At 45.7% G+C, this 69,217-nt stretch overlaps 6 protein-coding genes and 3 long non-coding RNA genes across 10 annotated transcripts; 4 read left to right on the forward strand and 5 right to left on the reverse strand.

Moving 5' to 3' along the window:
* Positions 1–4,447: 4,447 nt before the first annotated feature.
* Positions 4,448–13,330, reverse strand: snx27a (sorting nexin 27a). Its single transcript, XM_068332724.1, has 13 exons — positions 12,894–13,330; positions 10,697–10,922; positions 10,400–10,592; positions 10,071–10,135; positions 9,891–9,995; positions 9,664–9,742; positions 9,400–9,563; positions 8,279–8,368; positions 7,769–7,918; positions 7,552–7,680; positions 7,285–7,344; positions 7,049–7,100; positions 4,448–6,098 (listed from the first exon to the last, which is right to left on the reverse strand). Exons 1-13 carry the CDS (start codon positions 13,205–13,207, stop codon positions 6,028–6,030), a joined length of 1,698 nt encoding a protein of 565 aa, XP_068188825.1. The 5' UTR covers positions 13,208–13,330; the 3' UTR covers positions 4,448–6,027.
* A 641-nt stretch (positions 13,331–13,971) lies between these two features.
* LOC137607172 (ictacalcin-like) lies at positions 13,972–15,776 on the reverse strand. The gene is made up of 3 exons (XM_068332725.1): positions 15,617–15,776; positions 14,428–14,577; positions 13,972–14,271 (listed from the first exon to the last, which is right to left on the reverse strand). The coding sequence occupies exons 2-3, from the start codon at positions 14,563–14,565 to the stop codon at positions 14,122–14,124; spliced, it is 288 nt and encodes a 95-aa protein (XP_068188826.1). The 5' UTR covers positions 14,566–14,577; positions 15,617–15,776; the 3' UTR covers positions 13,972–14,121.
* Positions 15,777–19,341: 3,565 nt separating this feature from the next.
* Positions 19,342–21,099, reverse strand: LOC137607333 (protein S100-A1-like). Its single transcript, XM_068333023.1, has 3 exons — positions 20,943–21,099; positions 19,665–19,810; positions 19,342–19,580 (listed from the first exon to the last, which is right to left on the reverse strand). Exons 2-3 carry the CDS (start codon positions 19,803–19,805, stop codon positions 19,419–19,421), a joined length of 303 nt encoding a protein of 100 aa, XP_068189124.1. The 5' UTR covers positions 19,806–19,810; positions 20,943–21,099; the 3' UTR covers positions 19,342–19,418.
* A 1,868-nt stretch (positions 21,100–22,967) lies between these two features.
* On the reverse strand, positions 22,968–25,660 carry LOC137607831 (uncharacterized). The gene is made up of 3 exons (XR_011038046.1): positions 25,523–25,660; positions 24,587–24,766; positions 22,968–24,072 (listed from the first exon to the last, which is right to left on the reverse strand). It is a non-coding gene; the product is annotated as an uncharacterized lncRNA (long non-coding RNA).
* LOC137607829 (uncharacterized) lies at positions 25,522–26,368 on the forward strand. The gene is made up of 3 exons (XR_011038044.1): positions 25,522–25,654; positions 25,845–26,004; positions 26,128–26,368. It is a non-coding gene; the product is annotated as an uncharacterized lncRNA (long non-coding RNA).
* Positions 26,369–27,093: 725 nt separating this feature from the next.
* Positions 27,094–28,209, forward strand: LOC137607830 (uncharacterized). Its single transcript, XR_011038045.1, has 3 exons — positions 27,094–27,313; positions 27,553–27,737; positions 27,979–28,209. It is a non-coding gene; the product is annotated as an uncharacterized lncRNA (long non-coding RNA).
* Positions 28,210–28,879: 670 nt separating this feature from the next.
* On the forward strand, positions 28,880–37,078 carry trim46b (tripartite motif containing 46b). Of its 2 annotated transcripts, none has more exons than XM_068333836.1 (12): positions 28,880–28,997; positions 30,293–30,554; positions 30,636–30,825; positions 30,893–31,091; positions 31,594–31,740; positions 31,843–31,938; positions 32,022–32,275; positions 33,423–33,544; positions 33,621–33,959; positions 35,394–35,623; positions 35,699–35,766; positions 35,852–37,078. In XM_068333836.1, the coding sequence occupies exons 1-12, from the start codon at positions 28,917–28,919 to the stop codon at positions 36,291–36,293; spliced, it is 2,430 nt and encodes an 809-aa protein (XP_068189937.1). In that variant the 5' UTR covers positions 28,880–28,916; the 3' UTR covers positions 36,294–37,078. The 2 variants fall into 2 exon arrangements, with proteins under 2 accessions (XP_068189937.1, XP_068189939.1); XM_068333838.1 differs by lacking the exon at positions 28,880–28,997 and adding an exon at positions 29,290–29,543.
* Positions 37,079–45,465: 8,387 nt separating this feature from the next.
* Positions 45,466–46,546, forward strand: dpm3 (dolichyl-phosphate mannosyltransferase subunit 3, regulatory). The gene is made up of 2 exons (XM_068333461.1): positions 45,466–45,512; positions 45,732–46,546. Exon 2 carries the CDS (start codon positions 45,738–45,740, stop codon positions 46,014–46,016), a length of 279 nt encoding a protein of 92 aa, XP_068189562.1. The 5' UTR covers positions 45,466–45,512; positions 45,732–45,737; the 3' UTR covers positions 46,017–46,546.
* A 4,413-nt stretch (positions 46,547–50,959) lies between these two features.
* efna1a (ephrin-A1a) lies at positions 50,960–64,001 on the reverse strand. The gene is made up of 5 exons (XM_068333460.1): positions 63,600–64,001; positions 53,342–53,637; positions 52,743–52,808; positions 52,543–52,638; positions 50,960–52,415 (listed from the first exon to the last, which is right to left on the reverse strand). The coding sequence occupies exons 1-5, from the start codon at positions 63,695–63,697 to the stop codon at positions 52,288–52,290; spliced, it is 684 nt and encodes a 227-aa protein (XP_068189561.1). The 5' UTR covers positions 63,698–64,001; the 3' UTR covers positions 50,960–52,287.
* Positions 64,002–69,217: the final 5,216 nt, after the last annotated feature.

Consider the following 69,217-nt stretch of genomic DNA (forward strand, 5'->3'; position numbering starts at 1 on the left):
TAGGGGTTAGTATAATGGTCAGGGTTACGGTAGGGTTAGGGTTATGGTAGGGTTAGGGTTTAGTGTTAGGGTTACGGTAGGGTTAGGGTTACGGTAGGCTCAGGCTTATTTTTAGGGTTAGGGGTTAGGGTTACGGTAGGGTTACAGTTAGGGTTAGGGTTTAGGGTTAAGGTCAGGGTTACAGTAGGGTTAGGGTTAGGGTTTAGGGTTAGGTTTAGGGTTTGGGTTAGGGTTACGGTAGAGTTAGGGTTAGGTTTAGGGTTCGGGTTTTGGTAGGGTTAAGGTTGGGATTATGATCGGGTTAGGGTTACGGTAGGGATGGGATTAGGGTTTGGGTTAAGGTTAGGGTTAAGGTTAGGGTTACGTAGGGTTAGGGTTATGTGTTAGGGTTAGGGTTTGGGTTAGGTTAAAGTTAATCTTGGTTTATGGTTAGCATTAGGTGTGGGATTTGGGGTTTGGGTTAGTTTAGGGTTGGGTAAGGTTTAAGGTTAGGTCATGGTCAGGGTTAGGGTTAGGGTTAGAAAAAAATCCCATTGGGGGAAAACAAATGTGTGTGTTTCCACTTAAAGGGCTGAAGTCCCCTTGAGGAAGCTAAGCTAACGTAGCAGCGGGCTGAGAAGATTTTTTACAGAACAACCTTTATCTTTACACACAAATAAAACCGCGTTGGAAAATTAAAGCTTTTGCAGGAGAATCTTTCAATCTCTTCAGGCGGACTAGAACATTTGTAGCACACATTAATCAGACAGGAGTAAACGGAGCGTTTATTGGGGACTACTTTCATTGGCGTGTTAACACGGCGTGGAGAGCAGCGGGACGGTCATCCCTCATCAGCCTTTGGGCGCAGATCAGCGTTTTTAATCACTTGGTAAAAAATGATGAAGCTTCTCTCATCTTTCATTGTGATGGAGTTCCGGTGCTCCTGGGGGCCGCAGCTTGTTTTTAACGGCGTGTGTAAAAACAACAGCGGGAGGAACGGTAGTCATGGACACGGTAGTCGCACCCCACCCCCCCCAAAAAAAAAAAAAAAAAAACGAGGAGAAAAATGACATGGCGTGGGGGGAGAAGAGAAAGAAAGTGCTGACGCGCAGGAGCTGGACAGGACTTTAATTGATCACTTGTTCAGGGAGATAGGGTGGGGGTAAGGGGGGGGTTGATGGGGTGGGGGGAAGAGGAGGGGAGGGGGGGTTAATGGAGGGGAAAGGGGGGTGATTCATCAGATTTATGAGGGACAGAGGGAGGGGAAGATGGGCGCTCCGCCGTGCGTAATTCAGCCGCAGACGTCAAGTGAAAGGCCGCCGCAGTCCATCACCGCCAGGGGAAATATGGACCGCAGGAATGAGCGTCAGTCACAGGCGCGTCTCCACCCCCACGCGTGTCCATCACGCGTGGGGGTGGGCCGGTGGCAGTTTACAGTGGAGCGGAGTCAGTGTGTCAGACTGAGGATAGTCGGAGGTGTATTTATAGGTGTGTGTGTGTGTGTGTGTGTGTGTGTGTGTGTGTGTGTGTGTGTGTGTGTGTGTGTGTGTGTGTGTGTGTGTGTGTGTGTGTGTGTGTGTGTGTGTGAGATGGGGGGGGGGGCTTCCTCTGATGGACTCTTGAGAAATGTGCTGCGCTGGCACATCTAGATTTACCGTGTTCACTCAAACGGAATAAAAGTGTGTGTGTGTGTGTGTGTGTGTGTGTGTGTGTTTGTGTGTGTGTGTGTGTGTGTGTGTGTGTGTGTGTGTGTGCGCACGCATCCCATCCATCAGCTGTTGTTGCTCTGCGTCTCATTTAATCAGAACGCAGTCGCGTAAAGCCGCTCCAAGGCCGGCGATGTTTCACCGGACGCGTAACTCAGAACCCACGCGTCACGCGTCACGTGATAACCAGGCGATAACACGAGCTGAAAAAAGCTGCAGCGGATCCACGGATGACCCACGTGGTGTGACGGACCCCCCCCCCCATCAATCTGCGCGGTCACATCCCGGCGTCTCTCGGCTCAGGCGGATCGATGCGCCTTTTAATTACCAAGGGCCCAAAGCGCGGATCGATACAGCTGATGAGGAGCAGAGACAGAGGGGGGTGGGGGGGGGGGACAGGGGGGGTGATCGATGCCCACACCCCTCCCAGAGATCCTCCTTTACACGCGTGTCGTTAGGCCTGATTAATCCCGCCAAAGCCCCAGTCCCCAGAAAATGAAGGAACTAATAAAGGATGTCAGATTATTTGATAATTCGAGTTTTATTCCCACCAGGTGAGAGTCGGAGGTTCGGTTTCCCCTCAGCCAGGAAACACGTGATCCGATTCTGAACCGGCAAATATTGATCGTCTGCCTGAAACTTCAGAATACGTGTAAAAGTGGGAGACGTCATCGGTATTCTGGACCAATCAGAGGCCGAGTTAGACAAGTCATGGCGTCATGATGCCGAGGGAAATTTCCAGTTTGCTCCAAAAAAATAAAAAAAAAAGACATCAAAAATATAAATATATGCAGGGAACAGAGATTAGGAAGACAAAAACAACAAAAACCCGCTGCTGAAAAAATTAAATACGTGCCAGAAAACCGTTTAAACGAGCTTTGAGCTTCACAAATCAAACTATTTTAGAATAAAAGAACAAACTTTGCGGACATATTTACATCCTCCAGAACAAATGTGTTTGTTTGCACCTCTCTGGGGAGCGTCCCTGTTCTTTGCAAGTATAATTCCGTTCCTCTGCGAATTAAGTGTGTGCGTGGGATGCGTGGGGCTTCTAATTATACACTTTCTGTTGCATATTATTATTTGAGGTTCCAGATTCATCCCTCTGCTGAGTCAGACTCATATATTTTTTAGCATAAAAACAGCCTGGATCCAACTTTTTAACCCAGGAAAACTACTTTTATACTTAATTTGCTGTTTCCTCCTTTTCCCCCTTCGTGAGCTGTGGGTCATGTATTCTGCCCTCCTGAAATAAAAGGACATTAAAAGCTTGTTAAAGCTTTAAGTACATAATTGGACTCGGGAGAGGGGGGGCACCGCGGAAGACTTCGTGGGAGGACAGTCACATCAACCAGGTCCCACCGAAAAAGGAAACAATCAATACATTGATTTAACACCGCAGGAGCGATTTATCATCGAACTGCTGGGGAAAAAAGCCAATTTAGAAAACAGTCAAGGAAAAAAAATACATTTATCCACCTGTGGGGAGAAGAAATAAAAATACATTAAAAAAAAAAAAAAAACTCAGACACGCAGCTTTTTTCCCCCCAATATATAACTTTATTTAAAATATTGTTACAATTTATTTCTCTACGCAACATTTCCAAACATTTTTTTCCGTTTTCTTAAATTTGTGTTGTTGTTTTCCTTCTATATAAAACTCTTTTTACAGCCTAGTTTAGAATCGAGGTTGTTAAATGACGTCACACCGCTCGGTTCTTGTCACGTGACGCACAATCGTTTTGGGGTTGTTTTTTTTTTCCTTCCCCTCCAAAATCTTTAAAATTCCTGTCAAAATACATAAAAAGTTCTGCGTTGGAGAAACGAAAGTGCATTTTGTTGATTTAATTTTATTTTTCAAAAACGATTATTTACAGGTTGATCAATGTCGCTTGTTGATCACGTGGTTTAAACACTCGCGTTTGGACCCACCGACCTCAGCTGGGGGAAACCAGCAGAGATTTTCGAACGAGACCGGGGATAGGAAGGTGAGGGGGGGGGATGTGTTGCTATAGCAACTGCATCACTTTTTTTTCTTTCTCTTTAAAAATGGCTTTATAAATGTTTATTCACATTTATGAACTACAAATAGGAAAAAAAAAAACCCCGTGTGGGATCCATCATTAAAACCCAAAGTGTGACTCAGTTGGATGACACGAATAAAACACACGGAGGCTGCAGCGGCGCTGCCACGGCAACAGTATCATTCCCCTATGATGATGATGCCCAGAGGAAGAGAGACATCACGGGTGGACGTGTCATCCATGCACGGATGGGTTGTTGTGTTTACCCATCAGCAATCAGCACATCACAGCCCAGATACCTGTGACGTGTGTGTGTGTGTGTGTGTGTGAACACACACCGTGCTACTACAGTGGTGTGTGTGTGTATTGCTATCTGATGCAGAACCGAGGCGACAACTGGATGACGAAAAATAGCCTCGAATGTTGCACTTTGTGTTTGTCGAACTGTAAACACAAGAGAAGCAGGGATGTGTATGTGTGTGTGTGTGTGTGTGTGTGTGTGTGTGTGTGTGAGAGAGAGACGCCTCCCATTTGTCTCCATCTGTCTGGTGTCTCTGCTGTCACACAGACTGAAACCCATTTGCTGGCTCACACTGACAGCTCATCAGACTCACCCAATCACCGCCTAAAAGCTTATCAGCAAAGTCAGTGACGGACAGAGGACACACACACACACACACACACACTCACACACACACACACAGACAAAGAGCGTGCTTCAAGGTAATGGACTGAAAGCAAATTTGACATTTTATTGAATCCAAATCTAGGATGAGGTGTAAAAAAAAAAGAAACTGTTTTTCAACAAACTGAAATTTGAACTTGAGCTCTAAAAGTCAACAGTAAACAACAAACAAACCAGCATCAGTCTCAGGATGAGGTCATTAATGGAAACTATTAGCCCTTGGGGAGGGGGGTTATGGGGGGGGGTTACAGAACTCAGTTGATGCACTCAAATCAAAATTTTAGTCTCGATCGAGATGGGGTTTTTTTTTGTAATCTTCTTCCAGACGACTGAAAACCTCCAGAGAAAATAAAAACATTCTGGTGTCAAAACAACGAAATGCAGCTGAAAGAACGTAAAACGTAAAATAAACTAAGACATAAATGTGCACAAACAAACAAAAAATACTGTTTACTCCTTGAGAGGCAGACGGCAGCCTCCAATTCCGTGTATGCTGCTGGCTGCAGGCGCACGTAATGCATCCTGTCCACACACACATGTATACACACACATGTATACACACACACATGTATACACACACATGTATACACACACACGTATACACACACACACCTGTCCCCTTGATGTGGTTAATGGACAAACTCCAGAGGGATCCTTCTGATGAAGAGGATTCTATTCCTGATCTGAGCCTCAGACTGACTCTGGTTGGCGTTCTGCTGCCACCTGCTGGCCGCTTGAAGAACTGCAGTCACACACAAACCCCCCCCAGTTTCTCTTACTGGCGATCCATCGGACACTCCCCCCCCCTCTGAAAAAACGTCGACAGCTTCAACAAACATCCTTCTGCCCGTCAACTCTTCATCCTCTTTCAGAGCGTGAGGAATTCGGAATTCTTTTCCTCCTCACAGGGGGGGGGGGCAACGCGTGGTTTAGATTAGAAGACGAGGTGAAAACGGATCACCTGAAGCAGCTTGAGTGTAATCCCGTTAGTAATCCACCAGGTTAGAGCCACAAACTATCTTATATTAATCAATATTTCAGTAAGATTGTTAAACACGACCGAACCCCCCACATTCTCACCTACGACAACTTTGTTCCGGCGAAGACGTTCACAGAGAAAAACCTTAAGTGTGAACGTTCATCAGTGAACCCCCCCAGTCAGTTTTCTTCATCCAATGGTGGGGTGGGGGGGTCGCGCCGAGGCAGAGTCATCAGCGGCGTTGGAGAGCGAAGCATCATGTCCAATCCCTCCCTTTTTGTGCAAACGGCGGCGCTGCGGTGACCCCCCGCCCCCCCAACCGTGAACCAATCCGCTGTTGTGTGTACGTCCCACCCGGCGTCCTGCCCCCCACCCACTCATGTATGGATGGAGGAAAACAAAACAGATGCTATGGAGATTGAGCAGATGACGTGAACGTTGGATTGTATTGGTTCTCCTTCCTGCTGTTGTGGATCCCCGGTGGGGGGGTGAGGGTGGGGGCTTCGAATCAGAGCAACTACTCCAACCCCCCCATCTGTTCAGTTTGTTTCCAGGCATTGGGAGTGCCTCAGTTTCTCATCAGGTTGGTGTTTGTGGTGGTGATGATGCGAGTGGACCAGTTCTGGTTTGGGATTGTGACGGATGAGGTTTTTTTTAGGAAGTTGCGATCTCTCCCCCCAGGTGGCGCCATCCCTTCTGCTGCGTCTCCAGAGGAGGCAGATACTCTGGAACACAGGAAAGTCTCATGTCTCATGTGACCTTGGACGTGTCGCACAACACACTCCAGTCTGTTTCTCCTCGATACGGAAAAATACGACAAGTCTTAGACTGGGGCTTGTGTAAACCTGACGTTTCAGACTGGGGCTTGTGTAAACCTGACGTTTCAGACTGGGGCTTGTGTAAACCTGACGTTTCAGACTGGGGCTTGTGTAAACCTGACGTTTCAGACTGGGGCTTGTGTAAACCTGACGCTTCAGACTGGGGCTTGTGTAAACCTGACGCTTCAGACTGGGGCTTGTGTAAACCTGACGTTCCAGACTGGGGCTTGTGTAAACCTGACGTTCCAGACTGGGGCTTGTGTAAACCTGACGTTTCAGACTGGGGCTTGTGTAAACCTGACGTTTCAGACTGGGGCTTGTGTAAACCTGACGTTCCAGACTGGGGCTTGTGTAAACCTGACGTTTCAGACTGGGGCTTGTGTAAACCTGACGTTTCAGACTGGGGCTTGTGTAAACCTGACTTTTCAGACTAAGGCTTGTGTAAACCTGACTTTTCAGACTAAGGCTTATGTAAACCTGACTTTTCACACCCAGCCTTGTATAAATCTGACGTTTTAGACTCAGACTTGTGTAAACCTGACGTTTACACAAGCCTGAGTCTAAGAGGAGGCCGCCAGTGACAACAGATGTCATATTTTAAACTATTTACTGCTATCTGAACGCACTTTTAATCCACGTTTAACTTATTGCTGCTCAACTTAATCGATTCCCAAATATTCTGCAGTTAAAACACCAAAATTAAATAAAGGGTATCACATTTCCTTCTCTCCCGTCAGTGGTTTTTGCATAATTCATGACGCCTGAAAGGAGCCGTCTATCACAGCAGTCCTCAGCGCCACATCTGAATACATATCATGATTTGTCCCAGATAAAAACCTACAGCCTCTCATTCTTACCGCTGCTGCTGCTGCAGTTCTTGTTGTCTTTGTCGGACGCCTCGTCCTCCACCTGACGGCGGGAAAAGAAACAAAAACACACCCGGATTGAAGCGTTTCAAAGCAGCTGATTACCTCATTGTATTTGTGCAGAAACAAGGTGAAATCAAACGCCAAGTTTAGAATGTCAGACTTGGCGTGAAGCCGACGGGCTTCCCAGTATAGCAAAAAAAAAAGGAAAAGGGAGTGGTTCGTACCCGTTTCCTCCACTTCAGCTCACAAAAGACGCGCTCGAAGCATTCGTGCATGTAGTTGAACTGGAAGACAATCAAACACAGACGTTTCTCAGCCTTCAGACGCACTCTGCAATTAATCCGCCGATTCTTCTGAGCGCTGCTTTAACAAAACATTCTTTTTTTCCCCATCTTTCAAAATGCAAATTCACACAGAGTGAATCTATAAACACACACACACACACACACACACACACACACACACACACACACACACACACGGCGACTCACGTATGGAGTGAAGATCTTCACCCAGCGAGGTTTCTTCTCTCCTCTGGTGTACTCGAAGCAGAACGCCATCCCTTCCTCGTCCGTGTCCCAGCGCTGCATCTCCGCCCACTCAAAGGCGATCACCTGGTTCTGAGGGCGACAGAGGTCGTAGGTCAACCTGCTCAGACTCTTTCTTTCTAAATGAAGCTCAACGGGGACCGCCCACCCCTCTTCCCACCTCTAGCGTGCCGTCTTCGGTGCAGGCGTGCAGCTTGAAGTGATGGATGCTGATGGCGGTGATGACGTGGCCCTTCCTCCGGGAGTCGCAGGAGCAGTGGGGGAACGACACCTCGTTGTAGCCTTCGCATGTTCGCAGTAGACTCAGGTACTACCAGGTGGTTTCACGCAACACACACACACACACACACAGGTTTAGTACTGGTAGGATCTCTAAACTGCTGCAGGTTAAAGGAAGAACAGTCTGCACACAGACACCAGCTTCCACCTCGTGTGTAAATGGATGTTGGTTTTAGCTCCTCTACCTACAGATAAACGTTCACATGCATCAAATCTTTCCACAAGCGCTGCTTTTATTTCCTCATTAAACGTCTTTATCTCCGTTTACAGCCCTGACTGTCCTGGGGTTTTATTTGGTGAGGATTCGGTGATGGTGCTGGTCAGCAGACAAACTGTGAGTCCCCCCCGCCCCCCACACACCCCTGAACAAAGAGTGGTCTATGTTACTGACTGTGGCCATCTTGCGCTGCTCTGCCAGTTTCTGCAGCTGGTAGGATTTGTCCTCAGTTTTTATGAATCCCTTCTTCACATCTTCCGAAGCCTGGACAGGACAGGAGACGGAGAAGCATGAAGAGACGCGTTTATCGCTTAGAGTCACAAACATGGCGTCCATTTAAAATACCAAGCAGAGGATGTTCCAGAAAACCCTCCGACAATGCAGCAGACACACATCTCATGTGGCTTTTACAGGACGTGAAGTGAAACCAGTCAAACATGACTCGTGACCGTCTCGTCAGAGCTACCGCAAAAAAAACAACAACAAAACAAATAAACGGTGCCGACATTTTTAGCATCTGAAAAAGATAAAAAAGATTTTATCACTTCTTCATTCTTTTCATCGTTTTAGCGATCTGATTGGATCTGGAATGGAAAAGAATTGAAAGACTCGCAGTCGCTGGCATAAAAAAAGTAAAGATCGCTCATTACAAGTAAAAAGTCGAGCCCCTGCCTTGGACGGGGGCTCAGAGGACGAGTAGCTCCGCTGTAACGCCGTGATGTATCAGAGGCGCCAGACTCTGCTCTATGTTTTCTCATTACTCCATATTCTGCCGTTTATTTCCGGCCTTCTTCTTTCTGCCAACAGATACGAATCTCCGAGCCAAGACGGCGAGTAGGTTTTGAGGTCGGGGCTAAAAAAAAAAACAAGAAACGCAGCAACCACCTCATATCTCTGTCTCCATCTTCACTTGTAAGAGCGAACACAAAAACAATCCTGTCTTCACCTTCTTGAAGACGCTTCAGGAGGTGACCTTTGTTAGCCGACAGCCGCTACTTTAGCTATTTTTAATGCATCTATATGAGATTAAGTTCTCCAGAAGTTGAACTGGCTGGTAGGAGACCCCAGTTCAATACTTTCCTGGTTTTATGGAAGCACAAACCGTTCAGGACTGCATTTTCAGCACTTCCTGATCGACATTTTCTAGAGGATGTGAAACTATCAGACGTTACCCACGACGACCACCTCGGTTCTCAAACCTACTGGCTCACAAAGGATCCTAGAACTCAAGAGATCTGATTTTGGGGCGACTTCAGTTCCATCCAGAACGAACGGGATCCACGTCCGGTTCCTACCTGATGAAAGCAGTAGTGCAGCGCCAGCGGGTTGTCTCGTAGCAGCTCCTCCTCCTGGAAGCTGAACAGCCATTTGCGGAGCGCCAAGCAGGTCCCCGGCACCGCCGATGTGTAATTCTGTACGTAAAGCTTGTGGGGGAACTCGTTGGGCGCCAGCTTTCGCACTGCAACAAATGACAGAACGCAGCATGAGCAGGAGGCTCGCTCAGAGGCCACCTCTGAGTGAGAACAGACACATTTTGCAGTTATGACATCAAATCTTACCAAAGGTGTGGTTGATGACTTCAAACAGGGCGAAGTAGCTGGCCATAATACTGTCCATGCCCACCTTCATCACCAACGCCTGCAGGAGAAGGATGTGTGTATTATATGACTCTTTCAACATGTGTATAACTGTAGATTTTGCTCTGCTGAAGCATCGTGTGACGATCACGTGACCTCAGACGCATTATTTTAGCCAATCCCAGCCTGGATCGAGGCTAAGCTCTCACCTGGTACACCTGGTCGGTGGTGCTGTTCTTGCGGACCCTGACAGAGATGGTGGTTTTGTCTGGCAGGGCGATTCTCAGCTCCACGTCTGTCACGCCGTTGTAGTTCTGCGAGGCGAGGCGAGGGATAGTGAGAACAGCCGCGGCGAATACTAATCGAGTCAGAATGGATGAGACGCTTACCTCGTCTGATTCAGACAGGAACTCCTGGATGATGTCGCTCTCCCCGATCACCCTCACAGAGCAAACTGGAGGCAAAAATAGACGGAGAAAGGTGCAGAAGAGAGGGCGGTCACGGTAAATCTGATCAGCAGCTTGATCAGCCTTACAGATTTCACATATAGAATGAAACGTTAATCACAGCCCCCGCTTGTCCCATTTTCTATTCCAGATACAGCTTCTTTTAGAACGTATGTCGACGTCAACGTTGTATATGTCGTGCTTTAACCAGTTTTTAAAATCAAACACCTGTGTGGGTTTTTCTAATCGGCGACCGTCCCGATCCGACCCACCTCGCTCCAGATATTCCTCCAGGCCTCTGCGGCGAGCGTCCAGCTGCTGCTCCGACAGGGAGAAGGGCCATTTACCGGGAAGTTTTGGGAAGTTGAAGTTGGAAAATTCCCTCTTTAAGTTCTGATGCAGGATAGCGAACTCCCGGTAGCGCTTTGAGCACAGCTGTCTGCCTGACATGTAGACGTTGTACACCTGCCAGGAACAGACAGCAGATGGAGATAACAGTTTCATAACTCGGATAAGATAATGTTTTATACCTGATAGGGAGAGATTAATGTTTTTTTCCCAGAACTCACCACAAACCTCTCGGAATGCTGCTCCACATGTTTGTAGGTGGGAATGGAAATGGGCACCGCCTGCTTGTCGCTGTAGTCGTAGTTGGGCTGGACGTCCTCGCCTCCTTCCAACCCGTCGGCCTCCTGAGCCGGAACCGACAGCACAGCCAGAACCAGCTCTTTCTCCCCGGCTCGGATCAGGTCCACCACTTGCTTGTGGGTGGCTCCTTCCACACTCACACCGTTACTGGAAGGAAGGGACAACGGAGGCCGGAATTAGTGGAGAGTTATTTAATGATCCCACTGTTTTAAATATTTGGAAATGATCTATGATGAATATTTATTATTCTGACTTGGTTTCTCTTGACATTACTTCCAATAATTCAGGTCAGAGTGCTTTACTAAATCAGACACCAATCTGCTGCTGCTGTTATTGTTATCTATATTCTTAATAATTATGACATATTTCACAGTGCTGTGTGCTAATATATAATTTCCTTCACTGATGAGCGCATGATTGTGCTGCGTAAGCCTCCCTTTCTTTTGTTGCTATGAAACACATCTCTCCTCACAGCGCCACCGAGTCCCGGTGACACCGGCTTAATAAACTTCTGATGGAAACGATGAAGAGGAGGGCGCAGGAAGAGGAGACAACCAGAGCTGATTTGCTCTAGAAATAGAGACTGATGTGACGGTTGTTGCTCAGGTAATCGGAAAAACTAAAGATATGGAAAGATGTTTGGTCTCAACAATCTTTAGACTATCATCCTCAATTAAAATATTAAAGGGGTCAGTTTAAAAAGAACAAGAACCAAGTAAGAAGCTCATTGGATTAAAAGACACATGTCTTATTACTGGATAAAAATCAAATTTTTCACTAATTTTGTGGGAAGATAATCCTCAATGTCTTGTCAGAACATCAAGCTATTTGCAAAAAAAAAGTTCACTTTTCACAAGGTTTATGAGTGAAGTGTGACATATATAAATAAAGGAAAACAGACTATGTTCATCCTCTTCAGGGGGATTCAAGAAGAAACAAGTTCACCATTCATTTTCAAGGAAGTAAAAATGATTATTTTCTTTGTTCAGGACACTTTGGAATAAAATGCTGACCTTTAACACACATAACAAGACTAGTTTTGTGTTTTTAAAGGTAAAGCCGGTTAACACGTCACATGACACGCATCACATGACCGGACAGACTTTACACAGTTAAAACTGTGAAAACACAGGTTGTGTGAAAAACTTGATGGCTCAGCAAGTAAAAGTTTAGTTCCTGCTTCTTTTTTTTTTAACTTCTCTTCCCCTTTATTCCAACATATTGTCACGTTTATGGTAATACACAAACACGTTATAACTTCTCAAATTCTGACAATAAACAGTAATTACAGCATAATTTATTATTTGTTGTTCTGTCTACAGTTATCAGTTCCACCCTTATTTAAGGTAACGACTTGTTGAGCGTCACTGACAGATTAGCTTCCAAATTTATAATTAAAAATACACCTGTCAACTATGAATTTATGAGAACAACCACATAACTAAACCATTCTACTAAAAACCGCTTAAGCGAGAATAGAGACAATAGAAAGCATCCAATATCTTAAACTTAATTTCCTTTCGGGGAGGAAAACACTTAATAAAATCTAAATTAAAAAATTAAATAGAAATATTATTGCTCTGCAGGGAAAACTTTATTCTAGACAGGAACACTAACGCCATAAGATGTTAAATTTAGGTGACAACTCCGCCATTCCCAGTGATTAGACGGCGCCAGAATACAAATTTATGCTATTATAAAGAAATAAAAGTAAAAATAAAACAGGCTGACGATAAAAATTTTGCCCTGAAAATCTTCCAAAAAAGCAGAGCTGCGCGCTGAGGGTTAGCTAAAGGGCTGCTAGCCACCGGGCTAGCTAGCCGGCTAAAGCTAATCAACATGCAGAGCCTGATGTCCACCTTATGTAAGCTGGTTAGCTTATATGATGCTAGCTCGGGTTAGCATCATATAGCGCCCAATAAAATGTTTAAAATGAAAAAAAACGGTCATAAAATGGACTAAAAATGAAAAATAAGACGTAAAAGTGGGTTAAACTACTTTTAATGTCATAAAAACACTAGTGACGTAGTATTTAATCATCACGTAACGCAGCTAATTCTGACACATTAACTTCGGGCTAACTTGCTGCCCCGCTCCGGCGGACGGAAGGTGACTTACACTTCCAGGATCCGGTCTCCCTTCGCTATCCCGGCTCGGTCCGCCGCCCCACCGGGCAACACGGCGCTGACATGCTGGAGAGGAGCGTACAGCTCTCCGTTGATGCTCCGGAGCTGTCCCCCCTCGCTCACTTGACCGCGGACATTGAAACCGTAGCCGGACTCCGACTTGACGATCCTCACCGTCCGCGGACCTGACGTTACCAGCGGCGCGTTCTGGGCCGCGGTGCCCGCGCTCGGACACGCAACCGGGCCGTTGCGGGATGCCGAAGAAGGGAGAGTCGAGCGGGTGTCGTCGCCTTCTACATCCGCCATGTTCTCCGCAGGCCGTGGCCCCACTTCCAGTCGATGTCTTTTTTCCCCCGCACACTGGAGCGCTGAGCCTCGGCGGCGTTCGCTCCGCAGACCGACTGTTGTTGATAACCCGCCCCTCGGGAGGCTCACGAGACGCGGCCACGCAACGTGACCTTCCGGTGGGCGTTCCCGAAAGTCTGGCGTGTCCAATTAACTTTCTAATCCATTTACGTCAATTATTCATTATCAGGTTAAGAATTTATGTGTTTGTTTTTGTTTTTGTTTTTGTTTTTTGCGGATAACTTAATTTAATACAAGTTCAAATTTTATTACTTTATATTGATTTTTTTTTAAATTGAACACAATCTGTGTAATCTATAGAAAAAGGCCTTCCTTGATAGCAGGAATAAATGATTTATATTTTATATTTATACTTGTTTTATTACTTTTTATTATTTTTTTTAAACCACAGAGAAAACAAATGATATATTGTTCATGAATTCAGCAGCTGATCTTGTGACTATCCATCTGAGTGGAGGCTTTCAGCTATCCAAAATATTTCAGAACAAGTCAGTCTTATTACCAGACAATGCGATTTTTCTGTAACGCTCATCCGAATTCAGCTCGCAAAAAGCAGAATTCTGTTGTTTAATAAATGGAAGTTGAGTGTAAAAAAAACAACAAAAACAAACAAATGAAAACCACATTGACTGTTCTTATCACACGGTAACGGTGCTGGTAATGACGTGCATGTCTAAGCAAGCATTTAAATTGCACAACTCGAGTTTTTTTTCAAAGATAAGACAACTTTATTTCATGATGTGTTACATCATTCTTTGCTGTGTTTGAGTTGTAAATGTTCAATTTTTTTCATTACAACTGTCAAAGGAAACTTCTTTATTTAGCAAGAAGGCAACATGTTCACCTGAAAGGTATCACTTTCTGGCCTTTTTGTCACCGTACTTTTCGCAAATCGTGGCGAGGGTCAAGACTAAAGTGCCAAACTCTTGGAAGCTCACTGTGTTGTCCTTGTTTTCGTCCAAATCTTTAAAGAGTTCATCCAGTTTTTTCTGATCATCTTCTCCCTGCAGACGAGGATGAAAGAAATTGTTAGCCAACATGCCTAAAACACTTCCCGGTGGTTATTTTGAGTTACACCTTCTTCTCCACATAATAGATTGTAAATGGACATATCGTCTTGTCTGCACAGGACTGAACCAGAGAGGTCAGAGGTCACTCACCGTCAGGAACCCTCTCAGTTCCCTGTCCAGAAGCTCTCTCAGCTCTGGTTTGGTCAGGGAGTCAGGGTCCCCTTCCCGACCGGCATATTTACGGAAGACATCGACAAGGAGAGTGATGGCTCTGAGGATGTCAGACATGATGATGGCTGGCTGGGGAGGAAAGTCATAAAGACATCATAATATATCATATAGTGTAAGAATTGGCATTCACTCATCCCTGTTTTGGGTGTAATCAGAATGCTTAAACATTATTATGGAATTGATGAGGCTTAGGCTGGTTTAGGATTTTCCTTTTACATTATAAAAGTGGGTCCATCTAGAGGCAAACTCCAGGTTTACTGAATCCTGACCCAAAAGAATCAAAAGGAAAATGCATCTAATAGAAACTTGAAGTTTGAGATTGATTTTGGAAATCTGACAATCTCATTATAATTCTTTGAATCATAATAGGAGTATAATTTAATCATTTCACATAAATACAGAGGCAAATATTCAGATGTAAATAGATGGAGAGATGGATTTCTAGATAGATGAGACATTTTTTCTCTTCCACTGTTTGTCTCAGGGTTTTCCATGGGGCTTCAGATATAAATAAACCCTGGGTTTCCAACGTGATTTGAACGCATCATCTCTGCAATGCAAATGAAATTGTTATGGCAACAGTTTAATCTCTCCAGATAACCACTGTAAATGTTGCAATGGTAAAGAATAAATAAGCAGGTCTTGACTTGATTTATGTCCCAGTGGTAAAGTCTGTCATGTATGAACAAGTGAGTCAGTTCTGGTTGCATTCCCTGTTATATTGTGCCATTCTCCCTCCGGAGTGGGAGGCAAAGGAAAGCAGTCGTACTGTAAACAGATGGGAATTGTGGAGGAAGAGAGAATGGAACAAATACCGAGCAACTCCTCCACGGTTTAATTTGGTTGTGATTTAAAGAAATGTTTAAAGATGTTTCTGGAGCGGAATACGTCGATAAAACTGCGCTCCAGGTGAAAGTTTTCCAGATAAAAATCAAAAAAATAAAATTTTCCATTCAAGTATCAAATTTCACAAGCAATGAAAAAGAGTGAAACTCTCTGGAAAGATGCTGAATAATGTTCTGAATAACTTCCTGTTGGAAAAAGTTTTACTGCATTTTTTTTGGAGGGGGGTAGTTAGTAACTAAAAGAAATGAGACTTTCTACTCACCAAAGATGATTTGTGATGATAGAAGAAGACTGGAGGGCGACAGTTGTTCTCAACAGCGCTGCAGTGATGGGGGAAATGGAGAAAGCATGCTTTATACGGCACCGCACCCTTTTTCCCTCCCTCTACACTCCCATAATTTACAAACACTCCTCCTCGGTTTCCTCGTCTTTCCCAAGCTCTTCTGTTCTTTACATCCTAATTATAATTTGTTGCTTTGAAAATAACCAACAAAAAAACCAGGAGATTAGTCATGGAGTCGTCTCTGGAGACATCCATGTTGTCTGCAGTGTGGTGTTGTGTATACAAGCACAGGTTTGTGTTCGTGAAGGACGTTGCTTCAGATTAGGATTATTTACCAGGAAAAATGTCCACTGTTATGACTACATTTGAACATGCAATTAAAACTTTCAACATCACATATTTCTTATATATAAATAAATATGTATGTGTGTGTGTGTGTGTGTGTTGTTGAAGAAGTGCAGTGTGTGCGTTGTGCCTTTAAGAAATTTTTTTTTAAGCAAATAAAAAAAAGCTTGTAAGGCCTCTTTCTACGGTTTAATTTAAAACAGCTGACTTTTGTTTTTGCCCGCTTTGATGTCATGTATCAGGCGAGATGTGTTTACGTCACTTCACATCTTTTTTAGATCAACAGTTTATTAACTTTGAAGGAGTTTGCCCGTCACGTGTCGACCAATCAAACGTCCCCACTGGATCCATTTGACTCTCTCTCTAATGTCATTACATTAAACAAACCTTATGAACATAATATTATTATTATATTGTCTTCTAATGTAACTCTACCCAGGTAGCTATGGTTACTATGCAAACAGGTACGTGTGGAGCCACCTAGTGGTCGGAGGTGACATTCACTTGTACATTATTTGCGTAGTCCTCTTCAATGACAGGACTGACTCCTCATTTAACAGTGAAATGAATCACTCTGTAGAATGAATAGTCAAATACAGCTGCTCCATTTTCAAGACCTCCTTTGTTTAAAAGAAAATAGAATCCGGCCTTGGCTCATTCAGAAACAAATCTCTACATCCCGGCAGACAAACAAAAGCTGGAGCTTCTCAATCAAACCTGATTGTGTTACATGCTTTGTGGACAAACGTTTGAATTTGCAGCTTTGCCACACCCTGCAAGTCTCTTTACAACAAAGATCGAATATATTTTCAGGATATTTCAGCACAAAGACCAAATGCGAGCAGGTTCCTGCTTCAACGCCCTCGGTTTTTAATGTGTTTTGCTTTTTATTCAATTGCACATCAAGGATCAGTTTAATTACACACTTCACTGACTAATTTCTGGTGTTTTCTGCCTACAACAGAGTGTCTTCTACTTATTATTTGCCGGTTTGAGATGCTCATGATGCTGAAATGAAAAGGTTGAGCCCAGTGACTCACTGAGCGCTGCGTGTTATGATCCTGAGTGGATCCTCATTTCTTGCAATTTTGTGGTGGAGGCTGTGACTCAGACTCGCGTCCCTGAAGCTTGTGACTCACACTGCAGAGACGTGAACATCAGCATCCAGGCTCACTTGGTGTGTGTGTGTGTGTTTGTTTCTCCTCTTGTGTGTGTGTGGTCCGTTAAGTGACTTTGAATTAGATGTGAAAAATCTTTTTCTGTCTTCCCTCCTGCAGGGTGCATTTGTTTAAGTCTTTAATTAACCGTCAAAGTCCAGAAAAGTGTAGATGATAGGTTAGAAATCAGGTCACCGTCGCCGACAGTCATGCAAAATTTAGGTTTTAAACATTTCACTGGGTTGAAAACATTAGTCAATCTTTTCTGGTTCACACAGATTTACCAAATTAGGCCTGGAGTATCCATGGAAACCACATTTTCCATTGAATCAAGATGTGATTCATCAGAAAATACTTGTCCCACAACTGGAGCGGTTTGAACCTCTTTACAGAAGGCATCGGATTAGAGCTAGAGTCTGGCGCCACCTGGTGGTCAAGTAGAACAGTACTACTGTACATATTTTTTTATAGATAGCCGTTTCTTTATTTTAAAAATAAACTAATAAATACACTTTATTTATCTATTTTTCAAGCCTTTATGGAAATGTTGTGTTTACAAGACAGGAAATTCAGGCATTTCTCATGTATTATTTACACTCCCACCTTGCCAGCATCTTCTGTTGTGGCTACAAACTTTCTTCCACCTTCCGAATCAACAGTTGCATTGTGGGATACAAAACCCACGTGACTCGAGGTTTCAGGCTGGACCCCATCCTGGGGCAACATGACAACGTGAGGGTTGTTATTGCACACAGAGAAATGCATAAAGAAATAACTACAGACACAGGAAGAGGAACCCAGCCCCAGACACGAGGTCCAAAGATCACAATGGTCTGTCAGTTCCCATGGCAACAGCTACAAAACATCACCAGGATGACGGTGCTGCTGTCGTCCACGAGGAGGCGCTGTTTTGTCTGTGTGTGAAAGTCTGTTCGGGTGTGTGTGTGTGTGTGTGTGTGTGTGTGTGTGTGTGTGTGTGTGTGTGTGTGTGTGTGTGTGTGTGTGTGTGTGTGTGTGTGTGTGTGTGTGTGTGTGTGTGTGTGTGTGTGTGTGTGTGTGTGTGTGTGTGTGTGTGTGTGTGTCTTGAGTGGCACCGACACACAACTTGTGTGTGCAGCGTTTGCCAAACTGAGGTCGACTCAAAGCGTTAAGTCAAGATTTGACTTCTCAGCTCATCATCATAATCCCGGTGCTTTTATGCCCGGAGAGATTTTTAATTTACATTAATAATAATTATGTTGTTTGAAGCGTTTGGTAATAAAAAGTATGACTATATAAAATAGACTTTCAAGAAACAGCAAGGAGGGAACTATAAACACTGGGAGACATGGGCGTGCATATGCAACACACACACACACACACACACACACACACACACACACACACACACACACACACACACACACACACACACACACACGGAGTCCTGCCCAAAGAGGTGGGTGGGTTAGGCATATGTGAGATTTTTGTGCCCTGAGTTTGTTTTTAAAGGCAGACCTTTTCTCAGGCATTACATGATCTGCTTATTTCGCTGGGATAGTTATACCTTTATAATATGGTTGGAGTCTAAAATAAAGAAATTAATTTCTAAACAAATAGTTTTCTACTTGTTGGGTTTGTTAATACACCCACATATACCCTTTAATCCTGCCTGGAAGACAAAAAGTAGGGCATGTTTGAACGTATAGTCAGGATGAGGGGTTATTCTGTTCAGGCAGTGATCTAACTTCACCAGACATGAAATGCATGGAAAGGAATTTTATAGAAAAGCAGTACAGATCCGCTGAACCCCGTGACTCACATGTAAAAACCACATTAATGTACAATATTCCCTTTATTTACATCAAATAAAGAACGTAAAAACACTTCGTCAAGGAGTGTTCAAGTGTGAACATTCGTCAGATTCCTCAGAGCACCGATAAGCAGGGTTTTATTGAACCGGGAGGGGAAGGGTTCATCCGTCCTTTCACACCCCGTACAACAGAAACCACAGGTGGGAATGACTTCACCATCGATCGAGGGGGAAGTTAGTCTGAAAGATCCCTGGAAGTTGTCACCAACCGCACTGGACGTTAGTGCCCATTTTTTAAAGATCTAAACATTCAAAATGGTTGGAGGTGCTTTGGAACCAGAGAACTGTGTGACATTTGCAAGAAAACACACAACACACACACATATATTCACAATAATGGCGAGACACAATAGGTTTAAATCGATCAGTGTATTTATTGGACTTAATGTTCTTTCAGGTTTCTTCTAGTCCCGTCTGAGGTCATCTTTTACTTCTTACACTCTTTCGACATATAAACTTTATAGCATTGCTCACAGGCAATGGAAAGTCCAACAACCAGAGAGACAAACTCCTCAAAGTCCACATGGCCGTCGCTGTTGACATCCAGGTCCTTCATGATTTTGTCTACAGCTTCCGGGTCTTTCTGACACTGGGGTAAGAGAAGAAGTGTGAACGGCATGTCACAAACGTTTAGCGTGATCAATAATCAGGACACATCGGGGTTCCGTCTCACCTTCAGGAAGTTTGATAGCTCGTTCTCCATCAGGTCTTTGAGATCGCGTTTGCTGAGGGTGCTCTCCTTGCCGTCTCTAGAGGCATAACGATGGAACACCAGGATGAGTGACTCCATGGCAATCTCCAGCTCTGAAGGCATGTTTGCTGAAAATCACATTAGCAAGAGCAAAGAATATCGATTATGATCGCTGATAGCATGATTTAGCCAAGTGAAAACACTCTTGTATGAGACAGAGAGCGGATCTAGGATGGGGTGAGGGTAAAAAGCAAGTAGAACTTCCTTGAACAGTAAAGAGACTTGCCCAAGTTTCCTCTAAAAATCTCTTTTCCAAGTCTCCTTTACTGTTCGAGGAAGTTCTACCTTGTGCATAATGTGATCTTGTCCATTTTCTTACCCAAGAAGTGTCAAAGTTTCCTCTGAAAGTCTCTTTTCCAAGTCTTCTTTAGTGTTAGAGGAAGTTCTACCTGGCTTTTTATCCTCACCCCATCCAAGATCAGCTCTCCGTCTCATACAAGAGTCTTTACATGCGGCTAATCGTCCTATCAGCGATCATAAAGAAGACTTGGAGAAGAGACTTTTAGAGGAAACTTTGACACTTCTTGGGTAAGAAAATAGACGAGACCACATAGTGCAAAAGGTAGAACTTCCTCAAACAGTAAAGGGGACTTGGAAAAGAGACTTTCAGAGGAAACTTTGACACTTCTTGGGTAAGAAAATGGACGAGATCACATAGTCCAAGAGGACAGTCACACAAAGAAAAGGTTTTGCTCGTTGCTCCTTCCCACGTCTGAGTAACGCTCACGAGGAGCAAGAGGGAAGCAAAGAAAGGAAAGTCGTCTAGAACCCCAACAGTGCTCCTCGGTTGCCTCGTGGGTCTTGACCTGCAACGGTTAAAAAAGAAGGGAGAGAAAGAGGGGTCTTTGAAGGAGGGATGGAAAAGTATTAGGAAGCAAAATGGAGTTTCTGGCAGGCAGGAACATGTCTGGTCCGAGCCCAGGTCTGATGAATAGTCTGGGTCCAGGGGGATTAAACCAAACAACCTGCTGGAGTTGTTCCTCCAAGCGAACCCAAGAAGCTTTGAATAATTTCGTAACCCTTAAAAAAGTCCTTAAAAGTTGGGAAACATCCAATCACACACACACACACACACACACACACACACACACACACACACACACACACACACACACACACACACACACACACACACACACACACAGCGGTGCGCGGCCCTGACGCGCTGCGCGGAGGCCCACCGGTACCGTTACTTCTTACCGTGCGGGACGTGGTCGGCTCGGCGGAGGAGAAGGAATGTTAAGAGGTGGGGAGGGGGGAGTACCGGGGTAGTTTTATAGTCAGGCACCGCCCCAGAAGCCACACAGGCGCGTCAGGCCGTGGACGTGGACAGTGGACGAGCTGAGGGGCGTGACGCGCGGCGGCGCGTTCGGTTAGAGAGCCGTTAGTTACAGTTGGGCAGTTAAAGCAGAGCAGTTATCAGGTTAACGGCAGTTAGCATCTCTAACAGAGAGTTAGCACCTGTGTTAGAGAAATCTATGTGTTAACTAGAGGGGAGACATGTGCGTGTGTGCGTGTGTGTGTGTGTGTGTGCGCGTGGGAGTGTGTGTGATTTAACTAATTAAATGTTTGATATATGGATCTGTCAGCATACCAGAGAACACACACACACACACACACACACACACACACACACACACACACACACACACACACACACACACACACACACACACACACCTTTACTTAAGTCTGCAGAAGCCAAGTCAAACACACTGCCTCATGTGATGATCAGTCCGCTGAACTCGTGTTTACATTCACGTCAGGTTTTTATAAAAGAAAACATGATTTTTCCATAATTACAGGAGCATCCGTTTTGTTCGGATCTCACCTTTCCTGAAAAATTATGAATCAATATTATCCGACTTCATCCTGGTGTCGCCTCAAGTCTCATCCATGTTACCAGGATCCACATGACATAACGCTTCGATTACCATCCTGATCCGGATCGAATCGCTGGAATGTCGAGGTGCCCATTCCTGGATTCCATATGAAACTACATCGGTACCTCAAAATTAAGATGAACCTTTTTCTAGACCCCAAATCCACCTCAACACACAATATCAACAAAATCCACACACAGATAAACAAAGAAACAGAGAAACAAGTACACAACAACAAAACCTCCTCCACAGGTGGAGGTAATGATTACCCAGAAAACATCAGGGCCTCTAATCCAATCAAAGTTCTATGATAAGAAAATCCTCCTGGAGTATTGATAACAGATCAGGAGTTAAAATAATCTAAAGTTATCCAGCAAAACCAACACGTTTGATCCGATCAGATTCTATTACAGTTACACACAAACTGTGAATTCAGACCATAATCAATCCAAAAAAATTATAATCCAGCATAACCTGTTCTTCTCATCTGACAAAAAACAACTGCTTTATTCATGAATTTTGGTTTTATTTTGAAGTATTGTGGTATTTTTATTAGTCTAAGTCAATACTGTCTGGTTTAAATAATATAAAAGCAAAAATTCAAAATGCATAATTAAGCCAGAGACACGGGAGGAAGAAGCGACAAAAAACCGGAAGTGAAATACCACAACATTATACAACTACCAAAATAAAACAGGAAATAGAAAAAACAACCTTCAAAATAAGGAACCAACAAGCTAGCGTCAACACCGTGACGATCTTCTGTATTTATGACGCACAGTGGAAACATTTACCTGTTTCGTTCGCTAAAATAACTGTGAAACGTTCAGATGAAGTTACAATAGAATAGCCGAATCATAACTAAACAATATTTTTGTTAACAGCTACCACGAGTCGTGTTACTAAACAACAACAACGGATGCTAACATTTGCATCGTTAGCCACCATAAGCTTCCGGTCCGACGGCGTCAAATCAGCGTCATTAAATAATTATAATTTTAATTTAAAACAATAGAATATATTTAAATCTTCGTACAGCAGTTATTTAGTCTTTACTTTTATAAATTTTCTATTCTTTTCTCTAAATTTTTTAATGTATAAATGCTGGTCTGTTTTCTTTTTCCTCTTACTTTACTCTTGAATCTCTTCTGCCACCTAGTGGTGAAAGAATGTACTGAATAAAAAAATATATTTTGCTGACGCGTTCAATGTTTATTTTATTTTATGATTCTGATGGCAATCAGGTAAATTCAACATGTAGACACATTACTGATACAAGAAAACAACAACAATAATATAATAAACAGTAATTTGATTACGAAAAATTATATTATATTCCTACAATACACTGTGGCGCAGTGGGCGCATACGGTATATCAGTCGTGGACTGATATGCTCACAATTAAACTTATATCCCAATTCAAATTGTGAGCGTTTAGGGGTTTAAAAACATGAAAAGTACCACAATTATTTTAAACCTTCGGACATAACGAGAGCTCGTAGAATAATTTCTCTGCATCAGGTTCACTGTGCCTAAAAGGAGCATGAAGATAACAAGAACCTCAGGTCCATGAACGTCTCACAGAAACTGTTGCCGTTTGCACATATTGACCACTAGAGGGAGCCAAATACCTCCTCAAATCCATTTACCTGTACTCAGTCGCCTGCACAACTGTATGTCATCAAAATATGATTTCCCTGCAGCAAGATCCAAATTCCGGTTAGAATGACACGCCACACTGCTAACTTTCAACTTTGAATTTTAAAATTGATCTTTTAAGTCTGAAAATTCCTCAAAATATTCAAGTTCTTTCGGTAGGCAAGTAAAGTTTAGACAGATGTTTATGTAGTGTGAGTGAAGGCTATACTATTATTGCATTAATCTGTGTAACTTGACACACTTTCATACACCAAACTCTACAGGTAACACCCTGCTCCCGCGGTATTTCCTGCCTTATTGGCTGTCTCAATATGACACACAATGAAATGCGTGCTAAAAACACACAAAACTCATCCGGAAGCTTGTGAATTCCAGCACTGGGTGCCACACCTGATACCAGGAGCTGATATGTTGGTGGCATCATAATCCCACGCCATGCCTCAGACATGGTGTGTTTAGTTCTTACCACACCCAGACAAGTTGTTGTTTGCTTTTGGGATAAGATTCATCGAAAAAATATGAAATAAGACATTAGTTTGATGCAGCAGCAGGAAAGAGATAAACTTTATGGAAACCTTGTGAGACCTGTATCGGTTTTGAAGTGTGACAAAGACACAAACGGCAGCGTGCAGCACATTTTTAACTGCATGCACTTGGTAACTGATGAGAATTCTTTTTTGGTGTTTGAACGCGACATTTCACACAAATCTTGCATCACGGGAAACACTCTGAGGACCCTCCTGGCGCTCGTCCCATCCAGAGAATGAGCAGGGTGCTGCAGCCGCGCCTGCAGAACAGGTTGAGACGGTGTGCAAAATGATACAAACAATAGTAATTAGAAATACCAGAGCAGCCCGGTCCTCTTCCGGGTACGAGAAAATGACAAAGTGTTTGAGACAGTTGGATTCTGAAAGCATATTTGTCCTTCCTCTTGTCATGATTACCTGTGATTACCCCCCTCTGGGAGCTCTCTCTCACACACACACAAACACACACACACACACACACACACATGCAACAGGCCTGAAGATTACAAGATCATCCTTTTTACTAAACTTTTGCATAACTTGTGGAGAAATAAGAAGTGAAAACTGTGAAGCAATAAAATAGCAGTTAAATCATGACTAAATCTTTTTGTGGGTGAACTTCAGAGGAAGGGGGGCAGGAAGTGTCTGCAGGCAGGAACAGACATGAGGATGGGGAGAGGGACGAGAAGGTGACCAACGGACAGGGAGAGTCAGAGATGGAGATTTTAAATGTAATTCTCAATGCATTCTGAACGCCAAAGTCTTGAGACGTACTTTTCTTTTTCGTGGCCGTTCAGACTCGTTCCTCCAGCATCGTGAGGCGTTGTCCAACTTTTCTGCTGTGTGTGTGTGTGTGTGTGACTCATTTTCACTTGAAGCGTTTGCATACACGGCTGTTGTCTGGTCCCGACTGTGATCTCTGCCTCAGGTGAAATACCAGCCGGTGTTACACACCTGTGAGCAAAAAAAACAAACCTGAATATGTTGCAGCAGTTAATACACAACCGGAGCTGGGGAAAGTTAAAAATTAAAAAAGATATAGATTATATGGACTAGAATTTACATGATGATACAACTTTATGCACATTTGCTCTTAATCTCTGTTGACGTTGACGTTGAAAGCATGCGTACTCCCTCTTATTTAATATTCAAACAGGATGCTGTCAGAGCTGCGTTCTGCATCAGGATTGAAGGTCTGGGATTTAAATTTGACGTCTTGCTGTTTGATATTCAGATAAATCCTGCAGCTTTCCTTTTGGAACGGATTCCAGGTTCCTTGGCCTATAACCCAGAACCATTCTCTGAGTGTTTTTTTTTTCTTGCACAACCTGCTCGACCAGGGTTGGGTGGCTGTTGGGTTGCATGAAAGTAAATAAGGTCTGATGTGTTTGGTTTAACTGGGGCACGTCTCCTTTGTGACAGGATTAAGGATTAAGGAGAGAATCTCTTTTATAAATAAATTACACGAGTGAATTTTATTTATTCTATTTCCATCTTAATCCCCCTTTTTAATCCACCTCCAGGAGCAATAAAGGAACCGTCCATCCCAGTAGGAGTGTGTCTTTATGGGATGGAAGGGCAGTGGGCATCTATAGCTCTCCAGGAAAACTGGATGGGAGGGGGGGGGGGGGGCGGTAAATCCCAGAATGCTTTGCGAACAGAAGCAGCGTAAAAGAGTCTCAGGACTTCTCTCCAACACAAAATACCCACCTGACGGGATACCTGAGGCTGTGTGGGTGTGGCGGGGGCCGGGGGGAGTGTCTGGTCGGCTCCTATATTAAGGTTCCACGGGCTTCCTCCTCTCCACTGTGCGGATTTCTTCTTTCCTTCTTTCCAATCCAGGTAGGCGCGCAAATTTTTTTTTTGCGTTTTGTCGGTGAAATGAGTCGAAGTGCAGCGCGTTAAATTCAGTTTTTACGCGCGTGGAATTCGGTTCCATTGCGCGCTGCTGCCAGAAAAAGAAAAAGTGATGAGAATTGTGCGTAATGATCCTGTGGTGATCAGTTGTCTCTGTGCCGTTCTCTCTTTATAGATCACCACCGTTGTGAAAAATGGAATCCGAACCGACCCCCTTGCAGATGTGCCTGGCCACCTTGATTACCATCTTTGAGAAATACGCCAGAGACGACAGCCGGCTGTCCAGGGACGAGTTCATGGTTCTCATGAAGACGCAAATGCCTGATTTCCCACAGGTCAGCAAAATCCCTGCAGTTTGTAAAACTGCTTCAATGCGAAAAGTTCTAGAAAATGATTCCTTATTCCCAAATCGTGATGGTTCCATTGATCACTTTTCTTCTTTTGTTCCATCCACGCAGGACACTCTGGGGGAGATTTTCACCTGTTCGGATGAAAACCAGGATAATTCCATGGAATTCAAAGAGTTCTGCAATCTGTATTTTACATTTGCCATGCTCCACTTTTGTATAATTGAATCTCTCGCGGAACAATACAAAGAAGGGCAGTAAATACAATTAAAAAAAAGATATATAACGTGGAATCAAACCTATAAGCTCTGATGTGGTTTCATATAACAATAAAAACAAATCTTGCTTCTAATTTCTGGTTTACGTTCTTTTATTTGAGATGTGTGAAAGAAACCGAGATGGATTAGATTGAATAATTGAATAATATGAACACACACACACACACACACACACACACACACACACACACACACACACACACACACACACACACACACACACACGAATTTATTTATTTATTTGACAAAATTGCCCTATAATAACGTTGATTTGATTTATTTGACATATGATTGATACAAACTGGACCCCCAGGTGTTTGGATTAACCAGTGAAATATGAATAACACATTTAAATTCAACACATTTAAGGTATTTGAAGCCTGTTCCAAAACTGACAGTGAAGAAGAAGTTTTAACCCACAAGCAGAAATAAAGCCACGAACAAATTTAATGTAAAAAGGGTGAACATCCAACCCTGTGGTCCTGCAGCAGTTGGATCTATTGTGCGTCATCAGGTGCGGCTGTCACCAGCCTGTCAACAGGGATAAATCAGCCATTCACACATAAAGATTGATGTACTTTGTATTTGTCTTGAAACACGTCCAGGAGCTTCAGACAGTTTCTGGACAAACAAGTATGAATGCCCTCGATCGGCTAAAAACTGACCAATCACAGCAGAGCATGATGGAAAACCCCGCCCTCCTGGTTGAAAGGAAAAACATGAGTTTAAATACAGTTTAAATCATAACGAATTGCTGGACTTGGATTGAACTCGTCTGTCGGAGTGATTTTACGCACAAACCGTTCGTGTTGCCTTTGAGATCAGCTCGGAAAATCGAGTGTTTGAGCGTTAATGGAGTGGGTTTGGTGGTCCGGCCGTCTTGCACAAATACTCGCCAGACGAGATACCTGAGTCTGCGTGGGTGTGGCGGGGCCGGGGAGTGTCTCCGGTGTGAGTCTATATCAAGGTCCCCACGGGCTTCCTCCTCTCCACTGCGCGGATTCCTCTCCTCCATCCAGGTAGGCGCACGGCGCAGATTTGGGATTTCTGGGTAAAATAACTTGAAAGGAAGCTCGTTAAGATATAAATTTAAAGTGTCCGTGTGTGGAATTCGATCCCATTGCATTCTGCTGCCAAAAAAGTGACAAAAAATGTCTTGATTTTTTTTATTTCTGAGTATCTCGATGCGTAAAATCAGTCTTTTTTGTTTGTTTTTTGTTTTTGAATGCTCACCATCCTCTTCATGTTTTTGTTCCAGAACTATCTGTGTAGATCATCCTAATTCTAACAATGACTGAGTGCTCAGAGTTGAATATTACCGCTATGGAGGCGGTATTGGCGGTATCTTACTCCATGTTCGCCGAAAAAAGAGATGACAGCGGAAAAATACCGATGGAGGCCTTCAAGACTCTCCTGCGTGAACAACTGCCCATGCTGCCCGAGGTCAGGAGAATCATTGCTCTCCGTAAAAACTTCTACAATGTGTGACTAAGTGTGAAATAACTTCAGGTATTAAAGAAGCGACGAGGAAAACGTCAAATATCCAAGTTAAAAACTTGATAAATAAATGGAAATGACGAAAAATAATGACGCAGAATGAAGAAATAAATAGATTTTTCACACCTTTTGCTGAACTAGAGGGTTACATTAACCACTTTGCACTTCACGCTTGTCTTCCACGCAGTCGGTGATAGAGTCCAAGTGCAGTGATGTGGACCAGGACGGCGATAAATGCGTGGACTACATGGAGTTCCTCACGCTGTTGGTCGACTGTGCCACTAGTATTTATGATGTATTACAAAACACGAAGGTCCTCCCAACGCAGCAGCAGAGCCTCTAGTGGGTCCAGTGTGGAATTAAGCGTAAACGATATGGTTTCATATCCCAATAAAATAAAAAAAAGTTTTGTTTCAAATCCTGCCTGTCTTTGTTTTTATTCGGGTTTGACACCGAATACGATTAGGATACAACACGGATGTGGTTTAAAACCTTTTTATCAACAAAACACTCCAGTCACTGTATGACGTCATCATGTAACGACGCAATCTGCAGTCATTTATATATATATATATATATATATTTTTTTAAATTTCCTTTAAATTTACAATAATTTGAAAAGAAGCATCGGCAATATGATCGACACCCATAGGTGTTTGGATCGACCATATATCATCATTAACCCCGCCCACGTGACGTCACAGGTCACGTGACACTCGGGTTTTTACAGTTAAATTTAAAGTGCAGAACGTCCCGTCTGTCTGCGTCATGGAGAAACGTGGAGTTTGGGTTTGTTTCGGATCCAGGCGGTTTCCTCCATCACGGGATGGGAATGGTGGGTTGGGGGAGGTGGGGAGACAGGGGGAGGGATGTGGGGGGTGGGGGGGTCTGGAGGAGGCGTCTGTTCTGACTCCATCGTTATCAACAGATGCAGGTGACGCCGCCGCTCTGCGGCTTCGTTTTATTTTTCGTGCGTAAAACAAAAACAAAAAAAATCTAAATCGGATCGACTTCAGGTCAGACTTTAAGGATTTTACCCCACCCCCCACCCCCCCCGGGAGGTGTCTGATATTTGAATGTTTTCATGATGGAGGGCGGTCTGGACGAAGCGCGGTTTCTCCCCAGATGATGCCGGAGCTTCTCCGAGCGGCAGACATGGATCCAAAATCAGCCACGACGGCGATGGACGCGCTGGTTCGGATCAGTGTGAGTGTGTGTGTGTGTGTGTGTGTGTGTGTGTGTGTGTGTGTGTGTGTGTGTGTGTGTGTGTGTGTGTGTGTGTGTGTGTGTGTGTGTGTGTGTGCGTTACATCAGTCTGGTTCAGAACGGTTCGAGGAGAGAATCACCGGCCGCTCATGACGCATCTCCACGCCCCCCCCACCACCCGACCCCCACCCCCCGAAACGCGTTCTTTCGTATTGCTTTACCAAATATTATACAATAAGAATAAAACGACACGTCTCCCTCGCTTCTCCTTTTTTTTTTTTGTTGGGGGGGCTCATGGGATGCTTGTTTCTATGGAAACGAGATGCAGCGGACCTTCGGTTGCCGCCAGGCTGCAAACGCGCTCTCGGGCGACGCCTGCAGCCCCGAACCGTCCCGCGGGTATGAAACGGATTTGCGGAATCGGTCCCGTTCACCCTTAACGCCGTGGAATGGGCCGTGTCCCCCCTCCCTTCCTGTCGTCACCGTGCTGGGGAGGTGGGGGGGGTGTCCACGCAATCTGCCATGGCGCCTAGGTTCCAGGTGAAGGTAAGGATGCCGCAGTGCCCGTTTTTTGCGCTGCGCTCTGGAGGCGATGCGCGTTCCGGTTCCAGGTGATGGGGGGTTTGAAGGACGGAGCGTTCGGGGTCGCGGAACCGGGATCGAAAGAGACAAAAGAGCGGGTTTGAAACGGAATAGAGGAGGAGAGACGAGCAGGCCGCGGCGCACGATGGAGGATGACTCCATGGTTTTTGATTCATCCGGTTAACGTCTCATCCTGGACCTGGGAAACTGACTGATAAAAGCCTTTTATTCTTTTTTATAATATGCATGATGTGTGTGTGTGTGTGTGTGTGTGTGTGTGTGTGTGTGTGTGTGTGTGTGTGTGTGTGTGTGTGTGTGTGTGTGTGTGTGTGTGTGATCCTTATTTGGTTCAGTTTGATGTGTGATCACTGCATCAGTCAGATCTCACAGCTACAACATCCTGAGCCTCTCATGTCAAGGGCATCCTTGAAATCAGGCCGTCCATGACCGACACACATCTGAAAGTGTCACACACACACACGCACACACACACACACACACACACACACACTTAAATCTCCCAGCATCCATCATCACACATGTCGGTCTCCTAGAAGCAGCTCGATGCTCTTCTGCGTCCTTGAAGGCGACGACCTGACCAATGACGGACGCGCACTGTATAATTAATGTCTTACCTTTATCTATATTTAACAAGAACTATGGGATGTGACGGTCCTTCTGCACCCTTTTGCCCCCCCCCCCCCCCCCCGCAGTCCAACATGAAGAGCCTGGAGTGTGAGCTCCACTGTCCGGTGTGTAAGGACATCGTCAAGCAGCCCGTCGTTCTGCCGTGTCAGCACAGCATCTGCCTCATGTGCGCCTCTGAGGTCCTGGTCGCCAGCGGTTACCCCCCACCGGAGCTGCCCCCGGAGCCCAATTCCCCTGCCTCCACGCCCAACATGCGCTCCCCCCGCCAGGCCCGCAGGCCGACGCCCAAAGCGGAGCAGCGACCCATCGACCGCGTGCTGCGGGCAGGTTTGGAACGCACCCCACGCCTGAATACCCTTCTGGTTTTCATCGGAAAGAGGTTTTAAAGCTCTCCTTCTCGGTTTTGAGGTCCCCACCCGCCTTCGCCGTCCCTGCCCCGCTCGCCTGGACAAGGTACGTATCCGGGGCGACGGCGCAAGGATGCCCCGCCCCTGGTGATGATGTTCCCGTGCGTCCCGTGCGGCAGAGACGTGGAGCTGGGGGAGAAGGGCCTCACCGACTGCCTGCGTAACCTCACCCTAGAACGGATCGTGGAGAGGTAGAGTAGCGGCGAGTCGGTTGATGGTCGGTTTACCTGATGTTAACCCCACCCACACCCTCCCCAGGTACCGACACACAGTGAGTCTGGGCAGCGTGGCGGTGATGTGTCAGTTCTGTAAGCCCCCCCAGACGCTGGAGGCCACCAAAGGCTGCGGCGACTGCAGGTCCAACTTCTGCAACGAATGCTTCAAGCTGTACCACCCCTGGGGGACGCCGCGGGCGCAACACGAGCACATCCTGCCCAAGCTCAACTTCAGGCCCAAGGTAGAGAACCCCCAGACACCATCAACACCAGACAAAACAAGGAAGTCAGAGACTGTAACATCCCGCGACACCCCTGAATTCAACATTTGACCCTGACCTACACCTTTTTGTGCCTCTGGCTTCCTGAAAAGGTTGCTTTTTGATTATATCTCATCATGTTTCAGAGATGTGTACCTAAAAAGGTATAAAAGTGAAAATGTGACCTTGACCTAGTTTTTCAAGGTCAAGGTTGTGATCTAATTTTCATCCCCTGGCCCCCCCTGAACACAACGCCTTTTGTTTCGCCTTTCTATCTGATCCGGTTCCTGAGATATGTGCAAAAAAAAAAAAGTACAAAAGTTGAAATTTGAGTTTGACCTTTTCTCAAGGTCAAGGTCATCATCTGATTTTTATCCCCGTTGCTGCCTGAGTGATCTCCCTTTTGTTTCATCCGTCTATCTGCAACGGTTGCGAAGATATCTGGTGGACTGACTAACGAACACGTAGCGTTTACCCCTCCCAGGTCCTCACCTGCCCCGAACACGACCAGGAGAAGCTCCACTTCTACTGCCGGTCCTGCCAGCGGCTGCTCTGCCCGCTCTGTAAACTCCGTCGCCTCCACACCGGACACAAAATCCTCCCGGTGGCTCACGCCTACCAGGCCCTGAAGGTGCGACGCTGGTCCAGGATTCTGTACCTGCGGAGTAAAACTAGAGGTAACTGAACGGAACAGGACTCGAGTTCTAAGAGGCGTTATTTTTGTTCTTGACAGGAGAAAATAACTAAGGAGTTGAACTACATCCTGTCCAACCAGGACACGGTTCTGACCCAGATCACCCAGCTGGAGAGTTCCATCACGCAGACGGAGGTGATCCACGCTCCTGAACGTGGGATTGGAACCAATCACCGTGGCAACAAGTACGACCGGCTGTTTGTTTGTGCTGTAAACAGGTCAACAGCGTGTCGGCCAGAGAGCAGCTCGCCCAGAGCATCAGGGATCTGACGGCCGCTCTGGCCGAGCGCCACGCCTCGCTCACTCAGGCCCTGGAGGCGGCGCGGCAGAAACGAGGCGAGGCATTGGCCGCTCAGGTGGCGGAGAGGCGGAGCCTGATGGAACACGCGGGGCTGATGGCGTTTACCCAGGAGCTGCTGAAGGAAACCGACCAGCCGTGCTTCGTGCAGGCAGCTCGCCAGACGCACAACAGGTGGGTCCTCGTGTTGTTTTTGTGTGGAGTGAGAGTTAGAGGAAATAAGTGGGATTGGAACTGATGACCCTCATTCGTCAAACCCGACCAAAACCACCTAAAAACGTCTTTAAACGTCTAAATACATGGCTTATTTTGTTCAGAGATGGATATAAAAGGACAACAATCATAAACCTCTTTCTCATGAAGCATCTTTATCATCATGAGGAAGAATAAAGGCTAAAAACAGAGCAGCAAACAAACTAAACCAGAACCAGAAGCAGGTGAGGGCTGTTAGAGGTTCTGATCAGGTAATCTGGCGCCCTCTGGTGGACAGTTGGGGCTTTTCCGATCTGATCCTGAATGATGTTTAGTTTTAAATGAGCGGATTCTCTCCTCATCATCTGTCATTTTTGATGCTTGTGGAGATGCTTGCCTCGGTCACATGACCACCTTCTTAAAGGGGCCGCTCCAGGCCGCTAACACAGAATACATTACAGCTAAACTGAAACCCCCAAGCTAGCAGAACCAATAAGAAACAAACGTCAGTGTGACGTTACGAGAACGCTGCTAATAAAGTTGATACAAACTTGATACAAACCTTTTTTATTACATTTTTTATGCTGGTCGTATCGTTTTTAATTTTGTTTTATTTATTCGCCACAGCTTAAAGTCAGGGGGGCCACATCAGCATAATGGCTGTCCTCAAAGGGCCAGATGTAACGAATAAATGTAACTCAATGTAAACTAATTTAAAAGTAAACTAAATGTAACTACTCCTTAATGTTAAATTACTCTGAATTTATGACTTATTCTAGTTCCAAACATTACAGTTAGACAGAAAAAACATGTTTGTTTGTTTCTCTGTTAGAACATAAATCCTTTTAATTCATCAGGTTATTAAACCCACAGAAATGAATCAATCAAGGATCAAACTATCAATCAATAAAGAAAAATAACATCAAACACAAGTTAGGACACTAACTTTGTTCAAAATGTTTTACTGCATTGTGGGAAATGTAGTTTTTGCTCAAAGCACACTTTTGACCTATTTACCTTTAGACTCTCAGACCTTTGATGCTCTCGGGGCCACATTTGGCCCCCGGGCCTTGAGTTTGACACATGTGGCTTAAAGGACGGTCGGTGAAAATATTTGTTTTTCCTCCAGGTTGAGCAAAGCGATCGAGAACCTCCAGCATTTCGGTCTGGCTGCCGATCCGTCCTTCAGACACTTCCAGCTGGACGTCTCCAAGGAGCTGAAGCTCCTGACGGAGCTGAACTTCATCCAGGGTGAGTGACCAGAGAAGAGCGGGTCGACCATCTCGCTCGTCTTCTCCTCTCTAACCCCGTCCCTGATTGGTCGCAGCCCCCCTGGCGCCGGTGATCGACACCCAGCGCACCCTGGCCTACGACCAGCTCTTCCTCTGCTGGCGTCTGCCCCCGGACTCCACGCCCGCCTGGCACTTCTCCGTGGAGTACCGGCGGCGGGGCGTGGTGCCGGGCGGGGCCTCCAGAGGCGGGATCAGGGGCGGGCTGGCCGCCGCCCGCTGGGGGTGGCAGCGTCTGGACGAGGTGGGCGGCAACAGCGCCGTGATCGACCGGCTGGAGATGGACAGCGTGTACGTGCTGCGGGTCCGCGGCTGCAACAAGGCCGGCTACGGGGACTACAGCGAGGAGGTGTACCTGCACACCCCGCCCGCACCAGGTAGGACAACACATGGCCACGCCCTCCCACCGCCGCCCACACCACCTCAGGACGCCATCACGAATAAAACGGTTTACTGTCGGGAAGATCATCTGCTCATTTGTTCCGTTTTTATCAGACGTTCCACGGAACGTGTTTGGATTGGACCTCGGAAGTTTTTATTTCATAAAATGCAGAATATTTAAATTTCATTTAATTTTTAATTTTAATTAATCTCTAAATTTCAAGCTTAGACTCCTTATATCCAGAATGTTTTTTTTGTTTTTTTTTAAATTTCAGGATAGGAAACGAAAGAAATATAGCAGAAACTCTGGATGTGCTAAAAGCTAACAACACAGTTAGCATGAAAATACATTCAAAAAAAGCACAATTTATAAAAATGTATTTTAAAAATTTGATTAAAAAAAAATACATTTGAAAGTTTTTTCTTTGCTAAACCTAAAAGGAGAAGGTTTTGAAAGGAAAATCAAAAATGGTTTCAAAAGAAAAATCAACACTCATCGCTGTTTGAGCTCTCGAATGACGTCACTTCCTGTTAGTGATGTCACACACCGGAAGTGGATTGGATTAAGTCGCAAAATTACATCAATATCACTGGATGGAACATGGAACTGATGGAGCCAAACAAATCATGATATTTTAACCAACATACAGGTTATTTTAATATAATTAACACATTTTTTTTACTAAAATGAAAGTATTTCTAAGCATATCAAAAATAAATATTTGATACTTTTTAAGTTTTATTGCATTAATGACAAAAATGATCAGAGCGGATGTGAGAAAATGATTGTATTTTAACACGTTATGTTAAAAATGTGCAAATTGTACATTTCTGATTATTATTATTATTATTTATTTGCATTTTGACCTCATCAATGACTTCTGACACTAAAAACATCACTGACAGCTTCATCATGTCTTTCGCTCTTCATCATGACAACCAAAACTTAACAATTTTCCCAGAATAACCCGACAGCATCTGGATGGTTACTATAGCAACCAGTAAATGACTCATTCTTTTTTCCTTTCTTTCCATTCTTGCCCTCTCTGTTTTTTTGTTCCCGTTTCTCCCACCGCTTTGAACGCATCCCGTCTCTTCTCTCTCGTCTCATTTCCATCCCACAGCTCCGCCCTCGTCATCCTCTTCCTCGCCACGTCCACGCCGACAAACGTAAGACGTGCAATCGCATCCTTCGATCGCCCCCCCGATCCCTCTGTAATTTGTGCTTCCTTTGGAAAAAAAACCCCTCCACGTTGATCCATCGGCGTATTGATCGACGCCCCCTCCTCTTTCTTTCTCTGCCGCCCCCCCCCTTTATCTCCTCTAATTTCCTTTCCTCGCTTCTTCCTGACTGTAAATCTTCCTTTTCTCCATGTTGCCTCCTGAATGTCTCCCTCTTACCCCCCCTCCTTGCTGCCCCCCCCCCCCAGTGCTGAACTTCTACCTGGACTCCCGTTGGGGTCTCCACGCTGACCGGCTGGTGGTCAGTAAGGAGCAGCGTTGCGCCCGGAGCGTCCCGGGTCTGTCTCTGCTTCAAGCCGCCGACCACGCCCTCACTTCCTGTCACGTGACCTCTGACCTCCTGGTGGGGGACGTGGCCATCACGCAGGGGCGGCACTACTGGGCGTGCTCCGTAGAGCCCGGGTCCTACCTGGTCAAGGTACACCGCTAACGGTTAGCAATCGAGGATTCCGATCGATCAATGATGATGTATTGATTTTTTTTTATTGATCAGGTGGGGGTGGGGCTGGAATCCAAACTGCAGGAGTGGTTCCACCTCCCACAGGACATGGCCAGCCCCCGGTGAGTAGAAACAGGAAGTGGAAAAAAACGAACACAAGCATCAGCTAGCCTGACCTTTGACCTCCACGTTTGCCCCCCCCATCAGCTACGACCCCGACAGCGGTCACGATAGTGGCGCCGAAGACGCCCTGGACGCCGTCCCCCCCTTCTGCTTCCTCACCATGGGGATGGGTAAGATCTACCTGCCCCAGCATCACCACCACCACCACAGTAACCATGGAAACGGCAACCCCATCACCAACGGCCCCTCCTCCTCCTCCCCGTCGGGCCTCACCTACCCGCTGCCCCCCCGGCTGGGCGTGTGCCTGGACTTCGAGAAAGGTCGCGTGACCTTCTACGACGCCCACTCGCTGCGGCCCCTGTGGGAGGGGCACATAGACTGCTCCGGCCCCGTCTGCCCCGCCTTCTGCTTCATCGGGGGAGGCGGCCTGCAGCTGCAGGAGCTGGTAGCCAATCGGAACGCAGATCAGACTCCTGTGAGGAGAGTGACCATCCAGACGCGCGGATCGGTTTTGAATAACAACTGATCTGATTGGTCGAGAGGCGGGCGAGGGCGGAGACGCATTTAGAAAACAAAGTTAGACTCCTCAGCGGATTTTGTTTGATATTTAATTTTATTTGTATGAGAAACTGTTTCTATAGCAACAAATATGCAATGTATCTACGGTTTTTTTGGTTTTTTTACATTTTTGTTAAATCGATGCAGGAATTATTGCTTCGGTAGTTTTTGGTGCATCCGGCACGCGACATGGAATCACATAAAGCTAACGTAGATAGCGCGCCGCCGCTTTTATTTAACATTCAGAGCTTGATCTTATGTCTAAAACACGACGAGAGTGAAATAAAGATATTTAATTGCATCTATAATCAAATTTTTGGCTGTCGGTGAACACTTTCCAGCCCCCCTCCTCCCTTCCCTCATGAATCCAACCAAAGTTATTGTTTTTCTGGGATGTAAATGTGGTAAATTAGAGGTAGAGAGGAACAGCGAGGCAATACTGTAATTAGAAGCTCCAATTATATCTCCACCGCTCAGCTAATCACTACTTTCTGTTTGGATTGTGTGTGTGTGTGAGTGAATGTGTGTGTTTCCTCCCCATGCACCCGGGTGTGTGTGTGTTTCGACTGATAACAACATTTATTCATTTTGTTTTTCTTTCACACAATTGTTCTGTGTGTTTTTTTATTATTTTTTTCTCAACCTTGCTTGATTGGAAGTTAATGAGCTTCTTATGAAACTATTAGCAGATTAAATTTGTGTAAACTTCACCTGCCGGCAGAATGTTTGCAAAAGAAAAATTAATTAAAGAACTAAACACCGAATAAAGCTAATTGTTTAAATTACAAAACAACCTCTGATTATTTCTGATTTTTTCCTGCGTGTATTTTTCCAGTCATTCCCTCCTGAACCACTAGGGGGCAGCAAACCCAAGCAGAAAACCAACTTTACGCGCAAGAATCGGTACATTTCACCTTAGTAACACATAATCCTTTATTATAGGGCTTACAAATGAACCTTTAATACCTGAATTAGTTCCTAAATAGTGTGATAGATGATGATAAATACATACAAACACATTTCTGCAAGTGTTTCACGCTGTGATTGGTCAATAAATTACTAAAACGAAAACACACAACCCGTGCGCTTTTGTGCAAGACAAACTAACAAAGTTTTCAGCTCTACAGAACATAATTCAACATAAAAAGCTCTTACATACATGCATAAGGGGATGTTATAAATCTAACTTTATTATTTACATCTGCACCGAAATGTCTGCAATATAAACGTTGTAAAATATTTACTTTCCAGTCCTTCGCGGCCTCTTAGTTTCTCATTGTTCGACGCATCTTAATGCAAAATAGAAAACAGACTCAGTAGATCCATCAAAAAGCTCCATCATCTGACATTTTCTGGCCTTTTCTAAAAAGAAATAATACCTTCCTGTATGACAGATATCAAACTTCTGCTCCATGTTGAGCTGAGAAAACACCTCACATGTGCAGGTACTTAGCATTCCTTATGTAAATGTAATGTAAATCGCTGTCGTTTACCTTTTTATGAGCTACAATATGAAAATCCACATGTGTGTTTAATTGGAGCCACATTCAAGGGAAAAACCGTAGGGGGGGGGGGGGGGGTTTGGGTTCGCCTTCCACCGCAAAGGGAAAATAAAGAATTGTAGAAAAAAGGAGGGAATTGAGTGAAAAATAATAAAGCGCACAACCTTGACATGAGCCAAGATTCTTTTTTTTTTACCATCCTAATACACAGATAAAAAAAATACTGCTTCAGCTGTGATCCCACATGACATGGAAGTGGAGCGGACTGGAAAGCAGGAGCGCAGCGCCGCGCACCCAGGCCTCCACCCACCACCAGCCTGCGCTCGCTGCACCTTCCCTCCCTTAAATCTGTAACAGATTGGGTTTAGTCTGACTGGAGGTATGCAGCCACAACACCACATGCAGGGGTCTGCATAATCCCTGCGTTAAGTATTAAGCACACAGCATGGAACGTTCTTTTAAAAAAGACCCGGCAGGAATTACCAATAAATAATCTCTATGATCATCATTTGGTTTATAGTTCAGAAAGGGGGGGATTTGGGTGGGTGGGGGGGGGGGGGTGATCCAGACTCATGGAGGATCTGCCATCTGGAGAAGACGGAGGAGTCCAAACCACACGCTCCATAACCCGATTTGTTTGTTTGGATCCGTTTTAGCTCGAAGCCGAACGACTTGTTTATGGTCGATTCTGTTCTGCTGAGTCAAAACTATTATCATGAATCTCTGTGACGGAAGCCTGCAGGTGGAATGAAGTGGGGGGGTGAGGTGGGGTGGGGGGGTCAGAGTGTGTTTGGGTTTCTGATGGCCGCTTGCTGCCATTTGATGGACGTGGGCGGATGAATTATTAATGTCCGTGCGCTCGAACCCGAACATTACGCATGAGAGGTGAGGACTGTAATTGAACTTACGGGCTCCATATGTAACAGGTTATTTTCTGAGGGGGGGGGGGGGGGGATTGAATCACGTTCATATCACTCACTTTCTTTGACTCAGTTTGCTTCTGCCTTCCTTTAAATCCAATAACGCTGCCTCCATATTATTCTTCCAGACGCGGCCGCTCCTGAAACATTTATGTCTCTCTTTCTCATCCATCCATCCACCGGGGGTGGGGGGTGGGGGTGGGGGGACCGAGCCGCATTAATAATACACAACTTCCTGCTTTTATCGCATTGATAATCTGAATCGAGGAAGAAAGGGAAGGAGAAATCAATCAGCTAAATGTTGCCTAAGAGGATTTGAGGGCTATTGCTGCGCGGGGGCATCTTCCCTCAATATAACAAACGAGGGGTGACAGTAATGCTAGACGGAGCCCATATGGCCGCGTTCGGTTACCCCCGGTGCGCTCAGATCGCAGGAGAAGACGGGACGCTAATTCGGTTCAACGTGGCGCGTCCTGCTCCACCGCGCTTTGGTTTTCTCTACTTAATGACGCAATCAGCGTGACGTAATAATCATCAGGTTCGACCCACGTATGGGTAGTTTTATAGTGACATGAAAAAAATATTTAAAAAACTTAAATAAAAAAAGAGGGGAATTCAAAACCGAGCCGTGCGTAAAATTACGCGCCAGATTTGGACAATTTAGGAAGAGACTGAGCAATCAACCAATCAGCTTCCTCCTTTTTTTTCTGCGCCCTTAAAAGGTGATAATATTTTCTCCGACTGGCTGAAAACATTTATTTTAGAGTTAATTCTCTTCATCTGGAGCTGAGCGGCTGTTCTGTGGTTCGAACCTTATAAATCTTTTTTTTTTTTTTTTGGATCACAGGCGTGAAACGGACCCAACTTGATGACGTCGCCTTCGGCCTTCAAGCTGGACTTCAGATAAACGTCTTCACTCTCCGTCTGAAACCGAACTGCTAGAATATTATTGTTTCCATAAAAACCGGTGCGTGGAACAGCATTTTTGGCGAGACTAATGGCGCAAAAAAAGTCGTGAGCAGGTGTGTTCGCACGGGGCTCGGGAACGTCGGCTTCTGATTGGGCTTTACGTAGGACCCGACACATCCAATCAGGCGGTCCGTCAGTCAGACGCGCAGGCGGGGACCCTGAGTGGTTTTCCACGCCGGTCCAAAACGCGCTGACTCGGACCTCTGCGCCGTTAAAATTCCAGTTTGTGTGAGAAAAAAAAAGTCAAAGCGGAGTCAAAGCGGAGTCATCGGGGGAATCGCTGGACCACACGCTTCCTGCGCGGCCGGCGGGCCCAGCTGTGCACACAGCACATCCTGCTTGTGCAGTTAAATGAGCGTCGGAGAGGAGTAAAGCCCCCCCTCCCCCCCAACTACCCCTTACCCACCCCCACCCCCTACACTCGTGGGGGTTACAATCAGCTTTCAGGGCATTACCCACCTCCCACAAATAATCCATAATCCTGAATCCTTGACCTTTTTGAAGTCGATGCCGGCGCATGCGCGGATCCGCGTAGCGCCGCGCGGAGGCCCCGACGTGTTATCGATCGATCGTGACACACGGGGACGGTGATCAGTCGTTATGATCGACCGACTACAAGCCTCTGATCACCTGACGTGACGTCAGAGACGCCGGTTCATAACGGTCTCCTCCCGTTCCGCCGGTGAAACCGGCTGTTAAACTCAATTTATTCTAGTCTAGACACGCACCCCCCTCCAGCACTGACCCGCATTGATACATTAATAATCAATACTTCATCTGGTCATGTGAGCGGACCGGCCAATCAGATGCCGAGGGGAGGGAAACAGTGCAGTCTAATTTAAAACGGCCCCGGGGGGAAAGTCTCATGACCATGTGCCAATTAGTTCCACTGTCAATAACGGTAATGCTAAAGGACACTGTGTTCTGGGGGGGGGGGGTAGAAGGGTGGGTTGGGGGGGGGCAAATCATCAAGCTAATGCATGTTGTTCGTTGATGGCTGTTGAGCTGGCAAAACGCATTTGATCATACAGAGGCTTGTGTGTGTGTGTTGGGGGGGGGGCAGCTTTACACCACCCCAGAGAATAATAAGCTGTGACGTCTCCTAAAGGTCAACAAACAAAGCATCGTGGCCCCCGTGATGGAATCCATCAGGACAGCAGCGGAGGGAGGGGGGGCGGGGCGCGTGATCCAAAACAGGTGGGCGTGGTCACGTGGTTCACACCTGTCACCTTTGACCCCACTTTGACCTCGGGCACCCGCATAAAAGGAGGAGAGACTCCATCAAGCGGAGCATGGGCAGAAGGGGAATGGAAGTAGAATAAAATATAGAGTCTCTTTAAAGGGGAATAACATTTCAGACAGGAATGTTTGAAGCCCCCCCCCCAAAAAAAAACACACAAATGTGTGTGTTTGTTGGTTTGTTTGTCGGTTTGGCAGCAGGTTACACAAAAATGACAAAACAGATTTAAATAAAACGGGGGGAGAGGGTCCGTGTCCTCGTCCGTGGGCTGACGCTAGACAAACATCCTCCTAGAGGGTCAAATTCTGCCTCCGCGTCTCCTTTCGATCCTTCATCGGTCACTTATTGGATTTCCTGCTGTTTTCCATGATATGGATATTTGGGTGTTGTTCCCCACCATCCATCCGTCTTTATTCATCCTGGCGAGCAGAGCCCACTTGAGGTTTTTAAACCATCACGCCTGACGAAACAAAGACTCCCAATATTAACTTTTCTGCTTTTTCAGCTCACGAATGGCCGGAGAAAATCTTCTTAATCGGACTTTGTTCACATTTTCCAACTGCTCCAATCAAGTTTGAGGTATAAGAAAAAAACCCCTAACGTATCACTTTGTATCAGGAACATGTTGCAGAAACAGGTTCTGACGCCGTCTTGGCGTCTTTAGAGGCCTTTACGGTCGCTCGGATCGCCGTTCATCGTTTTTTCTGATTGTTCCTGCATTTAGCTGCCAGATTGACAGATCTTATACTTTGTGTTGTACTGCCTGTTGTTCTGCCTCTTGTTTTGCCTGTTGTACTGCCTGTTGTACTGCCTGTACAACACAGGCATACACACGTAAGCCTCCTGTTGTACTGACTTGTACTGCCTGTGTTGTACTGCCCGAACTGTACTGAATTGTATTGTGCTGCCCGTTGTACTGCCTGTGTTGTACTGACCAAATTGTACTGAGTTGTACTGTGTTGTACTGCCCGTTGTACTGCCTGTTGTACTGCCTATGTGTGCTGCCTGTTGTACTGCCTGAGTTGTACTGTCTGTGTTGTACTGCTTGTTTTGTACTGCTTGTGTTATACTTCCTGTTGTACTGCTTGTTTTGTACTGCCTGTGTTGTACTTCCTGTTGTACTTCCTGTTGTACTGTCTGTGTTGTACTGCGTGTGTTGTACTGCCTGTGTTGTACTATCTGTGTTGTACTACCTGTTGTACTGTCTGTGTTGTACTGCCTGTTGTACTGCCTGTGTTGTACTGCCTGTGTTGTACTGCCTGTTGTACTGTCTGTGTTGTACTGCCTGTTGTACTGCCTGTGTTGTACTATCTGTGTTGTACTGCCTGTTGTACTGCCTGTTGTACTGTCTGTGTTGTACTGCCTGTTGTACTGCCTGTGTTGTACTATCTGTGTTGTACTGCCTGTTGTACTGTCTGTGTTGTACTGCCTGTTGTACTGCCTGAGTTGTACTATCTGTGTTGTACTGCCTGTTGTACTGCCTGTTTGCCGTGGGTCAGAGAGGACTGTATTTCATCGGTGCTGTATGTATGGTACACTTGACATAAAGCTGACTTTAATTTAAGAACACCTGACCCCCCCTGGAGGCCTCACCTGGTCCTCCCAGGATCTCCTTTAAGCCCAGATTTCCCATCGAGCTGAACTTTGGGACGCGTCCACTTCTTTTCCCAAACACATCTCATGACAACACATCACACGGCCCCCCCGGCACAGGAAACAGAGGCTTCCTGTTTTCGATTCTCCATTGTTAGGGCGCCATACCACCACGTTCTACTCTCTCTCTCACCCCCCCATCCCCACACCCTGTTTTTCCTCTCCTTTTTGCATCACCCACTTGAGATGTTGCACAATTCTTCCCGCTGCCAACTCCTGGATTCCCGTCCGACGCTCCGGTAGCACAAATTCTTATCTTGACCTTTCATTCCACTAATATTGACAGAGCGGAGCGATACGGAGTCAACACCCCCGCTGCCCCCCACCCCCCATCACCTCTTATCCTGATGGAGTCACTCCGATCACTCCCATCTCTTCACTCCTCTTTTACTTTTTTGTCTCGTCCCCTCTGTTCTCACTCCTGATGGGAACCGAGGCGTTCAGCTGATCGGCCCCTCCGGAGGTGTTTGGGGTGGGGGTGGGGGGGGTTGGAGTCTGGATCAGCAACAGCTGTATTTAATAGACCGGTAAGGTCACCGCTTGTTCAAACTGCACCTGCAAATCCCCAGATTTCACCCCCATGTCTCACCCTGCCCCCCCTCCCTCGTCTGCTTTCTCCCTCCAAACACTCGTTTGCCCTTTCTCTCTGCATTCCTGCCCCTCTCAGCTTTCTTTCTTTCTCTTTCTTCCCACATTTCTTTTCATCCTCTTTTATCGACACCCTCAGGTCTCTCTCTTCCTACCCCCCCCCCACCCGCCCCCCCCATGCACTTGCCTCTGCCAGACCTTCTCAGTTTGAACGCAGGTTTCCTGAGACCTGGAACGGAACCGGAGCTGGCAGAGAGACGCACTGAGAAAAGTCCAGCTCCACCGTTCCCACTGAGCGTCGCACAAGCTCGGCCCCCGCCCATCCCCGTCCCCTGGACCTGGACCTGGACCTGGGCCCGGGTTCGACCCGACGTCACACATAGAACATGGGTTTAGGTTTGTTTCAACCGGTGCAGCAGATAAAAGCCGGACCCCACACTCTGGTGTGGATCACATCCCGACTGATCCGGCGTAACAAACCCGTCTAGACTGTTTGGATTAGGACAAAAATAGGACCTAATGTTTTGAAAAGTATTTTAGTGCAGTCAGGAATGTAAATCCAGAAGAAATCCACCATCATTGAAATATTTCCTTCGTGGTTAAGGAGTTATATTACGAGGGTAAAACTATCTTGGGGCTTTATTTGAGGCTTTAAAAGAACTTCTTTATTCTGAAGACGAGTTGCACTTAAAGGTTAAGGTTTTAGAGGATGATTAAAATAACAAGTCAGTAATGATTTAAATTATTTATCAAGCAAAAGCAGGCAAATTATTTACCATCTCGGCTCCTCCGGTGTTTGGGTCTGACTCATCTTTCTTTTAAAGGAATGATCCTTTTCCAGGTGATTATGAAAATATTTACATTTTAGTATCTCAAATATAAAATATCAATAATTTACCAGATTAGTTTGCTTTAGTTGCGGCTCCTTTTCCTTATTGGAAAACCCAACACGAACATGGACTGACATGAAGGAAACAGTCCCAGACATCATTGACTTCAATACATTTAAGCTGCATTAAAAACCCCAATAAACAACTTAGTTATCAGCTGCTAAAGGGTGCATACATTTTTTGTATTTTTTGTGTGTATTAAAGCTATCCAGGCGACAAACTATTACATAAATTCATTGCAAAAGGATGATTGAGGACTTAAAGATTTGCTTCCAGTCTTGCATATAACCCATAATAATTAGACAAAGGTGGCATAACCCTGCCGGCAGGCACACATATCGTCACTTAACACGGGTCCAGACCAACATAAACACCCTGTCCTAAGAATAACTCAATTTCCCTCAAAGAATGATGTTTATTTCTGAGTGGCGCTTCGGTAAGAGCCTCTCTCCAGTTAATTGAAAGATGTTTACGTCTCCCATCCCTCCTGATTCCACCCTGGGGAGACCCGTGCCCTCTGTACCCGGACAGTTCATCCGTCTGAATACACGGACATGCCCCCAGCGCCCCCCCCCAGACACCGGGGTCAAGCACCAGCGCTTCTCCCACCGCCTCCTTAATGAAAGTGTTGTTGGAGTTCTCACTTTGAAATGACATTTGTGTTTATGGACGGCTTTCAGCTGCTGCTAATGCTGATGTAATTTTCAAAATGGCTTTTCTAACTTAAGGCCAGGACACACAGAAACAGTTAGCGATCTAAAGTGAGTAAGGAGCCTAGCTGGGGGGCCTCATTAAAGACAGTGAAACAAATAGTTTTCTCTCACTCGACTGACAGGATGTTGTTGTTGTTAATATATCAGGAAGCAGCAGCGGTTTAATGGCACAGCTAGGATATTAAGATCGACTGAGATGGATATAAAGGAAATTTCACCAGTAATTCTTCTTATGACCGCCTTAAAAAATTAAGGGCATTAAAATTTAATGTCAATTATTCAAAAATAATGAAAAAGCAGCATAATAATTATAATACTGTAAAAATAATAATAATAATAATAATAATAATAATAATAATAATAATAATAATAATGACTTTAATTCAGGGTTTTTAAATGAAAAATTAAAAAAACCATAAAATTTAATGTCATTCATTCAAAAATAAGCAAAAAGTATCATCATAATAATTAGATTAGTAATAATAATAATAATAATAATAATATTTTTTAATTCAAAGTTTTCATTTGAAAATTAAAAAACATGAAACATTTAAAATGTTCCTTTGAAGAAACATTCCTTGCGAATCTTTCTTATCTTTCTTATCTTAATCTTTCACTTACTGCAAGACTTTAACGCCAATGTAACTACTTTTCCCATGAGGCATTGCGATTCTACGTCATAAATCTGCGCAGAGCTGACGTTTGATAGAAGGTAGGATCAATTGTAAAACCGATTATTGAACGAAACGTGACCTAGACTAATGATTAGCTGGTCGGAATGGATTTATTCTGGGTGACTATTTGATTCGAAGACTTTATTGATCTTTATTTGCCTCCCGTGACGGAGCTAATCGGCTCACACGGCGCCAGTCCGCTGTGCTACAGCTAAGCTAACAGCAGCTAAAGCTAACCTCACCTGTTCCTCTTCCAGCTCGTCATGACTAAACTCCTGGAGTGGCTCCTCGGCGTGTCGGTCCTGGGTTCCCTGTGGGCTTTGGTCACCTTCGACCTGCTGGACCTCAGCCTCCCGCAGACCTACCGGGAGGTGGCCTGGCCGATGCCCCTGTACCTGCTGGTGTCGTTCGGCTGCTACTCGCTGGCCACCGTGGGCTACCGGGTCGCCACCTTCAACGACTGCAACGAGGCGGCGGAGGAGCTGCAGCAGCAGATAAAAGAAGCCAAGGAGGACTTGAGGAGAAGAGGGTTAAAGATGTAGACGTCAGGGATCATCCACGGACTGTTTTTACACTTAAAAACTCCACTATGTGTCTGTCATCTCACTGGAGACTCATGTTTCTGCTTCGTTTTTAGCAGACAGAATGTTTTCCTCTGAGAAAATTGTGCGTCTGATGATGATCAGTCGACCAGAATTGTCCCTTTTTAAGGATTATTTTATTGGTTCCTCTCTGATGAGCACGGGGCAGTTTTCCTTGTCCGCTTTTGTGAAGTTACTGAATGATATTCCATCTGTTTGAACGAGTTTTATAGAGGAATGAGCACACATGGCTTCATCTTTGGTTGCAAACTGCACAGTTAAATCTAAATGATGTGTAACCCACTGACCGTCACGCTGGAGCGATACGACACAGGACGGTTGACCCCGTGTGGATCTGATGTGTACCTGGACCTCGTCTGTCACAGACGGACTAGATTTAATCTGAAAAGAAATGTACATTCCCTCATCCAATCCCAGACTTGCGTCCTGCCACTGCTGCTGGGGTTAAATTAAAATCAGGTCTATTTTTCCTTGTGGGCTTTTTTTCTTCCAGCGAATGCACGTGTATGTTTTTTTGCTTGATGAAAGTTCAGGCAGGGCCAGGGGGGGGGTTGTACAAGTAGGTGCATGAAAACACGAGACATTTCTTCTCCCAAGCACAACCGCAGACAGATTTCTCTTGTTCTGTTTAGAACTATACGTTACATATGAAGCATTTTCTACTTTAAACCAAGTATGTAGCATGAAAGTGGGCTGAACGTGCCTTAAAAGCCTGTCTGTTCTCATTTCCAGCGAACCCCTGCTGTGCGTGAACAAAGCATAGCCAAAGGCATCATTATACCATTAAAAAAAACAACCTCCCGTAACTTTAAGAACAAATGCAGACGAGTCGACGTTTTTTCTGCGCGTCAGCTCTGCCTGTTGTGCCATTTGGCTGCAAACCCGACAAGCGTTTGCAGCATCACCGCCCCCCCCCTCCCTGAGCGCCGGCAAGCTGTTGCATGAGCAGACTGGATGAAAGGCAACCTGCTCGCTGCCAGACAGTCTTCTGCACTGGCATTTCCACCAAAGGCTTCCTTTGGTGGGCAGTTATGGTCCTACTCCTAGTTGATCACTCCTCTGTGACGATATTTTCTGACTTTGAAGGCATCCATCTGTTGGTGCTTTTCTGCAGGCAATCAGACAAAACTATAAAGAAAAGATTAGGCGAAACATATTTTGAACGGTTTAAACATGTCTGACTTTTTTTCCATTCTAATCCCTGCATGGTTTCAAACATGCAGGACGTACAGTAAGCTCCATCCCAGACGTAACCCTCAGCAGGTGTGAGTGCAATCTAATGCAACGACAGCTCAAATCCTCTAATACACACGTGTCAAACTCAAGGCCCGGGGGCCAAATGTGGCCTGCGAGAGCATCAAAGGTCAATGTCTAAAAATAGAAAGGTCAAAAGTGTGCTTTGATCAAAAACTGCATTTCCCAGAATGCAGTGATTCAGCCCATTTTAACTGATAAAAACATTTTGAACAAAGTTAACGTCCTAACTTGTGTTTGATGTTATTTTTCTTTATTGATTGACAGTTTGATCCTTGATTGATGGAGTTCTGTGGGTTTAATAACCTGACAAATTAAAAGATTTATGTTAGAACAGAGAAACAAACATTTTTTTGTGTAACTAATGTTTTCAACTAGAATAAGTAATAAATTTAGAGTTATTTAAAATTAATGAGTAGTTACATTTACATTACATTGAGTTACATTTAGTTACTTTTATAAGTTACATCTGGCCCTTTGAGGTCAGCCGTTACGCTGATGTTGCCACCCCTGTTTGACACTCCTGCTCTAATAAATCTCCACCAACCTCAAATGACAAAGACGGCCTTTGCTGCTATTTGGTTAGAGGAGGAAAAAAAGAAGCAGCTAAATACGAGTATTTTTATCGTGTCTAACGTGTTATGAATCATCTAAATTATTCATTTGTTTTTCACAAATGTCCCAGCGGTGCAACACGTCACACTGGGTTTCGCACACGTATGTTTGTGCAGGATTTTTCAAAGCGAGCGAAGCTCGGAAAAAGGTGGGGGGATAATGAACAGATTGCTCTTTACTCTGGTCTCCAAAGTGACAAGAGCTGTCTGCCAGATTGGAGGAGCCGCCGAGGAGGAAACCATTAAGGGAGAAGGGGCCGGTGGAGAGGATCAGCCCGTCGGGGTTGCGCCTACAGCGCGGCCCCCACCGAGAAACCTTGAGCAACTATAAAAAAACATTTCTAGAGACACTCAGTGACACCGCTGGGAGAAAATCCATTTTGAAAGGTCTGAGAACCAAGTCAGAAAAAATGATAGGTTATCATTTTTCTGCACAGAAAATTCTTTTTTTTTTCCCTACCCACACATTTCACTGCAAAAACCCCAAAAACCATCTTCGAGAGGGACGGAAAGAGAGACGGGAGATTCGATGCAGATGAAGATAAGAGTGAACAACCATGACGACGGGGTGAGAAAGTGGAGTGAGGGCAAATAAAAACAGGTAACGAATAAATAGAAGTGAGAATAAAAAACAAACGGTGACTAAGTGACGCTGGACCGAGACAGATGACCCAACCGGCGACGCCTGAGAGCGAACGGCGGGACTTTTTCTGGAAGAGGAGACCACACCCCGACCGCCGGAGATGGCGGGGGCCCAATATGTGCCCTGATTCGCCTCAGAGGCTCTGACTTATCCTATAGGTGTTTCCTTCCCATCAGCCTGGTGTGACCCCGTGGCATGTTTTTACAGCAGGATTCAGGAAGAAAAGAGGGAATAAAGCAGCTTCTACTATAAAATGACACCTAATCCGCGCTTGAAGCACATCATCGCTGCGTGGAAACGATGCAGAGGAGGGTAAAAAGTCACTCGCAGGTCAAGCGATTAGACTTTGGCGGCTCGTAAACAGCTGCTTTGATATTTACGGGACAGCGGGCGCCTATTCGAGGCCAGCATGGCTGCTTATAAATGCTATAATAGCCACATTAGCATGATGTCACCTCCCAGAGGCCCCGTAAGGCAGAAGCTCTCGACTCCTCTAAGGCCGTCGCGTCGTCCTGCCGATAGCGTGGCCAGCTGGTTGTCACGGCGACGCTAACAGGTTGACTGATGACATACCTCCTTCTTCCGCTCGCTTGGCAAATATTTTATTTAGCTAAGCCCAAGTTTGTGCCTCCGGGAGTCAGAGCTCCTCTCAGAGACTTAAATCCTCTGTGAATTTTAAATCTACTGTAATGCTAGCAGATCTTCAAAGCTGCATTTAGCCGCGGCGGCTGCACGCTAAAATTAGCATGTTAATGCCAATGAGCGCTTTACGATTCAGGAGCAAATCAGGACCTCAAGTTTGCTTTTTTGTCTTGAATGTAAAGGTGATGAAGGGTGAATTCAGTTCGGTTGTCTCCAGACATTCTCTGCTTGTAATCCAGATTATCTTTGACCTCAGGTTTGAAGTATTTGCCCTCAGGATGTCCTCGTTCTCCTGACCGGCCATAGCTTAAAAGCGTTCACACTTTCTACCCACAATTACTCCGTCCGTCGCGCCGAACGAGTCAGTAAACAGCGAGGATTGTCTCGTCTTGATGACTCTTCAACCGGGAGCCTGTGGTCGGGGTCAGGCCTGTCCGCTAACGCAAATTTATGACCGACCCTTTGAAAACATCGGGGAGCTGCGAGGCGGCGGCTCCGGTTTTTGCTGCTTCAGCTGTTTTTACTGTCACGGCTGTAAAGCTCCCCTGGGGAAGGCAAAGACCAGAGGAGGAGAGAGGGAACAACGGCTCGTCCTGCAGGTTGGAGATGAGCAAAGCATCATGGTTGGAGAAAGAAGGGAGGTGTGTGTGTGTTTAGGTTGGGGGTGTTGTAACTGGCTGCAGGCTAAGACATTAGAGGGTCACACCTGTGTGTTCGGTCACGCCAAAAGGCAACCTGAATGGTGATAATAGAAAAACAGCCCTCCCCACGTTCCTTTATCTTTCTAGTGTTGCTTTTTCGTTCTCCTCTCTCTCCACTTTGCAGCTCATTCCGTTCGACTCCTGTCACGTTAGAGTACGTACGTCACTAACCGAACTATTGGAGATCTTTACGGTGTAATCAACAAGGAGAAACCGACTCGGCTTCCTGGCAGCGAGTCGCAAAGGAAATGTGATCCGACGCATCGGATGATGCAGAGAAACCGGATTATTCTGGTGGAGATTTTACCTAAAAATAGGGACGCCTGGAAGGTGCAACTTTTACCGTGTTCAAGATTCTTAGCTTGGCATGTTAAGGAGGCAAGGTCAAGGAAAAAAGACATAAAATCATTAAATATAACAAGTTCTCCTAGATAGCCTGGATTCAATGTAACCACAGGGTTTCCAAACTTTCAAAAGAGCAAATTTGTGCAATATTTTGTTCAAACTCAATTTCACCGAGGATCATATCAGCATAACTTATAAATGTAACTTAATGTAACTCAATGTAAAATAAATATAACTACTCTTAGTGTTAAATAACTCTGAATTTATTATGTATTCAAGATACAAACATTAAAGTTACACAGAAAAAACATGTTTGTTTCTCTGTTCCAACATAAATCCTTTTAATTTATCAGGTTATTAAACCCACAGAACTCCATCAATCAAGGATCAAACTATCAATGAATAAAGAAAAATAACATCAGACACAAGTTAGGACGTTAACTTTGTTCACAACGTGTCTGTCAAAGTTAAAATGGGATTAATTACAGTACTGAATTGTGGGAAATTTAGTTTTGTTCAAAGCACACTTTTGACCTATTTACTTTTAGACGCTGACCTTTAATGCTCATAAAATGATGTGGAGGGCCACATTTGGCCCCTGGGCCTTGAGTTTGACACATGTGCACTAGATGTTGAGATAAAGCAGCAGACTGAGCAGAAATAACCACCAACAGGTTGTTCTGGTTTTCCAAAAATATCCTTTTTTATTTCACATGAAATCTTCACATTTAGCATATTTATCAAACGGGTCTTTATATAATCTTCTATGTATATGTATATACATATTATACACTTCTCTTACTTACACATGTACAAAATAAGGTAACAAGAATTCAGATTAAAAAAACACGGACCAACTTGAACGGTAGTCGTACACAGTCGTGTTTTTGTGGATCAAGCCAGCCTGTCGAGTGACTCCGTTTGATGACGCATCTCGTCTGTCGTGAACCAATATTTTCAGAACCATCCAGAACTGTGATCATTATTCTGAGAGCCTTGAGACCTCATCGCTCCGCTTTGTACTCTGAAGTATTTATAACGGAGCTCTGATAACGAAGGATCAGGAACAAAAGCTCTGATTCCAGCTCTTCATGTCGGACAGTTTAACCGACACGTGGGCGAGATCCAACAAACCAGAGGAGTCCAGCTTCTCTGTGATGAACACAACATCTCAGTGTTTGCTTTTGGCAAGAAGAAAAAAAACAAAAAAATGTCTCCTCTTTCGCTCAATTGTTCCCTTGCAAGCAAACAACTCAAATCTCACCTCAACTCACACATTTTTCGCTTTCACACCAGAAGAGCAACGTAACGCTCTCCCCGTAAACGTTGGTGAGCATCTGGTTTTATACAGTCAAACCTCTCAGCTTCAAATATCATAAATTATCTTCACAGAACGTAACGCCATTCTATGTAGTGTGCCTTTTTTGTGTCATCTGAGGACAATCTGCAAAAAAACAGCCCCCGTGTCCGTCGATGCTACATTGAGAGAAAACAACAACTTGGGCCACGCGATACCTTTACAATAACAAGACGACAAATTGTACACAACGCTCACAGGACTGGAATCGCGTACATGTTGGAAAGATGACTGATCTTTGGCTCATGGTAAGAGATGAGTTTTTTTTCCCACTGACTGTGGATATATCTGTATAATCCAAGTCCTTGATTGATTGTTCGTTGGCCACTTTAACTTCCTCTTCAGCTTCTTCATATTTTGTTGGGGAGAGGACCCCCAAAAGAAAGGACAAATCATGGAGTTTTTGCCTTTCCAGGGGAAAAATACTATCATTTTTTGAAAAGCACGCAGACTTTGCCTCCAACGCTCAGAGTTCCTCAGCTTGCGTAGTGCGAGCGAGTCCATCTGTGCTTTACAAGCTTGAAAAGTCTCTCCCTGTGGCCAGCACTGGGCATGGACAACCGTCTTTTTGAGTCAGTGGTTTCATCCCCACAGACTGTCTTCATTGTACTCCCTGAAAATATACGTCTGCCGACCGCAGTCCTTTCATGCGCTCTCAGTGCAACAATAGCAGTAATGAAAATGGGAATAGCAACGAGAGGATTGAGAGCGATGAGGCGACGGCTGCGGAGTTTGTCCGAACACTCTTCTGGACATCTGGCAGGACGACCGCCGGCTCGTCCGCTGGAAGATAAAGAAGATAAAGAAGACACTTCAGCGTCGCATAGCTACGCCCTGATGTAATCCGGAACGCGCCTGGATTGTTTTACGTTCAGGGATAATTGGAAAGGACACAAGAGGGTCAACAAACCTGGAGGCAATCTGTTGGACGGGTTGTGAACCCCACCCCCGGCACCAGCTCCAGCTCCACCTGTACCTCCTTTAGCTACCCTGGCCTCTTGAGAGCCTGAAAGAACAGAAAAATGCTTTTAGTTACTCTGGGCTGGGTCTAGTATACCACAGCTGTCAGATACCGGAATGCCTGACAGCCAGGAGGGCAATTAAACTCACCATCAGCAGCCACTACGTCCACTCGCAGTCGGAGGCAATCCTGTCCGTGGTGGTGCAACGGCTTGGCTGCAGGAAGTAAACACAGTCGTCAACATCCAAGCTAATGCACTTATGCACACACACAAACAAAAAAACTTGGCAACAGATAGACAAAGCTTCAGGATGCCATCTGTGACCAGATGAACCGTCTCATCCTGACGTTTATCTAATTACAGCCGTGGTCAGGGTGACGATACTGCTTTACTCTTCGCCGTTGGATTCTAGCCGGAATACTCTTGCATCAGCCGGGCAAAGTGAGCCAAAATCTCAAGTTGATGTCGATGTCAAGCTTTTAAGAGTCGACCGCAGAGCTCCAGCGTGTCAGTTTGTAGGAACACAAAACAAAACCACTGAAACCCAGCCTCATTGCTTAATGGGGGTAGAGACTGTTAGGCTTGTAGGAAATGGGGCTCTAGGGATGGGAAGGGTGACGGATTGGTTGGCTGTGAAAGAAATAACTCAAGTACTCCTAGATGTACTGCAAAGATATTTCAAATACAAATAACATGGCAGGCTGCTTACCCCCTGACACATCTACAGAGAGCTACGGTGGCACTTACAGATGTAGTAGTAACTTTCTCCTTGTCGGAATTCCTTCCCCAGGGTAAATGGAGTGAATCGCTGGAACTTCTCGGAGAACTTCTCGGGTGCGTGGGGAGCAAAGGGATGGCCGCACTCCCAACGCATCTGATCGTACGACTGGGGCTTGCAAGTATCGTAGTCCTCGCGTTCGACCATGTAGAGCACGTATCGCTCGGCGTCCAGTGACGGCACTTCGCCCTGGGGGTAATGCGGACAGACGATGTCCAGGTAGTCGTTGAGTCTCACCTCCACGGCGTAGTTGTCCCAGAGAAACCTGCAGGGTTGCGGAAGAGGAGAATGGTTACGCAAGCAGCGGGAGACGGATAACTGTGGCTATAGCATCAGAACGGTAATAAATATAAGGTTCAAAACCCGTGATTATATATTGATCGACTACACGCCAGCGTACAACAGGGAAATCAGAGGAAAAGATTGAGAGGCCTGGGAACAAGAGATAGAGTGTGTGTGAGAGAGCGGATGTGTGTGTGTTGGAGTGGAATGAAGATGGAAAACGCGATGAGGGCGAGAGTGATCTGCAGAGAACATGAACATAAATATGGATGAACGTCAAGCAAGTGTAGCCGACGCTCCCGGCTTCTGCACCGCGAGTTAGCGTCGAGCGCACATCGATCCCGAGTCCCGCCGGACTCGAGCCGTGTTTACAGAGAAACATTAGCAGTCAGTTAGCCCGTCAAGACAGGAGATGAGTATCGACATGTGCAGGGCTACGCTAGCACTCCCAGATAACGGGAGAATTAACAAGGACAAATTCATCACATGGAAAGCAGACGGCGATGAAAAATAACCGTCACGTATGTTTTAACCCATTCGTCGGGGCAGACGGAGTCGTATAACACCAGTCCTGTAGACGTCTCCTACCGCATTCCCTCTCATTACAAATACAGGGAGACAGTCAGACTGTCTGCCTCCCCCTCATTCCTCCCCGTCACTCCTCCAACCTCCACCCTCTTTATGATGGTCTTTTAAGTAAACCCAACTTCCTCCCACTCCTTTTGGACTTGGGTCAAAGAGCACTCAGAGAATGTTGGCCCGGATAAGTAACCCCACAACCACAATTCAGTTAGACTGGCTTTGGGTTGGTTAAATCACAGCTTAGGTAGCGGTCTTATCTCAGCCGTCCATGATACATTCCCCCCCTCCTGGATTTTTCTTTATCTTCAGAGTTATTATAAGTCTATCTCCAGGGAATTGTCAGGAAAGGTATTTTAGCTTCGTCACCTTTCCCCAGATTGTGTGAATGCTCCAGGGGCAGCTAGCAGCTAATGCTCTCCTCTTCACCAAAGCCATCCATCACCGGCCTGGAGCGGTAGCCGGCCGCTAGCAGTGCACAAACGCTCACATGCTTCCCAGTAATTCCCATCTATCAACAACCTCAGGCAGTAGCTACCTACTGTTCGCACCCAGTAAACCCCCCGCCCCCCCTACACACACACACCTCCCTGGTGCTGAGCTCTCATGTGACGCCGATTGGTTTACAGCCTCCTACCGTTTGGATTCCCCGAGAACGGCTCAGTTTTGACAGACTTAAATATTTTCACAACACAAAGGGAATGTGTGTCCAATATGGGGTTCTGTTGCTTTTGCAATGAATATAGGGATGGTTCATTGGGTTTTCAACAACTTCCTCCCCCCCAAAAAAGACCAGACTGTTAGCTTGTGTTAGTTACAGCCACCTTTCACACAGTCTTCGTATGCCTTGATTCCAGTTTTCCAGATTTTGACTTCCCAAACAGAGAGTTTTAAAAAGAAACAGAGTTAGCAACTAGTAGTGTTTAGCAGCTAACTGAAAGACCAAAAACAATAATAAAAAAAGGTTTAACTTGTTTGGGAAGTCTTGTCAACCAATTAGATGAAGAAATCCCATAAAAAGGAACTTCGGATATCAAACTTCCGCTTGCCGGGGAATGTCGCACCCTTTAAAATCCCACACTGGAATGGTCGCCTCATTTTGTTGTTCTGAGAGAACCCTTCAAGACCAAATGTGAAGCAACTGGACTTTTTTTTTTTTAAAGGAGACATTTCAATCCAAACTGGAACCGGAGATTTCCCATGAAAGGAGGCTATTGACCGTTTATCGGCTGAAAGCTTCCCAGAAGGCTTCAGGGCGCTAACTAGACATCTTTAACACGGACAAATAACCTCACAGCGAAACGTAATTGTCTCCTCAAGTCCATTTTACTTTGAGAATTCTGTTATTTTCTCATAAAAGCCTCTAAATGCAACAAGAGAGGTTGTGTTTGAGACGAGGTCCATATGTGTGGCTAACGATCAAAGTGCACAGGCTCCAGCCGCTCATTAGTTGGTGTTGTTGTTTGTGGCCAGGGGTCTCTTTGGTGCACCCCCCCCCCACCCCTCCCGGCAGAAAAAGGGACAGACCCCATGGCTCCTGACTCCTGCTGCCTCCCCCTCCTCCAATCAGCCCTCTCTGCCTGACTGCATTCCCTCAATACTGATGACCAGATTAGCCGTCAGAACAGCGGCACTAACTTGTTCAAAAACAAGCACCTTTTAAAGTTTCCCGATTAAACTTCCATCTGACTGTGCTGGCCAAGTGTTCCAGCCAGGTTTTGTGGGGGGGGGGGGCAATAATTATCCTTGTTTGCTACAGTCTGGGCAGTTTTGTGCTTATCAGCTATTTTCCACTGATCTTCCATTTTCCAGATCGGTGCTAAAGCGTTTTTCCTCTGCCACTTTCAATTCCAGCAGAATCGATAACGATATTGAACCAATAGTGTCGTCTGTTTCCGCCCTCTGCAAAAAGACTGGAAACACCCCAAGTCCCTACGCCCAGTCTCTCCTCCACCCCAAGGCCTGATTACAAACTGGTTGTGGTATGTTCCCAATGTGTTCATCAAAAGGGAGTTAAAGGGGGGTGCAATTAAAGCACAAAAAAGGGCATTAAAGTTACCCCGGAGGGGGGGTAATTATGCCCTCCAGCTCCCCACTTCCCAGCCCCTTTAGGCTGGAAGTTGGAGGGGGGGCGACGGAGGGCATGAATAGGCGTGGGCAGGGGAGGGGGTTAAAGGGCTTGGAGTTAGAAACGGCTTTTGAAGTTTCTCCCAGTGAGAGTATCTATGCAGGCGCTACAGTGACATCATCAACGCCGGCGTCTTCATACAGTGTCTCCATTCACAGCGCCGGCGCTGATGGAGCACTTCACTGAGCAGAGGGAGCTGGGCTTGAATACGCATTCACCCGGAGGCCGGCTAGCCCCCTTTATTAACGGCAAATAGTCTTAATTATCCCTCTGCCTTTTGTCCTCACTAACACCTCGCCAATGAAACGGCCCCCACCAGCAGCTTCATTAACCGATCGCAGTAACGCACTTCAAAGGCAGCTTAGCCTCTATGTGCAAAGGTTTAGCTAACAAAGTCAAATCACGCCACCTTCGCTTCAACGGATGTAATAGTCTCTTTGTCTCCCTCGGTGTGTGTCCTTTGCTATTTGCCTCATCCAGACTGTTTCCTTCTTCGTGTCGATGGGCTGTCTTGATTTATTTCCATTGTTTATCCCAGGAATCTTTCTTTTACAACAATGATGCATGGGGCGTCAGGAGAGATAAGTGCTCAGGGGGTTGTATCCCCTGCTTAGGAGTGATTTATTGCGTTACGGAACCAATGCACTGAGGACTCTGGACGTGAGTCCGTCTAAACCTGAAACATTAGCTGCATGATAATTTGGGTCCAAGTATGCGTATTCTGCATAGCTCTGAGGAATCTGGGAGTGGGTTCCAGTTCCGATAAGGCAGATAAATACACCAATAACGAACACCAGGAATATCAAGCGGTCGAGTGGGTGCAGATTTCAGCAGAAAACACTTTGCAGACAGTCTTCCACTTCTACCCAAGAAGGAATTCCTGATTTATTGAAGCCTCTTCAGGAGCAGGAGTCTAATCTCTCTTCTTTAATCTCTCCGGCCAGTATTTTGCTTTCTTCTCTACATCTGCCCCCTCCTTTCATCCATCCATCACCCTCTCATCTCTGTTCTCTATCGCCCTGTGGAATGCTGGACCTCTGGAGGGGAAAGGGCTGCAGCGTGGACCAGAGGTCGGGACAATCACCAAGTCAGCACAGGAGACTGTTTTTTATAGCAATACAGGAAAAAAATGGATGCCTTGCAACTTTAACAGTCTTTATACTGGTGGGACTATGGGAATCCTTCTGTTTGAAGATCCATTCAGATCTATTTTGAGGAACACTGATGGATTGCTACAGCTAAAAACAGAAGCCCACGCCTGCCATACCTGTTCTCCAAGAGGAGCTGAACAGTCACGCCATCAATAAACATGATTACTTTCCCCCCAGTTTTTTTTGTTTTGTTTTATACGACCCACTAATGCAGACTGCATTACAGATGAGCGAACCGGAATGCAGGGGGGGGGGACCACCTAATCGGCTCGGCAAAGCCTGGATTATTGGGTGGAGCAGAAGCTGAGCCCCCGGTCCATTCATCAGCACCAGACCCTGGTTAATACAGGGGCTTAGAGTGGACAGCCAGGGCCCGGAGAGGGGGATCAGAGCTGGGGACGGAGCAAAGGGTGAGGCGGGCTGGATGGAGGGGTTTTTTTCTCACCCCCTATTGTTCTAGGAGAGACTCGGGGTATTACTCCTGGTGGTTTGGAGCTAACAAACAGACTCTAATTGTTTATCTCTATGCAAGTGTTTGTGTTTGCAGACCATAAGAGGTGTTAACACAAGATCTCTTTAAAGAGACATCAGATGGAAGAGAGGTGCATCATGGGCTTCATCGAGTTAGACCTCTTTTGTCGCATCAGTCTATCTATTCATCCGTCAACGTCAGTCACCCCCTCCCACTCTCTGTCCGTCTTTCATCACTCAATAAGCAAACCAGACCCTCATGTCAACTCCGTCCACCCCGCCCCCCCACCCCAAACTTGCTGAACCAATCACAACTTGTCCCGATGGTATTCCAAATATGCAACTTTCTGACCCACCGTTTGCCGAGCTGCTCACAATGCGGCGTGGGTACGCTCGGGTCACCACGGAAACAAACAAGTCTTTCTCTCCCCCCCTGCTTTATAACCCAATATTCCATCTTTCGGTCTTTTGTACTGTGTGACCGTTTGTCATCCATCTCAATTAGCTTTTTTCCCCATCTGTCCTTCAACGTTTTGTCCGTTCAGCTTATCGGCCATTCAGCCCGCATCGCTGTCCGAACTCTTTCGCCTCCCTGCAACGCGACAACACAGAGAAACAGTTGGTTGATTCTGCTGCACCAAAGAAGGCCAAGATGAATAAATATGCTCTTTCCTACTGTCTTGCTTCGTCCCTTGAACATTTGTATCTGATAAGGGCAAGAAGAGAAAAGGTCAGCTCTGACAAAATATTTCTCCTGGGCCAAATATCGGTACAAGAAAATCAATTTTGTTGTTTTGTAGATTGATTTCCACAAGGCAAAGCTTTCATGCAGTGTTTTCGTTTTTCTGCAAACACTTCGTGAGCTCGCTGCTTAATTAATTCCAGGGGGGGATTTAAAATTTGTCAGTGCTGGTCACAGTTATTCCAATGACTTTCAGACGTAGAGGCAGTAGTGGTTCTTGCTTACAGATGACTTATGGTAATAGAGCTGCAACAACACAGCTGGCCTCTAGGGGGTGCCGGTACTTCCTGCGGAGTGAACCCAGACATCCAAACAAGACATAATGGCTAGTGAGGGGCAAAAGTTGCACAATGAGTCTTGTTTGCACAACAAAATCAACACAATGGTTCATTTTCAGAGATAATATCTGACTCTCGTCTCGTTTCATCCTCGTCCAAATACTCACATAAACATTGTGCATCGAAGAAACAATCAGGACACACACACACACACACACACACACACTATCTCTCCTTTGCACCCGGTACCAAACAGAAAGTGATGGCTGTATTTACAAAATCTGAGGATTAATGGATGCTTTCCTCTCTTGTCATTCTTGTGTGAGACCGATTTGAGGAAGGCCAGAGCTGGAAGTTGAGGACGGGGGCAAGATAAGGAAGAAGCACAAGGATGGATTGGGATAGGGGGTGTTGGAAAACACTAGCAGGGTTGACTAGGGTGACACTGCTCAGAGGAGAGTCCCCAGATAGAGACATAAAGAGATTCGACAGCTTGACAGGCGAGGGGGTGGATCCCACAACCTCCTTCAAGGCTCGATAGTTAATTCCAGACCTAATATAAAACAATTAACACCATCAATCACAGCTGTTGTGCTTAATCTGTGTTCCAACAGGTCTGTCCTGCACATGATCATGGGAAATCCAATCAAGTCCAGGTTCCACACTTTAACAGTCTTGCGTGTGCTAGTGTGTGAGAAACGTATTGTTTATTGTGCAGACAGGATACGCTGTTTTCCCGGGAAAAGACGTAGCCAGGAAGTCCAACACTCCGTAGACAAACACGCAGCAGACAGCGTGCAGACTTTTGTAACCCTGACAGCACGCCTGCAAGGAAGCTAAAACCTTTGGCCTGATTTGCTATCTGGAGCAGTCAATAAAACGAGACGTCCTGATGCCACAACAAGTGGGAATAGCAGCAAACAGGAGGGAAATCTGCCCCGGCTTTGCCCATGTGGTCAAGTCTTGTTACGGATTAGAGACTGTACAGACCAACACTTCAATGATCATCGAGGCGATTACCATGCGCCGGACTATCTCCCAGAGTACCCTCCCCTCCCCAGATTGGATCCACCAGACAGATTATAAAGACAGATTAAGAGAGGGAGGGGACAGAGAAAGCAAGAGAAAGACTCTGAAGACTTGGACAACACCAACCAGGAGGAAGTTTGAAGCAATGGCGGGATTAGGAAGGGAAGGCCTTTTCGAGGAAAGTGTCTTCGGTTTACTTGGAAATTGTAGAAATTCATAATCTACAGTGTCAATTTGAGCAGACGTGGTTACATGATGCACAAATCTTCCCTTCCACCCTGAACAGAAGGCAAACAGACACTTTAAGTCACTCCTACACAAATATCTTTCCTTTCTCCTTCATTCAAGACCTTCTCTTTCACGGTTAGAGTTTCTCAGACTCGCTCGACTACTTCAGCAAGACACTCAAGAAGGGAAAAGCCTACATGGACAAACAAGAGAAAAGACCACGAAAGAAGGGACGGGAGGGAGGGTGGGGGTGCCAGGTTTGCTGGGAAGATGAAGAGAGTCTTTTCATACGGGAGGTAGAAGGAGGAACATTAAGGGAGCGAGGAAGAAAAAAAAAAGCGTGAAGGAAAGGGCAAAGTGCCTTGTGACGGATCGCCATGGATGCCAAGAATGATAAAAAAGAAAATTCCACACCTCTTAGCATGCTTCCCTCCTTCCTCCTTCACCAAGAGTCAGGGCTGGAGTTGGGGAAATAATAGACTGAAAAGGGACAGCTTGTAAAGTTGAGATAAAAGCTGCTGATGGAGTGAAGGGGTCCGAAAAGACAGGAGAAGGAACGGAGAGTTTTTCCCAGAGGCGGAGTAAAGAGGGGCCGGTCTGAGTGGCAGGCGGCATTCAGGGACCACCGTCAGGACGGGATGACTGACAGACTGATAGAGGCTGGGCCACTTCATCACACGGCGACCTCTGACCTCCAATCAGTCACACCAGGTCCAATTCTCTTTCTGGGGCTCAATCCGTCCCCCAATTTGTATCAGAGGCTTCACAGAAAAAAAAAAGAAGCTCCAAAGAGTCGGAAAGAAATACAAAAAAACGCCTCGGTGTGGGTTAAACACACTTTAACCCACATGAAAACACACTGTTAAAGCCCAAAAAGGGACTTTGAACAATCTGAAAGTTCACTTTGGGTGTTTTAGAAGTCAAAGTGTTAATTAGGAATGACACCGCCAAAAACTAAAAGACTAGAGATTAGCTCCAAATCTGTTAGCGTAACAGAGGAGGTGGTGCAGACGTAAAAACAAACAGATGTCAGAGAAAGAGAACGAGAGAGACACTCAACGGTTAACAAACGGGCAGAACCGAGTTGGAAAAGGAACCTGGCCAAGAAGTGGGGGAGGGAGGGGGAGACAGGTACAAAGAAGGAGGAGGACGAGTGGGTCTACTGGTGGTCTGGTCACACTTGTGCAAAAAAAAAAAAAAGAGAAGAAGGAGCGCCGGTGGTTGCTCCTGGAGTTCAGACGGCTCCCGGGAGAACGCCGCCATCAATCACGACCCCGGAGCACATGTGTGCAAATGTGTGGACGACTGGGTTAATGTGTACCGGAGTGTGTGTGTGTGTGTGTGTGTGTGAGTCAGATCGGGTGATGTTGCACAAGTTATCGCACACACATATCGGACAGGCTTCTGCACAGACACTCCCTTCACGGAGGGGGGTGGGGTGGGACACGTATACGCGCTGGCATGCTGGGATCTGAGCCGACTGGACGCACTGGTGAGTCTCTGTTTCTGGGAATGGAACCAGTAACCCTTTTCCTGCCCCGGACGGAGGGATCACAAACACACCAACACACTAGTGGTGGTTAAAGTGCATCCAGGAACGACCTTGGAGCCAAACGGTGCGCCAACAAACGAGGCGGTCGTGCGTGCCGACACCGTGGGAGTGTGTTGGCAACCCAACAAGCCTGGTGTCAGACCAATTAGAGATCACTTTCATGAGCTAACACACACACACACACACACACACCTCACGAGGGAATAGATAGTCGTCAACACTTCGTCCGGTCACGGGTCAACGAGGAGGGAAGATGTTGGGGAGTGATGAAAAGAGGCGGGTCAGGAATGGGTTTTTCTGGGATTAGGAGGCCGACAGGAGAGACTCAAGCAGTCATCCACGAGAAAACTGAAGTACAAACAGTTGGGATTAGGAGCAGGAACACGGGAACCATCAGAGGGAACGTTCTGACGCGACGCCAGAAGGTTTCTGCAACCAAAGACAGAACCTTCAATCTCATCGGGGGAAAACGTTCTGTCCGGTTCAGTCTTTGCAAACCTAGACGGGTCATGTGACCACACACACACACACACACACACACACACCAGAGTGTTTAAACCCCGAGGCTGTGATGGAGTGTCCGTCTCTGGAGGCCCCCCCCCCCCCGGCCCTGAGCCTTCAAGACAAGTTCGTCCCTGGTGCGTAAATTTAACCCTCCTCGCGCCTCGACCCGTCTCACCCCAGCCATCATCAACCGTAATTCTAATTGACCCCCCACTTACACCAAGTGAACCCTCACCTCGACAATTTGAGCTCCAATTTCTCTCCCCCCCCCACACACACCAGAGCAATCCATCTCTCCCACGTTGTGACCCACCGGCCGGGCCTCATGTTACCTCCTCTGTCTCTGTCATACACCATTATTACTCGTCTTACCAGCGCCTGTGCCTCGCTGACGATCACCTAACCCCCCCAGTGTGATACCTCTTGATTTAGGAGACACCACCCCCCCTCTCCACACACACTCCCACACAGAAGGTTAGGGCTTCCTGTCAAGATGGTGCAGCTGATTTTTCAACACGCCGGGCCGTGAGACAGACCCTCAAGAGCAGGAACACAACCTTTAGTGGGGGGTTGGTGGGTGGGTGGGGGGGGGTTGGAGCCCCCCCCCCCTTTCCTCACCCCTGTGCAATTTCATCTCATGAATGAAGACGCATTCAGGGAGCAGCGTACGTTTGAATTATAGCCGCACTCCTGCGAAATAAAAGGGAAATAACCGGAGAATGTAGGACACATGTGTTCCCGTTTACCGCGGCTCACACAACAAACCTGAGCAGCTCGTATTTATCCATCACACACACACACACACACACACACACACACACACACACACACACACACACACACACACCTAATTCACTTTTTATTTACTGCGCAATATTGCTGTAAATGAACGCCAATCATTAACCCGGACTGTTAATCCCGCAGTGCGCACGGATTAAACCTGAACAGGTTAGACGACGTGTTGCAGATAAACAGCCCCCACAATAACAAGTTGCAGCCTGGACTGGGGGTGGTGGTGGTGTGAAGGGAGGGGGGGGGTAAGGGGAGGGAGACTCAACTGTCTTTCATTATCATCACAGCAGCGCGTCGCTTCCATCACACATTATTCATCACAGCCGTTGCGCGTAAATTCCGCGCGTTCAGCGACACAATCTGCGCCAGTGGAGAGTCGGTTCACAACAAATAAGAAGCACTGATTGATTAATAAAAGACTTTAGCGCAAAAGGTGGGTTCAGGGGCCCCTTAATTAGCGTCGGAAAGCGGAGCTTCCAGCGGAGGCTTACTTGGGGTTGGAGCTGTTCCAGTAGACGCTGTGCCGCTCCGCGCAGGAGAACCGGGCGGAGACGCTCAGCACCAAACCCACGATCCAAAGCAAATCCATAGCGGGGGGTGGGTGGTGGTGGTGGTGGTGCAGGGAGGAAATACAACTCAGGTGAGGGTTGGGGGTAAAAAAAAAAAAAAAAAAAAAAAAGTTTAAAGAGCTCGTCCGCACGCCTGGAAACAGGAAGTGTCACAAGGACTTTACGCACACAGCGGCTCCGAAAGGAAATAAAAAAAATAAATTGATTCGTTAAAGGGTTGAAAAGAAATAAACCACAGAGGGATCAGAGCAATTCCACAAATCCGTAGTGACTGGAAGCCCGAGCGGTGTGGTGCCTGCTTTTGTGAAACGCCCTCCGCCACAAGCCCCGCCTTTTGGGACAAAGTCGACCAATCAGAGAGCGGTCCGGGAGACGCGCACTCCCTGCGTTTACAGTACGGAAGAAATTATTATTATGTCGCTATATATGATATATTATTATTATATATAACTCATTTAAAAACAAACTTGAAATCATTTTGCAGTTAAATTTTTTTTTTAAAAACACGCGAGTGAATCACTTCCCCCGCACATAGATAATTTTAATTTTTAATAATTTTTAATTTTTATTTTGATTAAGAAATCAAAATTAAAATTAAATTAAACTAAAGTAAATTACATAAAATTAAATAAAATTTAATTTTAATTAAGATAAAACCTGATCATTAAATGTTTAGAATTATGACGTTATTTATTTATTTATTTATTCATTCATTCACTCATTTATTTATTCATTTATTTATATATGTTGTTGTCCGTTTCACGCTGCCCATGTGGAACATGATGGTTCTCCTCCGGAGCGTTATCTGTCGTCGAGGAACGCCACCCTTATTCTGACCTGCTTGGGGCAACATGTGGTGTGTTTGTACAGTGATTTCTACCCCGGCCTGGTGCTTTTATCTTACATGTTCTCTGAGTCATTTGTGTGAGGACAGACATTAGCTGGTCACGATCCGATAAGGTGACTTTACATTTATTCTAAGTGTTCGTTTAAGTTAAGATCCACCTTAACGTTGAGTATAATCAGTTGTAATATTAGAATTTCTGCAGTCGGATGAATTAGGAATCCTGATTCTCATTTCTTCATGGATAATCTGACTCATGAGCCACAGGGTTCTTTGCTGTGACAGCTTCGAACAACAAATATGAAAAGTAAGTAAGATTTTGAAGTCTTGACTCCTTTTTTAGGACGTAGATGAGATTGAATGTTGCCGTGACATACATCTCCTCACAGATTTGCTCCAAATTTAAGTACGTGATGAAGGAATATAGAGAGACGGATGCATTCCTGATGTAACCAGGATGTAAGACTTAATCTGGAAGTTATCCTGTTCCACAGAATCAGAACACGAGGCCCTGTTGTCACCTTTAAGGCTCCTGCTTTCTCTTCTTTTGTTGCAAAATCGATGCACAAACCGTAAATCAGGAGATTATTAAACTGTCAGGTGGTTGCAAATCAACACTTAATCTGACAGTTTAATTGTCACCGTGCAATTACATCCTACTCACCCGCTGCTTTAAGCAGATTTAAAAACCTAGACGTCTGTGCATCACCTGAAGCTGTGATGATTCGACTTTAACGCTGATTAATCACGTCTGTAAGACCATCAAGAGTTTGAACATTTACTTCATCCTGGGGGGTGGGGGGTCAAGGTCAACTCATCTGTGCAATTGCATGATGGGTAGGAAACCTGTCCAGGAAATCTGCATCTGCGTTGAAACACACACGTATTCAGCAACCGTACAATTCCGTGTCAAGCAGGTCGTCGGAAATGATGCGTTTTCTATTCATGAAGAACCGCCGGCTGATTTTTCCTTTTTGTTCCTCCTCCTCCTCCTCCTCTTCGTCGCTCCGTGGGAAGATAAGAGGGTGAAAAGGACCACCGACATAATTGTCATTCGCAATGCAATTGACAGTCTTTGCAGGAAAAAAAAAAAAAAGCTTTCAGCACGCCGTCAAAAACTCCATCAGGAGCCAAACGCCCAGACCTCTGCTGAAAAAAAAACCAAAAAAACTGGATGAGTAAAACATATTTTGCTTGTTTTTTTTGGTGCAGGAAATGGTTGAGAAACATGCATGAATTTCATCTTCTTCTTCCACATCCTCCAAAAAACATGCACACGCTTCCAAAATCCTTGCCCCTGCATGCATCTGCTGTGTGGCATGAAAATCAGATATAGGAAAATGATAGGGAAACGTTTCAACCGTCCATAATTTTGTCCTTCACGAGCATTTCAACCAGAGTTAGATGATACCTTAGAGCTTTGACTTTCTCTGATCCCATAAAACATAAATCAAATCAATCTTTGCATTATCTATAAATAAAAAAACCTTCTCCTTCATTGCTTCATGCAGAAACCTGTCCTGCAGTCTTTTTTTTGTGTGTGTGTGCAGGTTTTAACACATTTTGCACACATTTCCCTTCTCGTTTTTCAGGCTGCAGAGGTTTTTTTGCAGCTCCAGCATGACCATTAAAGGAGAGGCGTTTGTGCTCCTTCGCCCGCCGTGAATACGAATTGCGAGCTTTAATGACAGACCATCATCATGTTCCCATTCCCAAACAACATCCCACTGTGTATTTACATAAGTGAGCTGCTGTGGTGTGAACTCAGGGGTGCTCGGCCCCATTTCACCGACCTCCTCTGGTTTTTTTTTTTTGTGTCCACCTTTGTTAGTCGATGCTGCTGAGCTCTTTCTTTACAATCAAATAGAAGTGTTTAGTCTCATTAACATTACACATATTTACCCCCCCCCTTTTTTTTTCTATTATGAAATAGATGCATGCATCACCATCTCTACATGCAACTCTCTACATGTAAGAGAACAGGTCATGTTTTTGCACGCTCCTGGTGCTAAATGTTGTTTTTCATTCTCCCCTCCCCTTTTTTTTTTTTTCCTGGGGGGCAAAAAAAAAAAAAAAAGTTAATGATTAGGTGGAGAAATGTTAAAGCCAAACAAATGTAATCAGTGAGGAACCGTTGCGTTACAGATGAAGTGGTGAGTGCCAGCTCCTAATTAGCGGTGGGTAATTATCCCTGATACACAAAGAAGGGTTTGATTATGCGTAAACCCAACCTAATGATCAGTGTGTCGCTGAGATATTAGAGGTGACCCCCCCCCCCCAATCCTGGAATAGACTGAGAGCTACTGCAGATATTCATTCAAGGAAAGCACCCCCCCACACACACACACATGTATCCCTGCTTACCCACAATCCCGAGCCAAAAAAACCCAGAGACAAAGAGCAGCTGAGGAAGAGGCGGATGAGGAGGAGGAGGAGGAGCGAGGAAGAAAAAAAAAAATGCAAACACAATGTTAGATAACGTGAGCGTAAGACCAAGAATGAAATCAAAAAGTGAGGAGGCGTGCGAGATGAGAGTGAAGCGCCTAAAAAAAAAAAAATAAAACATGCACTGGAGAGGATGAAGATGCAAAATGAATAAATGGATGAGAGGAGAGTAAAAAAAGAGTTTCACAGCGATGCAACAACAATATGTTTCCCATGTGATAAATTATGCGAGGAAACCTTTTTTTGGCCGCTGTTAACGAATGTGTTTCCTTTGCTAAACTGTGATTAGGTTGAAGAGAATTTAAAGTTTCAGGAGGTTTTCATGCATCTTTTTATTTTATTTTTTACTCGACGGTGGTTTTCAGGTTTCGCAGGTAATCGTCGATCTTCTGCATGTGACAGAAGCTACAGGAGGTTTAATAATAGAGATGTGAAGGAGGACGGGTTGGAATTAAGGCTGGAGAAGCGAGCTGATAATAAAAAAATAATTAAAAAAAACAAAAAAAACCCACAGAGAAACTGAATTCAGTGGAGAAGCGGAAGGAAGGATGGAGCCGAACCAATAAGAGGCGGCTGAGGATGGAGTGATGCGGATAAAGATGGAGGAGGAGGAGGAGGAGGAGTTCAGACACACAGATAATGAAGATACACCAGTGAGTCGTCAGCATAAGAAGAGATATTGGCGCGAGATCATAGGAGATCATTGATTAATTGATTAATGACAAGTAATTTGGAGGATTTAATTAGCAGATATGCTGATGCTGGATGAAGCGGGGGCGTCCATCCTGGGTACGAAAAGAACACAGAAACGGAATCACGGCTGTAATTCGGAGCGGAAAAGGAGAGGATTTAGAATAATATATCCGTAAAAGATGCAGGAGAGAAGAGGATGCTTAGTCGGGGTGGGGGTGGGAGGGGGGGAGTGGGGGTGTGCAGAGATTTAAAGTAGGAAGGTGTTAAGAGTTTTAATCTAAAAAACAAGGCAAAAAAAAAAAAATGCGGCAAAGAAAAATATGTTGTGAGAAACGAGGAGGGTGGGGGGGCAGTAAAGTGGGCAGGTGTGAGAGAGTGAGACAAACAGAACTGAATGGAGGAGTACAGAAGAAAGACAGACTGACACTCAGATGTAAATCCTGAGGAGAGGCTGGACTGGTGGATTCCTCAAAAGCCCCCTTCAATATGTATGAGGGCAGCTCCGTGGCCACAAACGGGCCCCGGAACCCAGAGGAGGCTCTTCTGCTGTCAGCGGAACCAGGGGACCACCCAGAGGCTCTGTTTACCCCCCCACCTCCCCCCCCGTTTTTTGACACAAACAGCCTTTCCGGCGTTTTTCGGTCGCCGTTCCTCAATGGCGGCGGCGGTTTCCCGCCGGATGGAGGCACCTGATCCCGCAGGAGCTTAGGAAGAATGGCGTTTGACTGCTGGGGTGCCGCCGGACCCCCCCCCCCACCCCCACCACCAAGATGAGGATTGTGGTAAAAAAAAAAGAGACCTCAGCTGTCGGCACGCCCAGAATAGCGCCACCGGGCCCGTCTCACAAGGAATTAGCTCGTCGCTAATGCTAAACTTAAACTTCCCGTCTTAAACAATAATTTTGCGATAAAACGTGACGTCAGCGACGACGGAAAAGAATTCCGGATGCAAACGGCGACGAGGTATAGCGCGGAAAACCAGAGTGCATGATGGGAGAACGAGCCAGAGAGGCTGACCTCCTCCGCAGAAGAAAATGAGCCTCAGTAGTAATTACCCCTCCCTCCATTGACAGAGGCACATGCCCACACTCTGCTTTATTAATCCAGGCGTCGACGGGGGCGACTTTTACGACCTCTGACCTCGCTTCCTCTTTTCCATATGAACAGACGTCCCTCTGGCGGGGGGGGGCCACGCCGCCAGTCGCTCTTTCTTACGATCATGCAGTGTAAGGAGTGTAAGGAAATGAACTTTATTGCCCCATTTTCCCTCCTTCTCCTTATTGAGGGTGGCACCAGCCGCCCCCAAAGCCCCCATCACCCACAGAGAGGAGGGGAGAATGAATTTTACCACCTCTGGTCGTATCTGTCTCCTCTTCCTCATTACTGAACTCAGAGGTCCGAGATGCCCCCCCCCCCCGTCCCTCTTATTGTTTTTGTCTGAAAAAAAAAAATCTATTTTTACAGCCGCGCCCCCCCCCCCCCCATAAAGCTTCTCGCTCCAGATTGTTCTTGTTTCTTCTGGACCAAAATCAATTTGTGGCTTCTGCTTGTGTTTTACA

Source organism: Antennarius striatus, chromosome 14 (genome assembly GCF_040054535.1).
Source record: "Antennarius striatus isolate MH-2024 chromosome 14, ASM4005453v1, whole genome shotgun sequence".
NCBI classification, from domain to species: domain Eukaryota; kingdom Metazoa; phylum Chordata; class Actinopteri; order Lophiiformes; family Antennariidae; genus Antennarius; species Antennarius striatus.

Coding starts and splice junctions, on each gene's coding strand:
- LOC137607333 (XM_068333023.1), bottom strand. CDS start 19,805: ATGCCTTCAGAGCTGGAGATTGCCATGGAGTCACTCATCCTGGTGTTC. Junction 19,581..19,664: donor AGCTATCAAACTTCCTGAAG/GTGAGACGGAAC, acceptor CTCTTACCCCAG/TGTCAGAAAGACCCGGAAGC.
- trim46b (XM_068333836.1), top strand. CDS start 28,917: ATGATGCCGGAGCTTCTCCGAGCGGCAGACATGGATCCAAAATCAGCC. Junction 30,555..30,635: donor CGACCGCGTGCTGCGGGCAG/GTTTGGAACGCA, acceptor CTCGGTTTTGAG/GTCCCCACCCGCCTTCGCCG. Junction 31,092..31,593: donor AGCTCAACTTCAGGCCCAAG/GTAGAGAACCCC, acceptor TACCCCTCCCAG/GTCCTCACCTGCCCCGAACA.
- efna1a (XM_068333460.1), bottom strand. CDS start 63,697: ATGGATTTGCTTTGGATCGTGGGTTTGGTGCTGAGCGTCTCCGCCCGG. Junction 53,638..63,599: donor TGGAACAGCTCCAACCCCAA/GTAAGCCTCCGC, acceptor GCAACCCTGCAG/GTTTCTCTGGGACAACTACG. Junction 52,416..52,542: donor GTCCAACAGATTGCCTCCAG/GTTTGTTGACCC, acceptor TTTATCTTCCAG/CGGACGAGCCGGCGGTCGTC.
- dpm3 (XM_068333461.1), top strand. CDS start 45,738: ATGACTAAACTCCTGGAGTGGCTCCTCGGCGTGTCGGTCCTGGGTTCC.
- LOC137607172 (XM_068332725.1), bottom strand. CDS start 14,565: ATGTCTGACATCCTCAGAGCCATCACTCTCCTTGTCGATGTCTTCCGT. Junction 14,272..14,427: donor AACTGAGAGGGTTCCTGACG/GTGAGTGACCTC, acceptor CCTCGTCTGCAG/GGAGAAGATGATCAGAAAAA.
- snx27a (XM_068332724.1), bottom strand. CDS start 13,207: ATGGCGGATGTAGAAGGCGACGACACCCGCTCGACTCTCCCTTCTTCG. Junction 9,996..10,070: donor TCCTGTCTGAATCAGACGAG/GTAAGCGTCTCA, acceptor CTCGCCTCGCAG/AACTACAACGGCGTGACAGA. Junction 7,919..8,278: donor AGCAGCGCAAGATGGCCACA/GTCAGTAACATA, acceptor ACCACCTGGTAG/TACCTGAGTCTACTGCGAAC.